This window comes from Colossoma macropomum, unplaced genomic scaffold, assembly GCF_904425465.1.
Source record: "Colossoma macropomum unplaced genomic scaffold, Colossoma_macropomum, whole genome shotgun sequence".
Taxonomy (NCBI): Eukaryota; Metazoa; Chordata; class Actinopteri; order Characiformes; family Serrasalmidae; genus Colossoma; species Colossoma macropomum.
In genome coordinates this window covers 31,975,269-32,042,306 of record NW_023494804.1, presented here as the reverse complement: position 1 = coordinate 32,042,306, position 67,038 = coordinate 31,975,269, and the positions used below count along the sequence as shown (strand labels likewise).

The 67,038-nt window shown below is 40.1% G+C and overlaps 1 protein-coding gene across 1 annotated transcript; it reads right to left on the bottom strand.

Moving 5' to 3' along the window:
• Window positions 1-6,638: 6,638 nt before the first annotated feature.
• trpc4a (transient receptor potential cation channel, subfamily C, member 4a) lies at window positions 6,639-55,046 on the bottom strand. The gene is given in 12 exon segments (XM_036595617.1): window positions 6,639-8,031; window positions 10,872-10,961; window positions 11,236-11,277; window positions 12,562-12,753; window positions 14,435-14,630; window positions 17,535-17,704; window positions 17,706-17,858; window positions 18,643-18,782; window positions 21,815-22,151; window positions 37,819-38,337; window positions 45,187-45,590; window positions 54,945-55,046. Coding segments are annotated over 11 exon segments (2,829 nt in total). The 5' UTR covers window positions 45,565-45,590; window positions 54,945-55,046; the 3' UTR covers window positions 6,639-7,419.
• Between the last annotated feature and the right edge of the window lie 11,992 nt (window positions 55,047-67,038).

Sequence of the window (67,038 nt, the reverse complement as noted above, 5' to 3'; positions counted from 1 at the left end):
ACTCCAAGACAAACATGCAGTCCTTTGCAAAAGTGTGGGGCGCCCACAGTATTTTAATTATATCTTGATTTTCTGAGTGAAAATGAGTGCACATCTACAGAGGTGGTCCTCAGAGCAACCAAAATGGTCCACATCTTTCCTCCAACCCCCCTCGCAACACTTAGGGATGGACCATCTGGAGGCCCCTGAGGACTGGTATGGGAACCAGTGCTCTACAGAGAACACTGCACATGTGCACAATGACTGTTTATTTGCTGAGTTTAACATATTGGGGAAAAAATAAAACATAAAATAAGGCCTGTAGAAAAGTTATGGCACATTTTGTATTTTTTAGCAAATACATACAAATACAAAGAAATTGTGCATTAAAGTATGCAGAAAAATGACATATTTAACATTGATCATATTGATCAGATCTCCATTTTTCTCATTTTTCTACATTTCAACATAAGTATTTAAAAGTAAAACAGAAATGCTTTAACAGATACTAGTGTGGAATAATTTTCTTAGTTGTAGGCTGTTTCATTTTACATTTTATAAATTTATTTGGATGTTTTCAGAAAAAATCAACGTAAAAATAAAATGTATGGGAAGTTGACTTATTGAAAAATAATGAAAATGAGAAAAAAATACCCTGGACTTTGAGATTTGTAATGAATAATTTGCAAGTTTATATGTAAGGAGTAATAATTATGCTTTTTTTTTAATTATGTATTCAGTTCAATAATACTTAAATCTACCAAAATATATTGTATCTCCATTTTTGTCCTTTTTCAGTTTTTGACATAATTTGAAAGTGCCTGTTGCTCTTCATATTGTGTTAAAATTTCATGATGAATGAACCAAAAGAAACAGCCTAAAATGACTTGGAAAAAAGTCTGGTTCCATAGACTTACATTAAAAGTAGAGTATGTTTTTTCCTTCTCCTGTAAAGTTACCATTTTGGAGATGCGAGGTTTTCTTCCGACAGCAGCGATATGTAATTGGACGTGTTGTATCCAAAACTTTGCATACGACTGTAAGCGTTTTCATTAAGAATTCCCATTGACAGATTAACACAACCTCAGATCAGTCTTAAAGGATGACTGAAGACCCTCTGAGATGTTTGGCTGGATAACATCATTTAAGGTCATGCATAACATGTGGTTTGAGTTTTGACTGTTATTATCTTTTGATACACTTTAAGGTTTTGTTTGAAGCGTCCAGTTGACCAAAGGAATCCACCACAATGAAGGGTTCAGGCAACGTTTGTGGCTCTCTCTAGGAACTCTTACAATTTGCTGGTTTCCGAGGAGGTCTTGTGGTAATGTCTTCCATATTGACGTGAGTTACATAATACATGTTAACACACACACACACACACACACACACACACACACACACACACACACACACACACACACACAGACAGAGTAATATGATATGGTGTGGGGTTTGTGAGTGACCTTACCTAAACAGTAATCAATCATTGTCCAATGCTTCATAACTGCATGATGAATGATGAAAGTGGGTTTAATGAAATTTGAGGAACAGTGTAAACTTTACTCAGATTAGTCTTTTTTATACAGACTTACAGTGTATTCACAATATGCCAAACCACAACAGAGCCACTGTCCCCATAGTGCACTATGCCGATGAAGTGTTATTACAATGACTGATATTGTTGCTTTTCCACAATGACAGCAAGTGGTGTATGTATGTGTGAGACCATATGTTCATAATGTACTTTATCATTAAACCATGATGTGTGTTTCATCAGCTTTACTGCTGTTGTGGATGGCTGTGTCATCTGGTAATTTACAGTGCTGTGCAAAAGTCAAAGACCATTCATTTATACTTAAAACCTTTTGGTTGTTTAAAAAGTTATTAATTTTTAGGAGATACTTACCCATTTGTAAAAGGAAGGGAAAGTCAAACGAAATCTGGAATTCAAAAAATGATTAAAAGATACAGAGAAAGTGGGACTCCCATTGAGAGATCATTTGAGAGATCATCTTTGAAGAAAATCAAAGCTCTAATGAAAATGAAGCTCTGATCGGTGTTTCTGTCCATTCTTCCAATGTGGGTTTGGGATCACTTGCATCAGGAGATGCAGAAAATGCAACCATCTTCTAAGACTGAACTTTGGAGGTGTAAAAAATATATCCCTGCCGATTTCTTTGAAAAACTGAGAGCAATTCTCCTGAAAAGAATGAAAGCTGTAAGAAAGACAAAACATTATATTATATATAGTCTTTGATGCTTCTCTGTAATTTTCATGAATCAACTAACTTTTCTGACTTTTCCACAGAAGTTTTTCCGAACAACTGAAATAAAACAAATAAATGCAAAATGTCGCCGTGCCAAAAAGCGCTCAGAAAAATTCTCTGATCTGTGTTACTTTACGACATTGTCTTTGCTGTTATTCCTTTAGTAAACATGCCATATGAAAGCACAGAGAAACTGTACTTAAGTGAAAATATGGGTACTGCGACAAAGCCTTACTCAATTAACAGTAGAAGTATAAATTTAAAATTATACTGAAATAAAGGTTAAAAAGTATCTACATTTAAACATACTCAAGTATATAAAAGTAAAACAGAAATGCTTTTACAGATAAAATCATAAGTTTTCTTTTTTTTTCTTTTTTGGTATGTGGTGCAGCTGCTGATGGACGCTGCTTGACTTTACATTTACATAAATTACATTTACCGCGACCCAGAAGGATAAGCGGTTTAGATGATGTATGTATGTATGTATGTATGTATGTACATTTATATAAAGTTTGGATGTTTTCATAAAAATAAGCATAACAATAAAATGTGTGTGAACTTGACTTGAGAAAAGTACCCCAGACTTTGAGATCTGTGATGAATAATTTGTACGTTTACATGTAAGGAGTTAAAATTTCATGTTTTTTGGAAGTTTTCAGTTCAATAATACTCAAGTACAAATCTACCAAAATAATACTTAAGTATAGTAACAATGCACAATTACTCTGACTATAACATAGAACACCACTGTTCACCTACACCAGGGGTCACAGCCCAAATGTTAAGAAGAGCCATTTTGTCTTTTCAACAAAAATCAAACACAACATTTTATGCCCATTTTACCATCTTGGCTATAAATATGTCTCAGTATGTGCTGATGTGCTAGTACAGGCTAAAAATATAATAATAAAGAAAATGCAGACAGACTCCGCTCTGCTTTAAGCTTTAGCTCAGCTTTTCTCGCATCTCCAGCAGGAAATCTTTCTTTAAAAGTAGAACAGTTCTTGTAGAACGTCTCTCAACGTTCGACTGTTTACGAGGCTGAAGTCACTTCTCATTCACCAGCTTCTTGTTTAAAGTTTCCCGTTCCACCTTAAATGGTGCCAGAGGCAGCAGGATGTAACTGCTGCACAATTTAAGGTGGAACGGGACAATTCTAATAAGAAGCTGCCGAATGAGAAGCGACATCAGCTTTGTGGCTTTTTAGTGTTTGACAGTTTCTTGCTGCAGATCAAACATATCAGGAAACCAGCTGGAGTGATTATAAATGCAATTAAGTCCATTTGTCTCCAGATTATCGATGTTCGTCTTAGATCTCTCTCTTTGCCTTTTTGAATTTTGCTGGATGCAACATGCTGCCAACCTGTGACCTGCAAATCTTTAATAAAAAAAACAAAAAAAAATAGCCCCAAAATCCAGGTTAAACTCATATGGCCCATTAAAAAATAATAATAATACATATGTCTTCAGAATTTTTTATTTAGTTGTATCTTTAGAATAATGCACTGGCCCTTCAAACAAACATGGGCTGACTTGTTTGTTTCTACAGATTGATATGCTCACCTCATGATGAAGTCTACTTTAAAGGTAAGTCAATCTGAAAAGTACCAATCTGTAAACATGTGGTTATGGAAATGAGATGCATTACAATTGTACAATGATAAATGGTGATAATGCAGAATATTACATAATAGTGAACTTACCAGCTCAATATAATAGTGATACAAGGGTAACATGATATTGGAGTAGGGATACATACTGCAAATATATTATTCAGCATTATTATTGTGAATGTAATAATCAATATTATAGTATAACTGCTGAATACATATGTAAATCACTAAATATTTCCTGGGTTAAGATTAGTCCCCACATCCTTGTGCTTACAGGCTACTCACTCAGTTTATTTTAGGGGAGGGGAACAGTGGATATGGATTAATGGGTCGAGATAATGAACTCATACACCACCTGTTCAAAGCAAGTGAAAAGAGAGCTGCATCATGCGTCACTCTCTATAAGGTACAAGCTATAAATATTTGCATAGTAAGAATAACACAGGTATAGTAGGCTGTATGATATGATATGATATGAAATCCCTCAGCTAATGACAGTTAGCATCAGTTGATGAATCAAACACAGTAAGGCAGAGTGCAATTTCTTTGAAGGGAACCCTGACTTTTAAGACTTGCATGACTTAAAATAATGTCCAATACTACTCATATACAATGTATAGAAATGTTTTGTATAGTATTTTTAAAAAATATGACAAGTAGCATGACAAATATGACAAGTAGGCCTCCATTGTTGCCCTGTGGTGATGTCTTATGGTTGTACTGGACTCAGTCGTATGGAAAATAAGACAATCTCCTGGATAATATTATAGCCAAAGTCGGAAAGGTTGGAAATACAGTATATTAGAATTAGTAGCCATAATGAGGCTTACATATCTTAACAGTCAGGGTTCCCTTTAACATGAGGAGGCTCAGCTATTGCTCTTTCATATGTGAGTAAACTTCAGGATGATGGGCTAGCCTCACTCAAGCATTCTAAAGCTCATGAATATAAATATTGTTTCACTCTATGGTTTCAGTCTGGCATGCCTGTCATTTCAATAGACTGGGCCAATATATGTATATAATGAAATTCCTCTGAAAGGACTGTAGCAGAAGCAGACGATGTGCAGAGCTCTCCTCCCTATTATAGTCCCACAATCTCTTCTCATACTCCTGACTTAACCTACAATGGCATGTTCAGTGCCAGCCAGTGTCAGCTCCAGGCCTGCTGCCTCCCAGTTCTAGTCTCATTAGAAGGTTGTGCCATGACCTAAAGACGGTGATTCTTTAATTGTTTCAAAATTTGTTTAAAAAATCAGTATTGAATCACAAATTTGATCATCAAATCAAATCTAGCCAGCATACTTTAAACCGCCATAGGTAACGAAACTGAACAAACCTGTTGCCAAACACATTGTCATAATATATATATATATATATATATATATATATATATACACTATATAATTACATTATAAATTAAGTGTTAAATAGAACTTTGAAAACTTGCACTGGACCAATCACAATCGGGGGCGGTCTCAGAAAAAGCAACGCCAATTAGAGCCAGCTGCAGTCAGGGGGAGGTCTAAGAACAAATGATGTTGTGATTAGGACCAATCACAGTCAAGTGGAGGTCTCAGGACAACTGACACAGTGATTAGGACCAATCACAGTCAAGTGGAGGTCTCAGGACAACTGACACAGTGATTGGGACCAATAGAATGCTTTAAACCACTGGTAGTATACTTAAAATGACGAAAGAACTAAACAAAACCGGACTGCCACAATACACGTTGTCATAAATATAGATAAAAAGAACTTGCTGCATATCTTGGCACTGTTAGAAGCCCGCTTTGTGCAGTGTGCCAATCACAGACAGAAGAACATCTCAGAACAAAAGACACGGTGATTAGGATCAATCACAGTCAGGAGGGGAGGTCTCAGAACAAACACCACAGTTTAAGGAGCTCAGTTCAACAAGCGGCGCGCACTGCACCATACAAACCTAAATCATAGCACTGTTTTTGCCAAAATTACCTCTTTTTTGCTTTGAAATGTCATTGTTATCTCAAGTATACTGCTGGTTTAGTTTACTGACTGAGGGAAAGGAGCTTGACTGAGTATAGCCGTCCTTCAGCTCAGCACTGCCTCTTTGCACTTGACCGCACCGCAAAGACAATAAATATAAAACTGTCAGACTGCAACATACAAAGTCAAAAATGTGTTGTTTGAATGTCTTACAAGCTTCAAATACCCATGTTTTAGCTAAACCGGATGTGTGAAAATAAAAATAGCAAAAGTAAAAATGTATTTATTTGATGTTGCTGTGTTATTAAAGCACTTACATCTTCTGTGTGACAGTGATTATTCATAACAATTTTAAATATTTTCTCATTTGGTATGCGATATTCAAAAACTATTTGTTTAACCCTTGTGTGGTGTTGATGTGTTTGTTACTCAGTGGTCTGGTGGACCCACCACATTATTGTTTTTTAATTATTTAATTACAGCCATAACAATTTATGTAAAAATACCAGATGTTTAAAATATCACAAGTGTCCAGCGTAGGGTTCTCCTTTAGCAGCTGTAGCCAGTCAGCAGCCTGTCCATGTTGTCCACCCTCACACACACACACACACACAAACACACACTAACAGCAGGCCATGTAGGAGAAGAACAGAGTGAAGGACACAGCACCTCCACACTTTTACTCCCTGCAGATTCACCGCAACACCACGTGTAATATAAATGTGTGGGGGGTGAACAGAGTGAAGACACTGAAAATGGGTTATTTTTTATGTTCTTCACAGAAAATGAGCAAAGGCCAAGAATCTGAGGTTGAAATAATAATAAATCGCATAATTCTTTCTTTTGGTAAACACTGAAAATGAGTCCCACAGACCGGAACACCACACAATGGTTAAAAGTTGGACATTGAAAGCAAAAATAGATAAAAAGCCAATTAGTGGTGATATAACTTTGGTGCTTGTGCTGCCATTGAAAAAGCAGACTAGATTCAATTATGCAGGACACGCTGCACAAACTATGCGCAACGGTCAGCCACCGGCGCTCTGATGGCCCACACGGCTCAGATGGCCAACCACCGGCTTGGTATATCATGTATTTGTGGATTTTTGTTTACTGAGTTGGGGATGCCAGGCTGAAACCTAAAACCTAGAGCCACACAAAGTCACAAAGTGAAATCTCATGAGTTTTAGGATGGCTGTCTGAAGCTAGCAATGGACCGAATTTACTGGCAACATAAAGAGTCCTATCCTCACTCTGTGGCCTACCGCTACTGCGGAGACCATACTAGGCCGTACAAGTCTCCCAAAGTAACAGTCATCCCTGAGTCTCCTCCACAGAATTCTTCAGAAGGACAGTCAAAGCCATGTCCATGCTCTACACTGGTCATTCTTGCAAGCTGTATCTGGATACCGTTGAGGGTCAACGAGTTTGTGATTTACCGTTTATGGTCTTGATCAACCTTTCTGCAGACTTCTCTAGTCTCACAGAAGTCTCTAACTGCTCAGCTCAGTCAATTCCCGAAGAAGCCACAGCAGTTTTGGCCTTAACCCATGCCTGATTGTCACTCACATAGCGGTCATATGCTACTATAATCTGCTTATCGTTTCCTCATCGTTTTCACTATCCTTGTCATTTGCAGTTGCCTCACATATGCATGGTATTTGTGCAAATCTCTCACTTTCTTGCCCCCGCACGTCCTGTACCTCATTCCCGCCATCTCCGAGCACAACACTTTGACTGACCATGGTCAGCGTCTCGGATGGCTTGTTGTTCTCATTATCCTCCACCAGTTGCTCTGTGTCAGACTCATCAACTTCCTCACACACCGAGAAGATCCTGCCAGGACTGTTTGTCCCTCTATGGCGTATTTGGTGGTACAGTCCAGAGAAGTCTCTCTTTGTCTTGTCAGAAGACGTCATTTCCGAAGATTGGGGGATTGAGCCATTAGCCAGAGAGTGTTCCGTGCCTTTAGCACTAGCTTTTGAATTTTGCTGGAGAATAGAAGTGGTGACGCTGAGAAGTTTAAGCTTGCTTTTCATTTGTCCTCCAGAGGGAGCTGCAGAGCCCTTGAGAGGGCGGTCAGGATAGGCCAGGTTTGAGGCCCCTGTGCTTTTTTGGGGACCCTGTATCCCTGGTTTATGTCCTTTCATCATTCCTAGCACTTCATATCGGAAGCTAGAAATGTCCTGTTTCAGCTCCTGAAAGACATACATGTCAACAAAAGGTCAGTTGATTTTATTATACACACTCTGGCCGAAATGAACATGGCTACATCTGGTGTAAACATGCCTACTTGCCTCCTAGAGCAGTGCAGTGGTCTTTAGAGAAAGAGTTTCTGGTTTAAAGACTAGACCCTTCCAATGAAGTATCTTGAAGAGGGAAGTAAAGGCAGTACAGAATACTGTTTAACCTAACTATATTAAAATTACATGTTAAAACACATTAAAATACTTGATTCAGTTTATGACAAGCTGAATAAGCTGCTGATGAGCTGGATCAGGTGTGTTGTGTCAAACCGTGGAGTACTGTGGGTCAGCAGGTGCAGGATTAGGCTGGCTGGAGAAACATTTGTGTGAGTTTACAGTGGTGCTTGAGAGTTTGTGAACCCTTTAGAATTTTCTATATTTCTGCATAAATTTAACCTAAAACTTCACAAGATATTCACACCAGTCTTAAAAGTAGATAAAGAGAACCAAATTAAACAAATGAGGCAAAAATATTAGACGTGGACATTTATTTTTTGAAAAAATGATCCAATATTACAGATCTGTGAGTGGCAAATGTATGGGAACCTTCAGGATTAGCAGATAATTTGGGGTGAAATTAGAATCAGGTGTTTTCAATCAATGAGATGGCAATCAGGTGTGAGTGACCACCCTGTTTTATTTAAGGAACAGGGATCTATCACAGTCTGATCTTCACAACACTTGTTTGTGGACGTGTATCATGGCACAAACAAAGGAGATTTCTGAGGGCAACAGAAGAAAAGTGGATGCTCAATCGGGCTGTAAAAGGGTAGGGTAAAAAGAGTTTGGACTCCACCAATCACAGTCAAACAGACTACGTTCAAATAGAGGAAATTCAAGACCCTGTTACACTTCTCAGGAGTGGTCAACCAACAAAGATCACACCAAGAGCAAAGCGTGTAACAGTCTGTGAGGTCACAAAGGGACCATGGGTAACTTCTAAGCAACTAAAGACCTCACAGTGGCTACTGTTAATGTTCTTGAGTCCACCATCAGGAGAACACTGAACGACAATGGTGCGCATTGCTGAACATTGCTGCCCATCTGCAGTTTGGTTAAGATCACATGGACAAGCCAGAAGTCTATGGGAACAACGTTTTGTGGACAGATGAGACCAAAATAGATCTTTTTGGTTTAAATGAGAAGCGTAATGTTTAAATGCTTCTCATTGAAACCAAAAAGATCTATTTTGGTCTCATCCGTCCACAAAACATTGTTCCCATAGACTTCTGGCTCGTCCATGTGATCTCCAAACTGCAGATGGGCAGCAATGTTCTTTGAGAGCAGCAGCTTCTCCTCGCAACCCTGCCATGCGCACCATTGTACACTGCATTCCAGCACAAAAACCTTATCCTGTCTGTGAAACACGGTGGTGGTAGTATCATGGTTTGGGCTTGTTTTGTTGCATCTGGGCCAGGACAGCTGGCCATCACTGACGGAACAATGAATTCTGGATTATACCAGCAAATTCTGAAGGAAAATGTCAGGACATCTGTCTGTGAGCTGAAACTCAAGAGAACGTGGATCATGCAGCAAGACAACGACCCTAAGCACATAAGTCGGTCTACCAAAAAATGGATAAAGAAGGATAAAGCTAATGTTTTGGAATGGCCAAGTCAAAGTCCTGACTTTAATGTCATGGAAGAACCTAAAGCAAGCAGCTCATGAAGGAAAACCCACCAACATAACAGAGTTGAAGCTGTTTTGTATGAAGGGCTAAAATTCCACCAAGCTGATGTGCAGGACTAAACAGTCACCGGAAGCGGTTAGTTGCAGTTATTGCTGCACAAGGGGGTCAAGCCAGATACTGAAAGGTTCATATACTTTTGCCACTCACATGTATGTAATATTGGATCATTTTCCTCAATAAATAAATGACTAAGTCTAAGATTTTTGTCTTATTTGTTTAATTTGGTTCTCTTTAGCTACTATTAGAACTTATATGAACATCTGATGAAGTTTTAGGTCAAAATTATGCAGTGATATAGAAAATTCTAAAGGCTTCACAAACTCTCAAGCACCACTGTAGTTGCATGACACTTAGATAAAACTAAATTTTCCTTGAGTTGCATAATGTAAAGCTTCCTGCAACTTGCTGGACATTGAGCCTTAACAGTTGCACCTTTTTCAACTGGATCAAAACATATATAAAGCATTGTGACCATGTGGAACAACATCATTTCAAACAATTGATTTCACTGGACTAATAAACAAGAAAATAAACAGAAGCTGGTTAGTGGGACGGCTGAAAATGAGATCCTCCAGATTGACTTCATGCAAGGTTGTTAGTTTTTCATTTTGTCAGTTACCTGAGCCATGAGGACAAACAAACAAGTTTCGCAAAGCTAATGTTTCTGTAACCTGTTGGCTTAGCTAACCAGCTAATGGGCCCAGCAGTTTAACTGGCTGCTTTTGCCACCATTTAATCTTCTTTGGAAGCTTGTTGTTGTGATCTCAGTCGCTAAGTTATTCATTTTCTCCTCTTCTGATGCTCCCTAATTTTAAACAGAGTACACACTCCTGTGGGAACCAAAGGGACGCGGTCCTCGATGCTGCTAGGACGGGATGAGCAATTGAGTACAACCATAATGGCTGCTTCATCATTCATTTTTTAATGTTTACCAAGCACAGAACAGATTAGAAACATCTATATTTTGATTCCCCAAAGAGTCTTTCAAAGGATCGTTCTTTAAAGAACCATTTTATGAAATATGTGAGTGTGAAGAACCTTAAAGGAACCTCTACATAATAGTAATCCATCACTTTGCCACCATTAAAAAAGATCCAGTCACCTTGAAGTTCTCCTCTGTTAGACCCTCTTCTGTCTTGGCGTCTCTGATCATCGCAGCCACGTAGCGCTTCACCAGATTTCGCAGCACTTCCTACAAAAGCACCAACCAAGAAAAGAGGAGACTGATTGCCTGCAAGAGTACCATCAATATGAGACGAGCCAGACTAGCATATGATGCCTAACAGAGCACTAAAAGTGTCTGTGGCAGTAAGATTAGAGGCAGAAATGTGAAAGGCGCAAGGTGATTTATGATGTAAGCGATCAAAAGGGAGGACGTTGTGAGCCATAAGTCTTTGGAGGGTTTGATATACCGCCCAATGGCAGACAGGAATAATGGATGATAGAGTCGAATGAGACATCATTACCTGATACTGGTGATTGATGCGGACATTCTCAGCAGCTCTTCTCTGTGGGAGGATAGAAATCACTCGACTATTGACTTAACAACAGATTCACTGCCTGTGGTTTGTTCTGTTCTAAGACAATGAAGCTTCCAGCATGGACAGTACAAAAGAATCATGGTTTAAGGAGTAAGTAGATCAAAGCACAGCACAATGACGTTTACAAACCGGCCTCTTGGAATTAAAAGGTTTTATCTGATTTTTTGGTTAAAATTTAGTTATTCACATTTTTATTCCGTGACAACTTCTTAACATTATGTGAGGGATATTCCTTATTTAGAAAACAAAAAGGTTCTTTCTCCAAAGTCAAACTCTAACTTCTATATGGTTCTATCTGAGAACCAGTCAGCACTTCAAATACACACAAGAGGATGAAACAGGTTCTGTTTAGTTGTCACATCACCGCTCTGCTCAGTGACTGTGGGAAAAGTTTATAAAACTTTAAAACATGTTGCTGAAACTCTGCCTGTCTTCTTGCAGTTCTTTAAAAAGTCTTACTGTCTTAAATTTTATAAATATTAAGCCTTAAATGTAATTAAATAATATACATTTGAATTGATAGGGTCTTCATTGCAACATAGACATTCATTTCATTCATCCATCTTTTCTTTTTTTCTTTCTCCCAAATTGTGACATTTTGGATTAAAGTCAAGATTTAATGTAGAAAACAAAACCTTACACGGCCTTTTAGACTGACCTGCTACACATACTGGCTGGGACAGGTTATTACAGTTGCTGGTTGCTGTCTGACTAATACAAACTTAAACTAATGGTTCCAACCTAAAACTGACCTCTGCACTGGACAAATTTAGCACTGGCCTTTACCCTTAATCTGCAATGTTTTTTATTTTTTTTATTAAGAAAAAGATGATTTGTCCTAAAACAAGAAATAAATGTAATAAAAAAATTAAAAAGTAATAAAATTGTCATGGAAAGCATTAAATGTAACTTTCTGATACACTTAGACATTCGGTTCTATCTGCATTTGACCTGTTTCAAAAACACTTATTTATCAATTTAATAGGACTTTGATACTGCACATTTAGAATACATTTAGGGTGTCTTTGATTTTCATGTATGATAGAGGCGTGTTCCACATATCAGTTTTTGCTCTTTAGAATGCAAAATCTACGAAGCTCAATATCTCAGAAATGCTCAGAACGTAGACAGAACCTAATTCCAAGAGGACGGAGTGTAAAAAACCTGCTGCTGTGTCTCAAACTTAAGCTACGGTCATTTAGGATACCTTTTAATATCACAAACATTGTAAAAGAGTGGAAAAGGCCTTACGCTAATAGACCCAAAAGTCTCTGTTTTCTTGGCTGTCTTCCTGAAGATGTTCCTCTTGATCCACCTGATTAGGTACCACACAGACTTTGGACTGGGGATTATATTGAATGGAGGAGGCAAAGTACCTCCTTCTTCAAAGTAGCTCATCCACAGCTTAGTTCGGGCAAACTTCCACTCCATGTCAGCATGATCCTGTGAAATAACAGCGGAGAAACATATTTAGGAAATAAAGCCTTTACATGTTGAACATGGCCTGAATAACATGAAACTGCAAAATATTCTTTTTTTTCTAATGAAAAATATACACACCAGATGCAATTTTGGGGGAAATTTTGCTGTCTTGTTTGCACCATAAAAAAACAAAAAAACAAGCAGAAGGTGATCAAATGCAAAAAGATCGTTTGCTGCTCTCAAAACTTTGGAAAAGCGAAAGGTGAACAAATAGTTTCAGCAGCTCATTCAGGACCTGAAACTTTGAGGGCTTTCACTAATAGCTTGGATGTCTGTAGTGGAGGTCTGCCAAAAAACAGTCCCGGTCCCACCCACTCCCGTAGAAAATCAGATTCATTTGTCCCGCTCCCGCCCGCGCAGTCCCGCCCGCATCCAATATCTGACACAGTGCAATCACAAATGCATTAGTCTGTAATAACAAGTCATGGTCATCAGGCTCACTGGGAGTAACTTCACCAAACGCCATATATTTCCAGTAAACACAGAGCAGGAATTAAACCACTATTTTTGGTGTTTTGCTGGGCAGCTGTGGCAGTTGGACTGAAGGCTCTACCATCTTTTTAACGCCTGATTCAGACATGCTGCCTCTGCGTGGTGTCAGTGATGCGCTGACCTTCCATACATACAGCGTTTGTGCTGCAGAGCGGATATTTCTTTATCCTGGACAGCATTCTGACTTTTGATTAGGCAAAAGTTTCAAGCCTGGTGGACCAACCGGGAAACTGTCTGCAACACGGAATTTTTAACTAGTATTTCATAATAAATTACATAAAATCGCCTTTTTAAGTTTTTGTATGGTCTTTTGTTTAGTTTTCATTGATTTTTCATGGCTTATTTCTGTGTATTTAGCTGCGAGACACAAGCAGCGTGCGGGAAAAAATCTGCCCCGGGTCTATTCTCTAAACACGGCGGCACTTCAGTGTGGTGTCTGGGACTCTGCGGCTTCGCACGTGCACCCAGTTTGAAAGCACTGACCACTTAACGTGGGTGCTGAAATGAAAAAACAAGACTTTCGCTCACGCCACGCAGAAGCAGTACGTGTGAATCAGGCCTATGAGAATGACTTTATTTTAACTGTTTTACTGTTATATTGTTTACATATATGATTTAGTGATTGTTCTACTTTTATTTAGGCCATTCTTTATTTTGCGGGATTTCTCTTCATGCGTGCTTCTGTCCGCTCCCGCCTGAAGGGGTCTGATTTCCTGCCCGCTCCCGCAGGCAACACTGAAAATTAGTCCAGTGCGGCAAGATATTGTGCCGGATCCCACGGGAATCCAAGGTAGGGCAGACCTCTGCTGTAGTCTGTAGCCCAATAAACCGCAGATTTGTAGACCATGACAAAGCAGACAAACTAATCCTATTGATGTTTGTCATCAATAGCCGATTCATCATCTTTGTTACCAACGCACGTTCATGTCACGTGTAAAAGTTCACTTCGAACAGTACTGAACAGTAGGTGACTAAATAATATCACATTTTCATTTCCTGAAAAATTGCTTTCGGTGTGCAGGACATCAGTTTCACACGTTTGAGCTACTTCATTCGCGTCCAAATAAATAACATGAATAAATCACGTTCATGCTATGAATATAAAGGCCTATAGATATGACCCCACGTCAAAATGACATGTAACACTCACTGCGATATGTTGATAGGAGTTGTTCATCATGGCAATCAGCATATTGAGAAGCACTACTAGAGAAATGATGTTATAGGTTCCAAACATGGTGGCTCCCACAAACTCTGTGAACTGGTGGTCGGGGTCAACATTAGTCACATGCAGACTGATGAGGCCAAAGATGGACCAGAACAAGGACTGAAGTGTCTCAAATAACCTAAAACGGGACAAAGAATTCTGTGTTACGGACAGAAACAACTATACAGTGCTTGTTTTTTTCAAAGCATGGAAAGATAAATAAACACTCTCCAGAAATACCAACAAACCCGAGTACTGAGCTGGTTTGCCATCCCTGTGGGTCTCCAGAATGTTCTCCACCATTCAGACTATTTTACAGTACTTTTCTCATTTACACTATTCTAGCATTCTCCTTCACTCACATTGTTGTAGAACGTTCCCCTCTTTTCACCCTGTTTCAGTGTTCTCCTTTAGCCACACTGTTCAAACGGCAGACTCCACTAATTAAGGACCGTCTGGACACTTTTGGAAGTGGTGTTACTGAACATCGGGGCTAGAAGTGCTTAAAACAGATCTGTCTTTAGCCCAGATGCTGCACAGTTCTATGAACACATGGAGGATATCATTGGCTATCAGCTGCCGTCTGTTCATTTCGTAGGTTCTCTCAGTCCACTATCATTTAAACGGTATGAATTCTGTTCTTGGCTGAAGTAAATTATTGTAGCCACTGCAAAATCATATGTGCATGGAGTCCATTGCTTACACTGTGACTGAACCGGTGTTATAATGTTTCCCACAGGGAATCTTACTCTTCTCCCTGATCAGATAATATTTATACATCTAGATGGGTATTTGGGCCTTTAGCCTGCCAGCATAGAGGAATAAATTCAATAGCAGTGATAGGACTGCTCATTAACAAGCCCTTCTTAAGTTTAAATGAGTGTGTCAGAGCAGGACAGCACTAAAATATATAGGATACTGGGCACTCCTGCACATAAATATAATTACAGAGCCCCGCTGGCCGCTTCTTAAGTCTTATTCGGACAGGATTAGTTTTACATGATGAAGTAGGGTAATCGAAATTAAATTACTGTTATACAAGTCCTGAGCTGTGTGACCATCCTTTTATAATGCGACGCACGTTCTCAGTGGGAGAAGGGTCAGGACTGCAGGAGGGCTAGTCTTGCACCCACACTCTTGGATTATGCAGCCATGCTCTTAAACTCCCCGCAGAACGTGGCGTGTTGAAATAAGATGTCCCTGAAAAAGACGTCATCTAGAAGGCAGTACATGTTGATCCAAAATGTGTATATATCTTTCAGTGTCAATGGTGTCTTTACAGATGTGCAAGTTACCCATGCCATGAGCACAGATGAGCTTCCACTATGCATAATAACTTGCATTTGTGGAAGCAGTGACAAACAGTGTTTATTGACAGTGATTAGTCAATAAAAGTCCCATTTGGTGACATTCATCACAGAAGCATGGCAGTTTTTACTGCAGTGCTGGCTGAAGGTCACAGACAGGTTTTTGGTCTTGATCTTTTCATATTTTTGATGACATTATGCGTCATCGAGGATGAAATACCTAAAATCCTGGCAATTGCATGTTGAGGAACACTAGCCATGTTTACATGCAGCCTAATAATCATTTAATAATCCATCTAATAGCTCAAACGGAATAGAATATGTCCGTGTAAACACCTTAATCGGAATAGACTAGTCTGATTGAGGCCAGTCGTAATACAATTTCTATCTGATTGAATGAGGTGGGTAATCCTGTAAATAATCCGTTAAGTAGACGAATAATATCCGTGTAAACGCCTGTATCTGATTACATTCCCCATCGGAAAGTTTAAGTCCGTTCTGATCATGTTTGTCACGTTATAGTGAGTTTATACCGTTCAACATGGCGGAGCAGAAACTGGTCTGTGGAGGAGACGAAGTTCATGCTCTGATCTTTAAAAGACGGCGGTGGGACGGACGTCCGGCTTATGTGTCTGACATCATTTTAAAGTAATTAAAAACACAGGCACTGCTCACTGCTGCTCGTCTCACTCTGACTCCACTTAGGTGGTATCGCTGTCATAGTAACTTTATGCATGTGCATAATTTTGGATCAGATTATTTGTAGTGAGCATGTAAACAGAGATTTTCCAGGAGATTGTTGATTAGAATGAGCATATAAACACCTCAGTCTTACTCCTACTTATTATAATTGGAATGCATTCAATCGGATTGGCAAAAATCTTTGCATGTAAACACAGCCATTGCTTTTAAACTGTTGGCTGATACATTTTTGGCAAAGCAGTGAGCCTCAATCCACTGTCATTTTAATGTATTGGGGTCCCATTCATCATAACAAGCATAGAAAGTCGCTAGTAGTATGCTGATGTCTCAGTAGCTAGCTAGCTAAATTTCCCATTCTACCTGACGCTTGGGGCGCCAGGATGTAACTGCTGCGCCTTTTAAGGTGGAACAGGAAAATTCAAACGTGAAGCTGGTGAATAACTGACTTCAGCTTCATATCACTGAAGAAATTAGGGTTGGGCGATAATAAATAGCTCTGACATCCCTCCTCTTTGAAGGCTTATGACTCCCTAAATGTAACTAAAGCCCAGTGAGGAGCTGAACTTTACCTTTACAGAGCAGCGCTAGTAGCTGTTAATGAAGTAATGCTCTCTTTTATACACTGATCAGGCATAACATTATGAGCACCTCCTTGTTTCTATGCTCATTGTCCATTTTATCAGCTCCACTTACTATATAGGTGCACTTTGTAGTTCTACAGTTACAGACTGTAGTCCATCTGTTTCTCTGCATACTTTGTTAGCCCCCTTTTACCCTGTTCTTCAGTGGTCAGGACCCCCATGGACCCTCACAGAGCAGGTACTATTTGGGTGGTGGATCATTCTCAGTGCTGCAGTAACACTGATGTGGTGGTGGTGTGTTAGTGTGTGTTGTGCTGGTCTGAGTGGATCAGACACAGCAGTGCTGCTGGAGATGCGTCTATGAAAACTTAATAAAATTAAGTGTCAAAGTGTGTTTGTGTGCTTTTGTTAACTCCATTCTGTCCAGTTTATACAAAGATGTGTTGCACTCACGTGGTGAAGGCATTGTTCTGATGTGAACAGCGAATCCCCTTGCAGAGGCCTGTCGTATTGGAACCATCAGTCTCATAATAGAAATAGAGCTGATTGAGACCATTGGCAAAGGCCAGCAGCACCAGGCAGTAGATGAAGAGGAACTTGAGGATGTCCAGAAGCATTCGACCCTAGGGAGATCTGCAGGGGGCCCAGGTGGGAGTTGGCTGTGAAGAGGGAGATCAGGCGCAGAGAACTGAAGATGTTGGCGATGGCAAACAATGCCTCTGCAACCAGGGTAGGGTGCCACATGTCCCACTCACCTCGAGGTCTGCAGCCATTGTACTGGGAAGACAAGTCCCAAGAGGTTATCATCTTCAAGAGGGTTTGTAAAAAGTTACTAATGTTGCAGTTGAAAGAATTAGACTAATCATCTTAAAAATGACATTTTTCCGAACTTTTACTTTTAAGAACAAAGGGCAGAAGAAGCCTTCGAGAGGCAGTTGTGTAGCACGATGGTCTATAGCAGGGGTCTTTAATTAAAATTCAATAAGGTCCAGTTAGAGAAAACATCCTCAAGCGAAGGTCCAGAACATCATAATGTCTAACTTGCATCATGATTCAGTGCCATAGACTGTTTACTGAAGTAGCCTAGTAGGTATATCAACATCTTATACAGTCAACAACTGAATGTCAAATCAAACAAAGTACAATTCAGTCATATTTCAACAACATTTATTGTCAGTTTTCTCTTTTTAGAGCACGCCATGTGAAATAACTTCCCTCTGACTCACTTTCTTCTCTGACTGCTGTTTCTCGCCTTGTCCCTCCCCTGTGTGTGCATCACTCACCCGAGTCTCAGTGCTCATCATAATGCACAGAACTGATTGGCTGAGTAGTGTCATGTGTGATATTTACAACGCATGCGATTGGTCTGTGAGTTTCCCGGGCCGCTAAGGTGGTACCATAATGACTAGAAATGTTACGCCGATTAAAATAGGACCACCCTGTCGAAATCAAATAATTCTCCATAGTTTATCGGTTATAGGTCCAGGTCCGCATAGGACTGCATCTGGGTCCGGACTCGCACCGCGGACCGCCTATTAGTGACCTCCGGTCTATAGCATACCTTTGTGTAAGCCACAACCTTCAGGGAGATAGTGGCTAGATACAGAGAATTCATGACAAAATCCATGAGGTTCCACCAGTCGTGGATGTAGTCCTGAAGGCCCCCATCCCACATCTGTTTGATCTCTGCCCAGATGAAGCCTGCAAAGAATGACATAAAAACATATTTAAATGCTACAGCCATTCACCAAGACGTTACACCCAAACTCATGTTTCTAACACTTCATCTGTGTTTCTTCCCACTCACGCAGTTTTGCTCTTCAAACCGCTCGGCTCCAGAAAGTCTGCATTGTTTTTTTTTGTTTTTTTTCCCTCCAGGCCCAACAGCAGGATTAATTAGGCAAGGGGTAAAACAAATTACCAAGAGGACAACTTCGCCTAATGCACTGCTGGCGAAACAGGCCTAGCTCTTTTTATAACTAATCATTAGACAAGATGGCTGTCTTTCTTCATTTCCATTACCATTAAGCATTACCCATTACTGCGACACAGTAGGGAGTTAAGTAGCCAAGCTATATCATAGCCCATTAACCAAAAAGGCCTTATAAAGTTAAAATATTAACCAAACGGCATACCAACAATCCTTACTGAACACAGAGACAACACTGTGCTATTTCCGGTCATGAAACACAAATAAAACTGCAAAATGTGCTCTATACACTTCGCCCACTTTATCCACAGGAGTGAGCTCTGGCACAGATCGCACAGTGATAAACTCACAGAGAAAAAAAAACAAAGGCTCAGTAATATCGGCTCAGCCAAATCCGTTAAAAATCAAGTTAGGACGACAGGCTTTCAATACGTCAACAGAAAATGAACCAAGCTGAACATGGTAGCCAAGAAGCCTTATCTGGTGGGCTCATATCAGGCAATATCTACTGAAAGACTTAATGGCTTGCTCAGCTCGGAAATCCACATTTTTCCTCTGAATGCAATTTAAAGAGTTGGCACCTAGCAGGAAAACAGTGGCACGAAGTTAAGGGGATACCATATTCCAATTGAGATGGTATTGCCCCCAATGCCTGCCACACCTCCCATCAAGCTGCTGGGTCTATTCCCCATGAGCTCCTGGCTTAAGTTACCTAGAACTAGATGTATTGAAAGTGCAGTGCTTTTTCAATGCTATGTGGTAAACAAGTTAATAGCGCACTGTAATAGTGTAAGAGTTGTATTCTGCCTAGAGTGAATCAGAATTATGCATGTGCTTACTAGCATACCTAAAATATACAGGTGAAGAGTTTTGTTCAATAACATATCGTTGCTGTCCAAAAACAAACATGTTCAAAATAATAACTTTACTGGGGAAAGCAAGAACGTCATAGCTTCTAATGTAAGTTGATGTAAAGAGGTTTTATTCCAAGTGATTTTGGAGCTTTTCTGTTGGTCTGATTATCCTAAAATTCTCACACAATATACAAACCCAGTTTCAAAAAAGTTGAGATGCTGTGCAAAATGTAAATAAAAATAGGATGCAATGATATGCAAATCATGCAAACCTATGTTTAATTGAAAATAGCACAAAGGCAGCATATCAAATGTTGAAACATATATGTCCATTTTGAATTTGATGCCAGCAAAACGTTCCAAAAAAGTTGGGACGGGGGCCTGTTTACCGCTGTGTTTCACCAACTCTTCTTTTAAAAACACTCTGTAAGCGTTTGGGAACTGAGGAGACACTGCTGTAGTTTTAAAAGTGAAATGTTTTCTCGTTCTTGTTTGATGTAGGATTTCAGCTGCCTAACAGTTCTGTTCTCAGTGGGTGACAGGTTTGGACTGCAGGCAGGTCAGTTTAGCACCCAGACTCTTTTACTACAGAGCCATGCTGTTGGTCATCTTTACTTCTGAAATCTCAGCCTCTCTGAGATGCTCTTTGTATATTAAACATGGTATTGTCCTGTTGCAAATTAACCACCAGGTGTTTTTTAGCATTACACAACTTTACCAGCCTCCTGTTGCCCCCGTTCCAGCTTTTTTGGAATGTGTTGCTGGCATTAAATTAAAAATGGGCAAATATTTAAAAAAAACAAAAAAAAACAAAACAATTTCTCAGTTTCAGCATTTGATATGTTGTCTTTGTACTATTTTTAATTGAATGTAGTTTTTGGGTTTATGTAATTTACACATCCATTCTCTCTGCCCTGTGATGGACTGGTGAGCTGTGCAGGGTGTTTCCTGCCTTCCGCCCAAAGGAAAAGTTGCATAAAATAATAGGTTGTGTGTGTGTGTGTGTGTGTGTGTGTGTGTGTGTGTGTGTGTGTGTGTGTGTGTGTGTGTGTGTGTGTGTGTGTGTGCATTCTGCACAGTGTCTCTACTTTTTTGGAAACAGGGTTGCAATGGACAAATGTAGAAAAATAAAAACCATCAAAAATAGAGATTAATGTTTTTTTCCAGATAGCGATGATATGTTATGCTTACAAACAAGCAACAAAAGGTTTCACTAATTTTATACAACAGTTAGTTCCGGCCACGCAAGCTGATTGGTTGAGAAGCGTTTTAACCGTGTTGTTATCTCACCATAACATCATGGTTTATTCACAAACACTGTATCACTCCGCTGAGACGATCTAGCAAAAAAGACAACACTGAGCTAAACTTGATATTGCGTCGGTTTTATGGCTCAGTCTGATTTGATCAGACTACACGTTTGGCGAATGGTATTGGGTTCATTTCTGGCTGATTCCAGGTTGTTTAGATGTTCTTCTGTCACAGCTGCTGACTGAAACTGGTAACTGCTAACATTAAAACATATTAAATTCCGCATTCAAGGCCCATTTTATTTATTTCGTACTTTATTTATTTAACTGTTGTATTAAAGCAATAGAACACTCGAGGAGTGTGTTATCGCCAATAACATCATGGCTGTGATGATCTACGGTGACCAAATCACAGCCTTGATGTTATTTCACGATAACACACAACATATTGAATGTTTGGCTGCACTGGATGCCAGTGGCTGCACTGGATGCCAGTGTCTCTGTTAATCTTTAATTGTTGATTGAAGTCATGTTTAAATTATTTAGTCACCTGTTTGATTAATGTAACATTAAGAGTTTGTATTGCTGAAAAGAGACTCAGTCCAACAAATCTGTGTTCTTTTTTTTTTATTTTTTGCCATAACAACCAAAGAATTATTGTTATTGTCAATGTATTGCTCTGGTATCATGACACCCTACCTAGCACCCAGGGGAGGATCATCCACTCCACGATGGTTGGTGGGGGTCCCTGTCGCATTGGTGCTTGGGGGACGATATGCTGGGAGGCCAGCAGCAGCAGGAAGAGGAAGGTAAGGTAGGAGGCTGTGTGGCAGATGAACTTGATGAAGGGCTTGCGGATGAAGAGGCCGTAGTGGCTCTTGGGAGCAATCAGGTAGAAGATGGAGAAGAGGGGGAACAGGAGGCCGATGAAAATGCACGTCATGAACTTGCAGGCCCAGTGTCGCCGCCTCCAGCCCGGGAACTCATCGTACCAGCGGGACGCCAGGAGCTGCTGACAGTTTGGCTGCGCCACAAACTAACCAATCACACGCAAGGATAAAAGAATGAGAATTTCATTAAAAAAAGAAACTAAAAATGACTGAAAACAGGCCACAAATCAATGGAACAGGTGTAGGAACTTAAATGAGTCAGATAGATAGGAGCCAGCCCTTTTGCCCTCTTGCTTGACGTGTATGACAATTGGTGTTTTATATGGCCATTTCAAATTTCAATCAAAGCTCATTATGTTTCAGCAAAGCTCAGCTAAGTCTCACCCTGGGAATAGAGCCATATGGAAAGAAAGGACAGTAAGGGGTGCGAATAACTTGCAAAATCAAGTAGATGTTATTGTTAAATACAGGGGCTTATGCAAGACTCTCATGAGCTCTTGAAGAGAGCTTTAACTCCTTGCTTCATAGTAGTTAGATAATATAGCGCAGAGGTCTTTAAATCAAGACCTTGAACCCAGATTTCAGCCCAGAATATACACCGATCAGGCATAACATTATGACCACCTCCTTGTTTCTACGCTCATTGTCCATTTTATCAGCTCCACTTACTATATAGGTGCACTTTGTAGTTCTACAGTTACAGACTGTAGTCCATCTGTTTCTCTGCATACTTTGTTAGCCCCCTTTTACCCTGTTCTTCAGTGGTCAGGACCCCCATGGACCCTCACAGAGCAGGTACTATTTGGGTGGTGGATCATTCTCAGCACTGCAGTAACACTGACGTGGTGGTGGTGTGTTAGTGTGTGTTGCGCTGATACGAGTGGATCAACACAGCAGTGTGTCACGATACAATGTGAGGTTGTGATACTGCAATGCATGTGACAGTGAGCATCATGGAGACGTGACAATGTTTCATGGAGAATGGACATTCTATGTTATCTGGCTTTGCTACAGAATTTGACGGCCCCTTTACGTCCCCTGGTCAAAACTGCGGCCCTATCACAAGCTCGATCTCCGACGATGCCACAGCCGTCCGTCACAGGAAGTAAAAGAAATCATAACTGGCCTCGCTCTCATCTCAGTGGTGCTTCATGTGACTCATAGGAAGAGTGTGATGGCTGGAGGCCTAGCTAGTTGGTGGAATGAGCCCATGTTGGATTTGGTAAAAACATACTAACAAATTAAAAAACGAAAGAAATGTTTATGTAATGAGATTTGATTCCAAATATAAATCTGGTTCACTTGTCTACTGGCGACATAAAATGTAGAAGGCATCTGCTATTTTAAAATGGTTTCTAAAAGCATAAAATGAAAAAAGAGTTATGGGTATTTAATATGACAGCAACAACATATATATCTTAAAAATGAGAAAAAATGCACACATGACAAAGAGGTCATCATGAGACTGACTCCTTTCTTCTTTTCTTTACTTGCCATAAATTCCCCTAAAAATACAAGTTTCTTTCTTTCATCATGATAAGATTTATCCTCAGACTGTGAAGCCTCCTGTAGTTCAAACCAGTTATGGAAGCAAAAGCTCATCCAAGAGAATCCAAGCAACAAGGCTAATGAAAAACAAGTGGCATTTCAAAAGCACAAATCACGAAGCACAAAAGGCTTACAGTGTCAGTTCGGTCTGGTTCTAATCAGATGGTTTGAGCATCCCTGGAGTTGTTGGATGAGCTTTCAGCAGCCAGTCATCTGCATAACACATGAGGCTCTGCTGAAGTGGCCGAACTCAAATCATGACACATCAGTTCATCCAACACAGAACGTTATTAAACCAACAGGTATATATACTTTAAACTGTAGGTGCGATTAATAATCGGGTGGCATCAAGTCAGACATCATCAAGTGTCTCCTTCAGCTGAAATTTATGTCGGTTATCTTTAAGCATAAAACTGCAAGTGCCCTCGGAATAGGAAATGTGCACGTAAACGAAAATGGAACAGGACCAAAAAGAGCCCACAGATCATCTAAATATAAATCGTATGGATTTTCTGGCACATGTGAGCTGTTTGCTGAGTCTTTACTCCAAGCAAAAAAGTAGAATAGTAGAAAAGCCAGAGTGACTCAGATGATGTACTGGAATACGTGCACTGTACGGTGTAATGGGATTTGGAGTGTTCTGCCTCTTCATTAGCCTGCTTTCACGGTTCAGTGAAACTTTTGGAGCGGTATTGTACTTTATCACTTGCGTAAGGCACATCACATCTGTGATGGACCAGAGAAAAGCAAAATCTGGACATTCTGCCACCTACAGCGGCAGGGATTCCATGGACAAGCCAATTTAATCAGGAGAAACCAAATATATATGGCAAGAGTGCAGCGCAGTAATATAGTTTATCAGTTCCATTTCACCCCTATAGGAACCGTCATCTATTTCAGTCATACTCGCCACTGCTGCTGCTTTGCTATCTGTTCAGCTTTTTCCAGAGACCTGTGATCTGCAGTCTTCATGCCCATAAGAGGAAAAATACATGTACATGCATGCATATCACTGTTGTTGGAAGAAAACCTTGTATCTCCAAAATGCTAACTTTACAGGAGAAGGAAAAAACCTACTTTACTTTTAATGTAAGTCAATGGAACCAGATGTCTTTCCAAGTCATTTTGGGCCGTTTCTTTTGGTCCATTCTTAATGAAATGTACATACAATGTAAAGAGCAACAGGCTTTTTCAGATTACGTCAAAAACTGAAAAATGACAAAAATAGAGATAGGAGGTTTTCTTCTGACAGCAGCGACATATATACGAACAACAAAATGCGATGCTTTAAAATGTAGGTGCTAAATATATTTAACTGTGCCATTTCTGAATAGTTAAATATATAATAAATAAATTCACATATATCACATAGCTTGACATATGTGCATATATTGGCATATGGTAAATTAATAAATTGAATGAGTTCATGTAGCAAGACTTTATTCTGTGTAATTTTGGACCATTTCTGTTGGTCTGTTTAACGTGACATAGTGTAAACAGCACTGGGCATTTTCAAAAATGATGTAATTTTTTTTTTAAATCTACCAAAATGGAGATACAAAGTTTTATCCTGGCAGCGATGATACAAGAAATATATCGCTGTTGATGGAATAAAACCTCGTATCTCCAAAATGGTAATTTTACAGGAGAAGGAAAAAACATGCTTTACTTTTAATGTAAGTCAATGGAACCAGAATTTTTTTACAAGTTATTTTGGGCTGTTTTTTTTTTTTGGTCCATTCTTCATGAAGTTCGCACACAATATAAAGGCCAACAGGCATTTTCAAATTATGTCAAACACTGAAAAATGACAAAAATAGAGAGATGAGGTTTTCTTCCAACAGCAGTGATAAATAATAATGTCCATTTGAAATATTTACATTTACGTCAAATATACATGAAGACTTCCTGAAGCAGATGTCTGATCCATATATGCACTATGGGGTCGTTTTCCAGATCCAGATTGATCCCGAGTTGAGACTAAACAGAATTTGGAGTGGTAATTGCAATAAGCATTTCAGTTTAGTCCAAGACTAGGCTTAATCCTTATCCGCAAAACCAGTCCTAGATGTCCAGTAGACACCAATCTTTAACATTTCTTAAAAACTAGGACATTGATAGGGAGTTTGACCCCCTTAACTAGATGTTGGAATATGGCTGCAAGGATTTGATTGCGTTCAGCCACAAGAGCATTAGTGAAGTCAGGTACTGATGTTGGATGGTCAGTTCTGGATCACTCCAACTCATCAGGCATTGGATAGAGATCTATCACTCCAGAGAACACAGTTCCAGTGCTCCACAGCCCAATGCTGGGGGGGGCTTTATACCCCCCTAGCTAATGCTTTGCAGTGGGCATGGTGTCCTTAGACTCATGTACAGCTGCTCAAGAGCATCCCAGTCTATTGGCAATGCTTTTCTATGGAGATTATACAGCTATTTATATATAGTATATATAGTCAGTCCAAGTCAGACGTCAGAGACCACACTTGGGCCGTTAGGTTACTCATTTGTGTCAGCCATGGATATCAGCAATGGAATATTACCAAATCTATACATTGTGGGGTCCTCCCATTGACTTAAGTATGACTTTAAGTAAATGCTGTTGTGCTACTGCTAACACACCCTAGTGGAACCTCAGGAAACTCAGGTTTTTTGCTATTTTTTCATTTTTTGACTCATTGTTCCTCATAAGGACCAGAGGAATATCCCCAAAGTGTTTTCCTATCAGTCTGGGCACATTTGGCCCCCACAAAGACATACTTGTAGGACTTACAAACTCCCAAAAACCACGTTTTGCCACTTTTTGTTTATGAAAAAATGACAATTTTTCTTTCAAAGGCACTGAGAATTTGCGAAATATTCTAACTTGCTGGAATTCCTCTCCTTTGCTATCCTTGTGGGGACAGCTGGTCTTCACAAGTATAGAAAGACAAGTATATACACACACACACACACACACACACACACACACACACACACACACACACACACATATAAGCACTGTGAAGTTAAGCATTGTACTCACTGAACAAACTTCAGAAAGCTGTTCTACATCTACACCAATATATCAAGGCGAAAAGCAGACAATAAAGCTTTTCTGCCAAAGCCAACACAGTGACAAGATACAAAGAAGCTCAGACTCCATAAAGAACGACCTGATTCACTTAAGGCAGAACATATGGAATATATTAAGTGTTCCTCATTATTTGATGTACACTGGTTTGTCCACACAGATCCGCTTTTAAGGGCGAGCAAAAACAAAGACATCACACAGAGCATGATGAGGACACATTTGCCCCAGTTGACTCAGTATTAAATAGTGCTGCCTCTAAGTTCTGCTGGAGGCTGACATCATAAATAAAGCGTCCGGAAATATGATAATATGTTTACTAAACATTTATGAATCATCTGTTTATTACACTCACTAAGATACAACATTGCATTAACGTCTGCCACACTTCATTACCTTTTTTTTTATTTTAGCTCAGTTTCAGAAAGTGCTCCTGTTGCAGTTCCACTGATGGACTTTGCAGCCAATAAAAATCTTTAGGGAATAAATCACACCTGACATTGATCAAACATGGACCATTAAGACTCGAGTCCAGTGTGTAAACATAAATAAATAAAGGGTGCAATAATCTTAAGAACCTATTCAGCTCAGCCTAATGAATTTGGCTCATTACGCTCAGTTAAAAGCAATCCGGGAAACGCTTATCATAATTGATGAGTCCCTCAATGCATTGAGTCCGAGCTCCATCAGAGCAGTCTGACTTAATATCAGACAGCGCAGAACAACAGAGCCGCTCCAGAAACAGGGTGGAATCTCCGTTACCATGGGAACAATGATTTCTAGAGATCCCTATCAAAGACCCCCTGCAATAACCATAAATATTTACTTATTTAGTCAGCCACCAAAGCTGGCAGCACCTCTGAGCCTGAGGCTGGTGCGGCGGCACGTTAAGATGGAGATTACCATCTTCAGCATTATGATTTATGTATGCATGTGCGTGTGTATGTGTGTATGTGTTGGTGGAGGTCGGGAGGGATTTGATGCAATGACCAAACTCATTCAGGAAGATTGATTTCACACACCGGAAGATGCAAATAAATTAAACTCCTGCGCCGGGAAAAAATGCCAGTGCTGAATTAATACTAGTGCAGTTCATATGCATCCAGTTGATTTTTCATAACTGGGTTTGAATGATTACAGTGAGTTAAAGAGGAATTTCAGCAACTGTTACTTTCTTTGAACTTCTATTTCAACCACTGAGGTTAGTCGTGTCCAGACATAATAATTCTCCCTAAAGCTCTGTTGGACTTGGATTATTTTAACCTGGGGAGGTGGTGTAATTCGACTAACGGTGAGTACTATGAGTTCTGTGACGTTACAGTACAAATCTGCAATGTCTGTAATTTTTACAAGTCTGATAAGTAATAATTCTGGAGCAAATTACCTGCTATGGCCCTATTTGAGCTGGATTAGTTTTACCAGAGGAGGGCCGCTAATGTAATTTGTGCATCAATCAGCTGGCTGATTCATACAGGATCTGTGTAATTTCCCCAAATTACCCCAAATAGCCTGGATTGAAACATCATCACACAGATGTTTACCTCAGCATTACGCAACAGGTGCCACAATTCTGAACAGTAACAGCACCTTGTCAGCAAAATGGCATATAGACTAGCATTAGGCCAGTAAAGTGGCTTCATTCAACTTACCAAATGCAGCCCATCAAGACAGAAAACATACTGCCTTGTAAAAAACCTTAAGAGATATTTCATTTTCCTTCTCCTTGTAATTCTGCCATCACCAAAACAAACAAAGCAGTTTTGTCAAAGCTCCAATTTATCTGTTAGCCTTGGCCATGGATATCAGCAACGGAATATCATCTATTAAATCTATATATTGTGGGGTCCTCCCATTGACTTAAGTATGGCTTTAAGTAAATGCTGTTGTGCTACAGCTAACGCACCCTAACGTTAACCTCAAGAACCTCAGGGTCTTTGCTATTTTTTCATTTTTTGAAACTCATAAGGACCAGAGAAATGTCCCCACAATGTCTAAATGTTCATGTTTTCCTATCAGTCTGGGCACATTTGGCCCCCACAAAGACATACATATAGGACCTACATTACAACCTAACAATAGCCAAACAAACTCCCAAAAACCAGATGTTTTGCCACTGTTTATGAAATAAATTGCATAGTTTCCTTTAAATGGCATGATGAACCAGCAAAATGTTCTACCTTGCTGGAACTCTTCTCATTTGCTATCCTTGTGGGGACACCTGGTCTTCACAAGTATAGAAAGACAAGCACCCACATATACACACACACAGAAATGCACTGTGAAGTTAAGCATTGTACTCAGTGAACGTGTTCCAGAAAGCTGTTCTACATCTACACCAATATTTCAAGGCGAAAAGCAGACAATAAAGCAACACAGTGACAAGATACAGAGAAAAAAAGTGCATGTGCACCTCATTCTCACACTCCATAAAGAACGTTAGCCTTGTCTTCGGTCACAAAAAAGAAGAAAAAAGGGGAAAAAATGGAGGTGCCGTTTTCTATTACCCATTTTTTTTTATTACATTACTGTGAGGTTGACTCAAGCAGGACTTCTATTACTGAGGGAGCTCTGAGTTTGGTGAATCATAAGCCTTATTTGAGCTGGATTAGTTCTACCAGAGGAGGTCCTCTAATGTAATGTGTGTGATGTGACTGGGCAATCCGTATGGGATAATTGGGGAGGTGGTGTAATTCGACTAACGGTGAGTACTATGAGTTCTGTGACGTTACAGTACAAATCTGCAATGTCTGTAATTTTTACAAGTCTGATAAGTAATAATTCTGGAGCAAATTACCTGCTATGGCCCTATTTGAGCTGGATTAGTTTTACCAGAGGAGGTCCGCTAATGTAATTTGTGCGTCAATCAACTGGCTGATTCATACAGGATCTGTGTAATTTCCCCAAATTACCCCAAATAGCCCAGATTGAAACATCATCACAAAGATGTTTACCTCAGCATTACGCAACAGGTGCCACAATTCTGAACAGTAACAGCACCTTGTCAGCAAAATGGCATATAGACTAGCATTAGGCCAGTAAAGTGGCTTCATTCAACTTACCAAATGCAGCCCATCAAGACAGAAAACATACTGCCTTGTAAAAAACCTTAAGAGATATTTCATTTTCCTTCTCCTTGTAATTCTGCCATCACCAAAACAAACAAAGCAGTTTTGTCAAAGCTCCAATTTATCTGTTAGCCTTGGCCATGGATATCAGCAACGGAATATCATCTATTAAATCTATATATTGTGGGGTCCTCCCATTGACTTAAGTATGGCTTTAAGTAAATGCTGTTGTGCTACAGCTAACGCACCCTAGCGTTAACCTCAAGAACCTCAGGGTCTTTGCTATTTTTTCATTTTTTGAAACTCATAAGGACCAGAGAAATGTCCCCACAATGTCTAAATGTTCATGTTTTCCTATCAGTCTGGGCACATTTGGCCCCCACAAAGACATACATATAGGACCTACATTACAACCTAACAATAGCCAAACAAACTCCCAAAAACCAGATGTTTTGCCACTGTTTATGAAATAAATTGCATAGTTTCCTTTAAATGGCATGATGAACCAGCAAAATGTTCTACCTTGCTGGAACTCTTCTCATTTGCTATCCTTGTGGGGACACCTGGTCTTCACAAGTATAGAAAGACAAGCACCCACATATACACACACACAGAAATGCACTGTGAAGTTAAGCATTGTACTCAGTGAACGTGTTCCAGAAAACTGTTCTACATCTACACCAATATTTCAAGGCGAAAAGCAGACAATAAAGCAACACAGTGACAAGATACAGAGAAAAAAAGTGCATGTGCACCTCATTCTCACACTCCATAAAGAACGTTAGCCTTGTCTTCGGTCACAAAAAAGAAGAAAAAAGGGGAAAAAATGGAGGTGCCGTTTTCTATTACCCATTTTTTTTTATTACATTACTGTGAGGTTGACTCAAGCAGGACTTCTATTACTGAGGGAGCTCTGAGTTTGGTGAATCATAAGCCTTATTTGAGCTGGATTAGTTCTACCAGAGGAGGTCCTCTAATGTAATGTGTGTGATGTGACTGGGCAATCCATATGGGATAATTGTGTAATTTCCCCAAATTAAGCCAAATTAAAATATCATCACACAGACTTTTACCTCAGCATTACGCAACAGGTGCCACAATTCTGAACAGTAACAGCACCTTGTCAGCAAAATGGCATATAGACTAGCATTAGGCCAGTAAAGTGGCTTCATTCAACTTACCAAATGCAGCCCATCAAGACAGAAAACATACTGCCTTGTAAAAAACCTTAAGAGATATTTCATTTTCCTTCTCCTTGTAATTCTGCCATCACCAAAACAAACAAAGCAGTTTTGTCAAAGCTCCAATTTATCTGTTAGCCTTGGCCATGGATATCAGCAACGGAATATCATCTATTAAATCTATATATTGTGGGGTCCTCCCATTGACTTAAGTATGGCTTTAAGTAAATGCTGTTGTGCTACAGCTAACGCACCCTAGCGTTAACCTCAAGAACCTCAGGGTCTTTGCTATTTTTTCATTTTTTGAAACTCATAAGGACCAGAGAAATGTCCCCACAATGTCTAAATGTTCATGTTTTCCTATCAGTCTGGGCACATTTGGCCCCCACAAAGACATACATATAGGACCTACATTACAACCTAACAATAGCCAAACAAACTCCCAAAAACCAGATGTTTTGCCACTGTTTATGAAATAAATGGCATAGTTTCCTTTAAATGGCATGATAAACCAGCAAAATGTTCTACCTTGCTGGAACTCTTCTCATTTGCTATCCTTGTGGGGACACCTGGTCTTCACAAGTATAGAAAGACAAGCACACACATATACACACACACAGAAATGCACTGTGAAGTTAAGCATTGTACTCAGTGAACGTGTTCCAGAAAGCTGTTCTACATCTACACCAATATTTCAAGGCGAAAAGCAGACAATAAAGCAACACAGTGACAAGATACAGAGAAAAAAAGTGCATGTGCACCTCATTCTCACACTCCATAAAGAACGTTAGCCTTGTCTTCGGTCACAAAAAAGAAGAAAAAAGGGGAAAAAATGGAGGTGCCGTTTTCTATTACCCATTTTTTTTTATTACATTACTGTGAGGTTGACTCAAGCAGGACTTCTATTACTGAGGGAGCTCTGAGTTTGGTGAATCATAAGCCTTATTTGAGCTGGATTAGTTCTACCAGAGGAGGTCCTCTAATGTAATGTGTGTGATGTGACTGGGCAATCCATATGGGATAATTGTGTAATTTCCCCAAATTAAGCCAAATTAAAATATCATCACACAGACTTTTACCTCAGCATTACGCAACAGGTGCCACAATTCTGAACAGTAACAGCACCTTGTCAGCAAAATGGCATATAGACTAGCATTAGGGTAGTAAAGTGGCTTCATTCAACTCACCAAAGGCAGCTCCTCAAGACAGAGAATGTATTGCCTTGTAAAAAAAATTTTTAGAGATATTTCATTTTATTCCTCCTTTTAATTCTGTCATCACCAAAAAATTATAGATTTCAGCCGTCTTGTCATGCACTGGAGGATTGAGGAACCGGGTCAAATCGAGCTCTATTTTATCTGTTAGCCTTGTTGTTGGTCACAAAAAACATTAGTGTGAGGTTGACTTAAACAGGACTCCTATTACTGAGGGAGGTCTAAGCTTGGCGAATCATAAGCCCTACTCGAGTTGGATTAGTTTTACCAGAAGAAGTCCACTAACATAATGTGTGCGTGATGTGACTGGCCGATTCGTATGGGAGAAAGGATCTGTGTAATTTCCCCCAAATTAGGCCAAACAGCCTGGATTAAAATATCACCACACAGATGTTTATGTCAGCATTATGCAACAGGCACCACAGAGCAATAATAACACATTTGTGCAGCTAAAAAGCCCAAAACGTGACATTAGACGATGGAGGAGACTTTACATCTCATTTCAGTGTGAGGTGATACCCTTTATTAACAGCTATTCCAAATGATGACGCATAATCATAGCGTACGGGAACATAGACCGAATTGTTGTGTATTTCAGAAGTTTGGTCGTGTGTTGAGGATTTAAAAGGTGGATCAAATCAAGCTTCATTTAGCTGTTAGCCTTGTCTTCCTTTCCATTCCAACAGGACTCATATTACTAAACAGGGAACAGGGCTCCTATTACTGAGTTTGGGAAATTATAGAAGCTAATTCACTCCTTCAGAATTATAACTTAGCAGACTTGTAAAAACTACAAACATGGCAGATTCATACTGGATTAAAATCACAGATCTCGTCAGAAGTCACTCACTATTGCAGCACCTCCCCGTGTAAAACTAATCCAGCTCCAATAGGGCTAAAGGTAATGTGTTAAGAATATAAGCAATTAATGGCACTAATTTGCTGTAACCCCAGTAATGCAATCTGAGTCTGACTCCTCAAACAGCTGCTGCATGCTGTATATTACTATGACTGACTCCTTTAACCTAGCTCTCTCACTCCATTAGAGCTTTTAAATAGTAAGTTCCACTGAGAGCTCTCTTAATAAAATCTTGATAAAATCTCCACTGATGTTGTGAATTTATTTACCACCTAGGTACATCAAATCTTGGGGAAACTCCACTGATTTTTTTCTTTTTTTTTGCATAATTCAATGGTCAGGATGTAAACAAAGTCATTTAGAATGGTTTGATATGAAATGGTTCATCAAAGAAAAACGTACTGAGTCAGAACTGTTCACAGTGGTTGTGATAAGAACCAGACATCTGAAGCATCTAATGCCTCTGAAAGTTCCCTTACAAAAAGTTATTACATAAAACAGTTATGAATGCGCTGCGTGACGACAGACTTTTTTTGTTATTATAGCTTTGGTCTAAGATGAGGCACATGCAGGGCGTTGCTGGTTCATGCAAAATAGCACCCAAAGAAAACGTATTTTTTCAGATTTACCACAATTTTACCAATAACAACATTACATATAAAAACTCAGAAGAGTCTAGGATCACTGTAGGATTATTGGTTATTTTGGGAATTAAATAAAAAGTTGACATTTTTGCTGCAGACACAGTGACTCAGGGTTCCTTTCACCACCACTGTAATGAAATCTGAGTCAGTAAGTTTCTGAACAACTGCATGTTTCATTACAAAGAGTGCATAATAATAGAACATGATCTGGTTTGACTGCATTTCATGCAGTGCAGTATGTAAAACAATCAATAAAAATCAATGGATTCATAGCTTTAATAGTACATTTTTAAAAACCTGGCGCTGCTGGCACTTTTTCTCTGGTCCAACATAGCAAACTTCAGAAAAACGAAATATTGTGATGCATATTGTGTATTGTGATGTTATAGTTTTGCCACAGGTAAATGTGTTTCAAAATACGCTTTAGGCCAGAATTCAAAACCAATAAAGATTTTGGAGGCATCAAACGGCCTGAACATCTGGTTCCTATCATTATCACTGTGAACGATTCTGACTGTACGTTCCTCTAGAATGCAGCACATCACAGCAAACCACTCTAAAAGGCTTTGTCAGCATCTCAACAGTTCAATTACACAAACTTTTAAAAAAATTAGGTGGAGTTCCCCTTTAATACAACACGGTTGATTTTACTGTGTGGAAAGTATCCCCTCAGAGTTGTGAAAAAAGGAAAACTCTGAAAACTCTGAAAACATTATTTACTAACGTTTTTAAGTAAACAAATGTTTTGGTCCAAATCTGATGCACAAACTTAATCTAGAAGACCGTAAGTGGAACAGTTAGCAGAAGCGTTTAACTGAATCACTGATCCAGGGAATGAAGGGAAATGAAAAGTGTGTTTGGAGTAGACAGATGGAGCAAGTGAAATGAATATGGCAGCGAGTTCATGCTGTATTTTAATCTGCCGTGTCCTTCAGAGTAAACAAATTTGTACTGTCACTGATTGAAGTTACTTTGTAGCAATGGTGGAAATCATTAAATGTACCTAATTTGTAGCTCCACAGTTACAGACTGTAGTCCATCTGTTTCTCTGCATACTTTGCTATCTTGTTCTTCAATGGTCAGGACCCCCAGGGGACCACCACAGAGCAGGCCTTTTTGGGTGGTGGATGATTTTAAACACCTCAGTGTCACTGCTGGACTGAGAATAGTCCACCAACCAAAAATATCCAGTCAACAGCTTCCAGCCGACCACTGATGAAGGACTAGAGGATGACCAACCCAAACTGTGCAGCAGCAGATGAGCTATCGTCTCTGACTTTACATCTACAAGGTGGACTGACAAGGTAGGAGTGTCTAATAGAGTGGACAGTGAATGGACACAGTGTTTAAAAACTCCAGCAGCACTTCTGTGTCTGATCCACTCGTACCAGCGCAACACACACTAACACACCACCACCACGTCAGTGTTACTGCAGTGCTGAGAATGATCCACCACCCAAATTGTACCTGCTCTGTGAGGGTCCATGGGGGTCCTGACCACTGAAGAACAGGGTAACAAAGTATCAGAGAAACAGATGGACTACAGTCTGTAACTGTAGAACTACAAAGTGAAACTCTTTGGAAGGTGGAGCTGATAAAATGGATACTGAGTGAAACAAGGAACGAGTTTTCATGTTATGGCTGAGCAGCCTAAGTAAACTGAGATACATTATATTAAAATAATATATTTTATTAATCTGGAAACAATGTACGCATTTGAATCGATTCAATTCAAGGCATTTTTTTCATTCCTCTTCTAAGTGGCCTCTATGATATGGTTGTAGCTCTGCTGGGAACCATAAAGAACATTGCGCAACACATCTGCATTGTGTCTCACGCGCAGAAGGGGGCGACATAGATCCACCTAAAATGACAGTATTGGATTTTGCGTCATCAGAGAGCACAGAGTGTGTGACCCATTGGAGCTACGTGAGTAAACTGCAGCGGCCCCTAGTGGTTAGATTATTCGAAATGACAACTAACAAGGCCACAGCATCTGAAATTCATAAGCCTACCTGGACTGACAAAGATGTTCAGCAGGGAATCCCCACTGGCAAAGCAATTTAGCTCAAGACTCCACTTATTCTAGGCTTGGAAATACAACCAAAGACGCACATCTAGGAGCGGCCTTGGCTGCACAGCTTCAAGTTAAACCAGCTGTTCCCTTAAAGCAATAGTTCTGTCAAAAATCAAAAAAGCCAAGTTTGGTGTCCACAGTTTGCTTCCTTAGTTTTGCACTGAAGCTATGATACCAATTGGCTATCAAGTACGCTTATGGCTACAAGTTAGCATCGTCCACCCCTAAATCATCACGCACTTGCCTCAAAATGAGTTGAGTTGGGTAGTGATTTCAAATAGACTTATGAGTTATCAGTGCTTGTATGACCTACTATGTAAATCATCAGTAAGAAATGGCAGTATAGACAAAATCTAGGGTCCAAGATGGCTGCTACTACTGTTTTTAGCTGAATTGTCTGTACTTTTATTTACTTACTCATGCAGTTTATGCTAATTGGTGCTATAATCTTCCATTACTGGTAGCTACATTAGCCCTGTAGCTCCAGTGCAACACTAAAGAAGGCTTGAATCGGCTTCGTGTCGTGTCTCGGCTATTTAGTCTTGTGAGCCATATTTGACCCAGCACACATATGTGTGTGATTGAGTAGCCAAACAGAATGCAGTTGACCAAATCCTCAAGTGGTAGCGAGCAATGAATGTTAGACATCATCGGTCTTACTGTATGTGAGAGTGGTGCGTCTGAGGCTGAGACTATAGACCTCTTAAGTGTTGTCATTCTGTAGCCATTAATTACTAGGATTCCTAATACACCCACATTAAGAATTAGGCTAATTTCTATTAAGGGAACATGGATGCCGTTTGCATTGATGAATGAATTGCTGTTATTGTTCCCTGGGTTAAACAAAAATGTTCCAATTTGAATATTGCAACTTACAAGCTAACACTGATTGCATTAAATTGGCATCAGATGACGGCGACCTCACCAAAATACCCCACACAAACTGCTGAAGTTTGTCAAATTTGGTGGTTAAGTTGCTTTAAGAGTAGTAGCCAACAATTTATGTTGCTGTTGTTGTTATACAGGGTGATTCAAAAAGATTCATCCGATTTCAAAATGATTTATTTCACTTGTAAGTCATTACAGATCAATGCAGTGAACTGTAAATGGTTTAAGTGAGCATAAAGTTTATTATGTAATTTTATAAGGTCTCAATATGAACCTCCTCCAGCTGTACAGACAACATCAACGCCATAGTCAGATTCATCCCATACTGGATTGAGCGTGTCGGGTGTCGCTGCACTCACGGCTCTTTCAGTGCGATTTCGGAGATCATCCAGTGTTGTGGAACCAATGACGAACGCTCTGATCTGTTGGAGCTTCACTGCCCGCGAAAATCACGCTGCACAGTTATGACGGATTCACTCTTATTAAAGTAGAGAACGCAGAACGCTTTCTGCTCAGGGGTCTCATCTCCTCTCAGACTGAAGGAGGCCATCTTCCACTGACAGTCAGAAACTCTATGACCCCCTCTTTCAGTTGGTATGTGATTGGTTCCTAAGCATCGGTCAAACCTTTTTGAGTCACCCTGTATAATAGCGTTTAACAGTAGACGTACTTTAACCATCTTTTAAATGCACAGGAGTGGTAGCAAGCTTAGATCATGCATGTAGCGTTTTTCTACTTCAACCTCTACACGACCTCGTTCTTCAGAAGATCCAGTGACATCGGGCCTCACTCAGCAACCATTCTTCTTAAGACCCACTTACACAGTTTTAAGAAGATTCTGACATTCACCCCTGTTTTTTTATTTGGGGTTTGTTCTTTGCTGTTTAAGAACACGTCATGAATCTTACATTTTTCTTAGGACCTTTCTCAAGAACACACACACACATCATCTAAACCGCTTATTTTTCTGGGTCGTGGTGGGCTGCTGGAGCCTATCCCAGCTCTCAAGAACACATTTAAGGAAAAATTTAGGATGATATTTGTGAATGAGGCTCCACTGTGGGGAAAATGTAAGTAGGAAAAAATCTGGTTTAGAACTGTCGTGTCTTATAGAGAAAACTGCTTAGACCTGGAGTTCCTAATATGGACATGATGCCGACTACAGAATGACGCTCTACTTCAGAGGTCTACTGCTGATAAACTTCATTTTGGGCATGGGGGGAAAACTGTAAATGCGATTGCTGGCTTTAACATGCACTGGCCTTACCTCTTTCTGGTGGTACTTGATAGCCAGCTTGAGCCTGGCCAGGTCATTGTTGTTCTCATCCTCCAGGGGACTCACATCATCTCTGTAGTTGAGGATTAGCTCCAGCTCTCTGGAGCTGCGTGTCTGATCCAGCAAGTCCTTGGCGAATTGCTTGCACTGGTGGGACAGCTCCTCGTACTCAGACTTGAACTCGTTTTCCACCTTACTGAGCTCCTGCAGCTCCCAGCTGAGGCGGAATGCCGTGAGAAAGGGGTCCTCGCTGGACAGTGCGATAAGCGACGGGCTGGACAGAGCGCGGTAGATGTTCAGACGCGAACGCGAGTGCCGCAGGCTATCTACATCCGAGCTGGACACACACTCTATGCAGTTGCAGCGCACCTCATGTGGCTGGGGCACCGATACTCCTTTCTGGACCAGCAGCTTGATGATCTCATAGTTGTTGGTATGGGCAGCTAAGATGATGGGGGTTATGTCAGGGGTGAAATCAGAGAACTGCTTATCCAGCAGGATTGGAGGAACCTGAAAGAAAGATGGCAAAGCAGCCGTTCATTAGGTCTGGAAGTAAAACAATTCAGATTTAATAAAGAGTTCAGATAGCTAGTTAGGTAGCTAGCCAGCAAGTTAGCTAGGTAGGTAGGTAACTAGCTAATAATCTAGGTAGTTAGGATTGGACAGTATACAAATTTCTTTCCATATTATCATTGACCAAACTTTTTGTTATTATTGTTGATTGTTTAAATATACTTAAAATGCTTTAACCTCTTATTGACCAGGGTATATTTTGGTTTGTCCATCTGAATTTACATGACCAAATCATAAGGCAAATTATTCAGTAACTGCATGAAATAAATGTAAATTTTTATTTTGTTCATTTATTTATTTTTTGTAAAAGCTCCCCTCAAATTAACAGAACATGTGTTTTATGATACACATATTGCTATATGCTTAGAATTCACTGCTGAAAGCCAAAAATCTTAGAAGCTCTTTGTATTTTTTTATAAAAATAATGTTTACAGAGCAGATCACTGAAGAGATGCCATCTGTTTATAGTTTATAGCCCAGATTTGTGGAAAAATGGGTCGACTTTCAGTAGAAAAAAAATTGTGAGTTCAGCTTCTTTTATTATAAGGGTTTAAAATTACATCACCCATCTATTTGACTGGAAAGAAGACAGTTACAGCTCTCATACGACCCCCACCTTTAGAATGTAGCTTATGAAATATGAAAGTTATGAAGAATATGACGAAGTGCGTTTTGGAACCACCGGTGGTCCCAAGGAGTTGAAAAGGCTATTAGCAGTAATACACACTGACATCATTTCAGCATGATAATATATGGAAAGACATTTTACTGAACCTCTCATATTTTTATACAACACCAAAAAATGACAGATAATCTCCCTCCACCATGGTTTTCACCAACATGTCACCAATCACACTGCATATTGCGCCTGTGTTGTCCAGCTCATGCTTTGCCTAGAGACAGCAGACTCTTCATTTCCACTGTGACCTTTAAAAAGGCAGTATCATTGGGTTTTATACAACAGTTAGTTCCGACCACACAAGCTGATTGGTTGAGAAGCGTTCTAACTGCGCTGTTATTTCACCATAACATCACGGGTTTTTCACAAACACTATCACTCCGCTGAGACGCCGTTGCTAAGCAACAACTGTGACAGCTGTAGGAGACGCTCAAGCCATTTGAACGTTTTTACTTCTTACTTTGCCACAAAGAGAAAATGGATACTTTTAAGATCACATTTGACCGACAGCCGATTTGGTCAGACTCTGAAGATGAGGCTACACTAAATTCCCAAACTGTCAGTTGGTCTGTGTGGAGCTGGAGAACGAACTGCCGGCTGTGCAGCGAGTGGGCGGAGCTCGTTACTCTGACGTAGCAACAAACTGCTCGTTAAGGAACTATAATTTGGTGAAGGAACTGCGAACATTAAAACATATTAAACGCTGCGTTCACAGCCCAGTTTATTAATTTATTACTTTATTTATTTAACTGTTGTATAAAAGCAATAGAACACTCGAGGAGTGTGTTATCGCCAATAACATCACGGCTGCGATGATCTACGGCGACCAAATCACAGCTGTGATGTTATTTCGCGATAACACACAACCTCGAGTGTTCTGTTGCTTATTAGCTGTGGTCAAGGCTTAATTATGTCATTCCCACGCCTTACTAAGTCATGGCCACGACTTAATTATTTCATCCCCATACCTTGTTTTCACATGTTAATAGGGCGTGGCCACGCATTATTTTTATCTATATGGGATGTCACCAGCAGGGCTCTGTAGGACAGGGAAAGCCAAAAGAAAATAGGTTTTAAAAAGGGGCTTCCAAAACTGCACATCAAAACATCATTAAACATAACGAAAAAATAGGACCCCTCACAACCGTGAAAAACCGTAGACCACCAAAATTCTCACCATCAGTTAAACAGTTCTTAAACTTTTCATCTTTCTCTGAACTAATTCACAGCTGTTTCTGTCCATCCTTCCACTGTGAGAAGACAACTCAGTGCTATGGGTCTGAAAGGATGTGTAGCTCAAGAAGCCTCACTGAAAAAAAAGGTGGACAAAAATGCAGAAAACTTACTAAAGTCTAGACTTCAACATCAGAGAATGTGTTTGGGATTACATGAGAAGAAAATGCAACCAACTTCTAAGACTGAACTTTGGGTGTTTAGATTTCTCTGAATACAGAAATCAAGTTGGACACGCTGAATAGTGAAATATTTGATGTTATATTCAGTTCTTGAGGTGTCTGTGAAATTCTATGAGATAAGTTTTAAACTTTTTTCCTAGGTCTGAATGGTTGTTATGGCTGGAAATTAACGATTGAACAAGTCACCCGTTTCGAGGGATTTAGACACAAGATACATAAACAACACTATGAACGTGTAGATGTTTGCTTTGAGGACAGTGAATATTTGCAGATGACATAACATGTAGTCGTTAATGAGATTTGTTCAGTATGAATATTATAAGCCACGTTAAATGTGTTGCACCAGTATGATCAGTCACCACAGGTCGTACTGGTGCAACCATAAATGACTGCACCATTTACTCCATCAAAACAGCTTTTCACATTAGTACAGGGGTCGCAACCCAAATGTTAGAAAGAACCATTTTGTTCTCTCAACAAAAATCAAACCACCTCGGGAGCCACAACATTTTATGCCCATTTTAATTTCTTGACTGTAAATACATCTCAGTGTGTGCTAATGTGCTAGTACAGGCTAAAAAATATAATATAAACGAAAACACAGTCTTACTTTGCTCTGCTTTAAACTTTAGCGCAGCTATAGCTGCTTTTCTCGCATCTCTGGCAGGAAACTTTCTCAACAATTGACTTTTTGAAAAGCTGAAGTCAACTTCTCATTCCAGAGCTTCTTGTTGGAAGTCGCGACTTTCTCGTTGCAGATTAAACATATCAGGAAACCAGCTGGAGTGATTATAAATGCAAGTCCGTTAGTCTAAATTATCAATGTTCGTCTTAAATCTTTCTCTTTGTTTTTTCGTAGGCGAGACTGTTGTCTGCGTTGCTATGGTGACCAACAGTCTGCATGACAATCTTCAGGGCTAAAGGTTGAATCAGCAGTTCTACATTAACTCCAGTGTTTAAGACCATTTATTGTTAAACTGTGTTGAACGATCATCCATCCATCCATCATCTAAACTGCTTATCCTTCTGGGTCGCGGTGGGGTGCTGGAGCCTATCCCAGCTCTCATTGGGCGTAAGGCAGGATACACCCTGGACAGGTCGCCAGTCCATCCCAGGTGAAGAACGATCAGCAGAGCTTTATTTTACTGTAAAGGAGGATTATTTTATTTTTACCTACAAATCTGATTCTGCTGTGGAGCCACAACAGGGCAGTGAAAGAGCCGCATGTTGCCGACCCCTGGCTTAGTAAGACCCTCTCTGCTGCAAATTTCTAACAATCATGTCAAATGTGAGAAATATAATGGAATTGCTGTTGTATAGCAACCTCTACCCATCAATAACACAAACTAATGGGGGCACAGCAGAACTGAACCACCTTGCTGGATTTTAATCACCTCTGATTTGACATCTGGAGGTGTCAGAAACTCCATTTGTCAAGCTGTGGTGTCAGACTGTTTGTCAGGGCTATTTTGGTAGCCAGTAATCTTTATACCCATTACAAACCCACCTAAAGCTCGTTGACTAGCATTCACTAGACTTCACCAGAGAAATAGAGAAGCTGTAGGCAGAACAAGTGGGCCGGCAGCTTTTTATAAACAGAGAATCAGTCTTTTAGCATCACTCTGCTTATGATTCGAGCCTTTTCCATGCCACTTCAGTCTAAAAGTGCTGCTAATGTTTTGTTGACATGCTCTCTGCAACCTTTCCCAAGCAGGAAAATGTGTAATTCCAGTCGGATTTGAAGCAGTCAGGCAGACATTACCGCCGCTGCAAGATAGATTAGATGCATTTCGCACACTAGCAGCTATTTACTATAACAAATGCATCCTGCTTTGCAATGACAGCTGGTGGCGCAATTATCAATTTAGCCAACCTTTCCGGGCCACTGGGACATTACTTATTGAAAGGGCTATTTAGGAAAAGGGCTAGCAGTGGGAAACGTATTAACATCTGAAAATTCTCTAAAATCTTTCTTCTCCTGTCGGATGTGTCAGGCCCTGACGTCTGCAAGGACACGGCTGAAGAAGGGCTCTCAAAGCAGTCTTAATTCTCTAAAAGAGGCTCAAAAACACCCTGTGCATTCCAGATTACGCTACAAAAGGATTAATTTCGGAAAGGAGGTGGAACGCTGCGAGCGTGGCTGTGAAAAGACAGAGGAAGTGTGTCTTGAAGTGAAGAGAAAGAACAGCAAGTACTGTAAGTGTTGAATGTGAGCTCAGATAGTCTTCTCTGTCAGCCAACATGAATGGGGGAATGGCAGGAAAATGGAGAGATAGTCTCGTTTGTGCTGTCGATGAGACGCCTCAGGACTTCAGCATTCATACCTGCTCTTTGTCAGCACTCATACAGTGAAAGATCTTAAGTGAAAGATCTGTGCAGTTCATCATATGTACACTTTTACTGAGACGTGTTCTGTTGGAGTGTCCTGTACTCCACTGTGCTTATCAACTGAGCATCCATGTTTAGCACATAATATGAAGTGAAAAGAGTAAACAGAATTTTCACAGCTGACATTTTGCAGAGGAGGTGAGACTAAAGGTGTGGAAAAATGTAAGTTCCTTAATGGTTCTTCGCTTGGGTGTGTGGTTCTAGGTAGGGATGCATCACTAACCGGGCCAGTGGGGCCGGTGCTCAGAGACGTATGGCTGCCAAGGGGTATCTTGGGGTCTAGAGGCAGCTCAGATGCAAAAATGTAATGAAACAAATAGGCCTTGAATATGTAATGTCAAACACAGGGGTCTCAAACTATTAGGAAACAGGCAATATAGCCAGATGTGACAGCTTTATACCACCTCAAGCCTTCTTTATTCATTTTTTCATCTTATGGGTAGATTTGCTGAACATACTAGACCAGGGATTCGGCAACACGCGGCTCTTTTACTGCCCTGTTGTGGATCCACAGCAGAATTAGACCTATAAATACTTTGCAGTAAAAAAAATCTCTGCTGATCGTTCAAACAATAAATGGTCTTAAATGCTGGAGTTAATGTAGACTTTATCTGCTAATTCACCTGGCGCACAGACTGCTGGTCACATAGCACAGACAGCAATTTAAATAAACTGTCAAACACTAAAAGAAATTGTGAAGCTGAAGTCAGAACAAGAAGCTGGCGAATGAGAAGCTGATTTCGGCCTCGTAAAAACCCGAATGTTGAGAGACGTTTTACAAGAAACTGCTCTACTTTTGTGGAAAAGTTTCCTGCTGGAGATGCGAGAAAAGCAGCTATAGCTGAGCTGAAGCTTAAAGCAGAGCAAAGTAAGTCTGTGTTTTCATTTTTACTATATTTTTAGCCTATACTGGTACATCAGCACACACAGAGACATATTTGCAGCCAAGATGGTAAAATGGACATAAAATGTTGTGGCTCCCAAGGTGGGTCGATTTTTATTGAAAGGACAAAATGAATGGAATTATCAAACAATTACACTGAGAATGCAGAATTAACTGCTCTTCTTTGCTTACGCTGCATTCGCGTTTAGCAGGAACCCTGATACAATCACAATAAAAGTCCCATATAACTTTATCTAAGAACCATTATGTAAGTTTGTGATTTTTCTTCTTTGTATTATTATTACAGCTTTATCATATCAATATTAGCTTGTGGTGACAAATGTTGATTTAAAATGCACTTAAATATGAGTATTTACCATGTGTTTATGTAAATGCATACTTTAAAAAAAAAGACATTTTTCCCATATTTTAGATTACAATGTTCATCCTTGACACTTTTTCCCCCCTGCACTCCTCTTTAGAGAAGATCACCTAGCTAGTAGTCCCAAGGTAATTTGAGTATAACTACACAACTAATTATGTACTCATGTTTTTTGTATAACCTATTTTGTGTTGTGAAAATACAAAAAAAAAAACAAAACAGCCAATTTAAAATTCCCCTTTAAACACCAAAAATATGCAGAATGCACTGTGCAGGAATTGATGGAATATTGCCACAAGCTGTTTATTAAAGCTATTTGCATTTAAGCATTTTTATAAGCATTCTATAAGCAATTTTTTTGCTTTTTTGGGCCTCCAAAGACGTTTTGTGAGAGCATCGTAAGATCCCTGGTTCTAGAAAACACCTTTAGTTGATATAAAACCTTTACACCAAAACATTATGCAACAGTTCTTCACACTCACACACTGCAATTACAGAAATACATATTAGAGATTAGAATTAGAGGTTCTTCAAGGTTCTTTAGGAACCCAAAAGCGCTTCTTTTATGGCATTGCTCCAAAGAGCCATCTTTGGCAGCTTTATTTTTATAGTCTATGGCAGAGACGCATCATAGTCTTTGGACTACACGGTAGCTAAGAGAGCCATTACATTAACACTAGCATGTTGTAGTTCCACACTGATTAGTATAACTCATAGTTCATTGAAATATGCTCAGGTTCTCTCACAAGCATTGATTCTAAACTTTCAGTCAACATCACATTTGTGTTTGTTTCTAAGGGTTGATGGTTTTGGTGGGCATCTTGTACGAGGAGATCTACTGAAAGTAAAGGTTCTAAGAAGGTTTCTTTGGAGTGATGCCATAAGAGAACCACTTTTGGTTCCCCAAAGAACCTTTCAATGGAAGCGTCTCTAAGAAATCATTTTTGTAATCGAGACATGCAAGTTTGAAGAAGTTTGCAGATCTTTCACTGAAGAGTCTGTATTTTTTGAAGTTTGTAAGCCGTGATGTTGGACCCACCTGCATTCCTCCACTGGGCTTCTTGTGGTTGAGCAGCAGCTCCACAGCACCCACCACCTCCTTGCGGATGGCGTGGAGCAGGGCGTCGCCCACGTACACGTTGAAGCTGAGGAGCAGCTCGATGATCTCCAGGTTCTCATTCTCGATGGCGATGAGGAGCGCCGTGCGGCCCAGCGGGTCGATGCAGTTGATGTTAATTTTGAAGTAGATCTCAGCCTCTTCCAGGAACTGCTTGACGCTGCCATAATCTCCCTTCTCCACGGCACTCAGGTAGGCCTTCTCCAGAGGGGACAGCTCCGACTCGGCCCGCACGATCCGCAGAGGGATGCGGTCTCTGTACGAGGAGTTGTCCGTACGACGGTAGTACAGCTGGGACATCGCTGCTAGGCCATCTTACGCTGAGACTGCGCAGAGAGGTGGTGGGTTAGTAGCGGCAAATCTCTGACCATTCGATTATCATGACATCTCAAGTTTCATCATGATATTACTTGATTATTAACAATATGAAATTATTTCAAAACAACACTAAACTTTGTGTGACTCCAAAGGTGGAACCGCTGTATTTCACTACACCAAACAATACACCAAATATTTTTTTATTATCATTAGTCTGAAAACATGAGGATTTTATTACAGTGGTTTTACCAGCTGGTGGGTGGTATACATGATGTGAGGTACAATCACTGTGACACCTCAACTAGGGCTGTCAAAATAAAATGAAACATTCAAATATTACTCAAGTTCAATCAACAAATGTGCATACAAATTCAAAAAATGTCCCTTTGAATGTTTAAAGCTATTTGTTCTAGTTAGTAACATTATCACACACAACCCCAACTAAATGGAGGGAACAACATGCTATTTCTAACTTTAAACACAAAAAACAACAAATTATTTGCCTCTAATTTTAAATGTTCAGGAATATTTAATACTTGCAGATGACAGACTTTTTTCTCCTGACAAGGCAATACTGCATATGTGGATGCAGTAAGTTAATAATTGCGTAATATTTAGTCATAAGGTTATACATTTGCTAGTTTAGCAGTGTGACTAAGCTGTTATGTTAGCTGCAGCCACCCGCACCAGTTAACCTACAGACTTCTTTCACTACAGTCAGTGTGCTTATGCTTTTAGCTCAGTCAGTCTCTTTGGCTTATAAAAACATAATGGCCACACTCCCTAAGCTCCCCGCAGCAGCACAGCCCATGGCGGACACCACGGTATTAAACTACTTGAGAATCAAACTAGGGGGGATTTAAATGAAATTCTGACCCAGCATCAACTGGCTCCTTATAAAACTGTGAAATACAGGGGAATAAAATAAATAACTATCGTTATTGTTTATTGATCTCAATAAGGGTGCTACAATCTGTATAGTTTTACTAAGCTCTGGTTAGGGTTGTTATTATTTATTTGTTTATTTTGATTTGAACAAAATTCCAATCTATTAGCGCACATGTACATTTGTGTATTTTTTGGTCTTTTGTTCTTATGAAGCTGTGAACTCTGTGTACTGTGCTAAATGTAAATTCTGTAATCCACCCTTAACATACCCTTGAGGTGGGGATGGAATGGGGATGTTCTATGATTTTATGATAACATACGTGCCAAAATATATGCCAAAAGACAACAAAACAGTTGTTCACAAAAAAAAAAAACAATGATCACAATAAACATTTTTCCCACCAAATAACAACCTCACAATCAAAGACCATTTTCAAAAACTCAGCCAATCACATTGAGGTTGATGCATCACAGTACATCAATGCATTTAATATATTTACTGGTTTGACAAACACTTCCATGAAAATTCTACTTATACAAAACAGACGGACAATTTCAAATCCTCATTATGTCACAGGAGGCCAGGAGTCCAAAAAGTCCAACGGGCCTCACTGAGTGGAAAAGTGTCCCTTATGTTTTCTCTTTCCATGTCGATCCACAGCGGTGCTGGGCAATTTAGCGTTCTTCTCCATGCGCCTTAAATGTGTGTGCAGTGTGTAAGATTTAGTGCCATCTAGTGGTGAGGTTGCAGAGTGCGATCAACTGAATACTCCTCCGCACTCCTCCCTTTCCAAGCGTGTAGTAGAACCTATGTCAGGTTTTCGCTTCTTTGACGACGAGGATTCACCCTCCCTTGTTTTTTTCTTGGGCTAAATAATAAGTCCGATCCTCCATTTGTCCAAATTTGAGTTCTTAAACTTCTCACGGCACAAAATGGTCAGCCAGCACCAGCAGCAACCACTGATTCTTCTACTCTCTATATCTTCCAACTGGTGCTATAGCTCCACCAAATTTAAGCTGCTGCTTCAACATAAAATGCAAAAGGTGCCTCTAGAGCCAGTGTTTGGTTTGTCCACTCTGGGCTACTGTAGAAACTTGGTGGCGCAACATGGCAGCTTCTGTTGGTAGAGGACCTGCTCCCATGACAGGCTCATGTTAAGCTAGCGAAAAACAGAACGATTCATAGTTACAGGTGATTATACACGAAAACGAAAACATGGTTTTGTATCCTACACTCTATCTCTGCTAATAGATCCCCCGAAATCTTACACAAAGCACTTTTAAACTCCCCTTTTATATTGCGTCCAATCAAAAACAGATTGTGGTGGCTTAATATGTCTTCAAAGAAGCGCATGCTTGCCTTGACAGTCCTATGTTGGTTGATGCCATATGATAGAAAAGACTGCAGGTGGCAGAACAACTAATATTGTTCAGATAATGCAGGAAGAAAATAGGGGATAATAAACCAGAAAAGGCTTCAAAAGGAAAAAGGGAGGGACAGCTGAATGGATTTTGGTTAATGAGGTTTGAGATTGTACATTATGGACAAAATGGCTTTCGGTACTGTAAGCCATTAACGTCACACCCTGCAGCCCATTAGATCCATTCTCAGGCCTCAATTGCTCGGCCAAATCCTGAAAAGTACTTTTGTTAAGTGCCCACTTACTGAAAAAAGGCCAACTTTTTTCATTAATATGGCAAAGAGCAGAGCCTGATAATTCACAATATAATAAGCAGTCTATGCAATAAACACATTCAGTTTATTAAAATAAGTTATTTCTTGCTTTAAATAGTGCAAAACTGTCACAGTGAACTGTAAATGTAGTATAGTAAAGCAATACTGCAGAGGCCATACTTAGTATTTTCTACTGGCTTCTCTGCTTTAGCATGCTAGAGGCTTAAAATAGGCCATCTTAAAATGCATTAACATGCTGGAGGCCTCAGATGTGTATTCAGTTATATATTTAGAAAGCACTTCTTAACAGGCTTTTTGCTGGAATTATCAATCTGCCCTCTGCCTTCTAAACAATCATTTCAACTTCAGAAAGTCTGTAGAACCCTGCCAAATGCTAGCTTATCTTGAAAACTGAGATATTACACATAACCTGATGCGAAATACAGAGAAAATAGAGACATTCTTGCAGTTCTGGTGCTTTAATATAACGTGGCGACGGCAGGACTCTGCACAGACAGTCTTGGGGGCTTGGTGGGGAAAAAAGAAGAGCAATGTGAACGTGAATAAAAATTTAATTTACAGCATCTGCTCCTAATCAGAAAGACAGTGCTATAATATGAGAAAGGTATGCAAATGTAGCATTAGGACTCTTTGCACACTGACTGCTAAGGCAGTTACGCATTGAGCACAGCTGACAGAAAAAAATGACATGAAAAGGCGGAATATTCAGATTTTTTAACCAATTCATCCATGAGCTGAAACTTTATGAGCACTTCAGCAAATAGCTCTAATGCACCAGCTAATGTAATAGCTCAAGTCTGAGTTAATTCTGGAGATCCTAACATCACACGCATGGGGGGAGGGGCTCAGTAACAGGCGAGGGGAGGCGACATATCCACTTAAACCACTTATTTCATTCAAATGTAAGGCTGATTTGCCTTTCATGAAATAGTTTCTAAACCATATGTCATCTAATAACACTGTGGTATGTTGTTGGTTGTTGCTGGTGCTGAGAATGTGATCAGTGCTTTGAGTCAGACAGCAGTTTTTATATACAGGGTGATCTAAAGAGGTTCATCCGATTTCAAAATGATTTATTTCACTTGTAAATCATTACAGATCAATCCAGTGAACTGTAAATGGTTTAAATGAGCGTAAAGTTTATGGAATTTTATAAGTGCTCAGTATGAACCTCCTCCAGCTGTACGGACAACATCAACGCCATAGTCAAATTCATCCCATACTGGATTGAGCATGTCGGGTGTCGCTGCACTCACGGCTCTTTCAGTGCGATTTCGGAGATCATCCAGTGTTGTGGAACCAACGCCGAACGCTCTGAGCTGTTGGAGGTTCACTGCCCGTGAAAATCACACTGCACAGTTATGACAGATTCACTCTTATTGAAGTGGAGAACGCAGAACGCTTTCTGCTCAGGGGACGCATCCCCTCTCAGACTGAAGGGAGCCATCTTCCACTGACAGTCAGAAACTCTAACCCCCTCTTTCAATTGGATTGTGATTGGTTCCTAGGCTCCTCACAGTTGTAAAAATATGGCGCTTTGAAATCGGATGAATCTTTTTGAATCACCCTGTATTATCGTGGCATCAGCGAAGATGTGGGAAACTGCACTTTAAAGGCAAATGCTCTTTTATTGAACAGACAGCAAGGGAGAACCTCCGCTCAGCACTGCTGAAACGGCCAGGATAGCAGTCAGGCCACCTCTAGCCTAACCCTGCACCAACTACCCCACAGCCTGCACAGAATAGCACAAACATGTATGAAGCCAACAACAACAACTAATTTAAAGGTAAATGTCTCTCAACCCCAGAGAGCCTCCACACGTGTCCGCTCTGCATGGCCACATCGCCTGCGCTCCCACAGCAGCCTGCCTCTGAAGAACTGCGTCCTACCTTGCATTGGAGAGGCTGCATCTTGACACCCTTCTTTTTGGTTCGACAGAGGTGCAGCCTACACCAGCAAACAAATAAATGGCTGCATACGATTTAAGTACTTAATAAATGCGATTAAGATTTTCTACAAAGGAAAAGACAACAATAACACAAAGAATAAAAAGTTCCACAACCAGCATTAGTGAGTTATGAAACACTTCATACCATAAAATCCATTAAGGTTCAAACCACCAAATCGCAGAATGAAGGGGAGAAACTGTTTCCTGCTGTGTTGTAGTAACAGCAAAGAGAAACAGATCAATTTATTTGGGGAAAGAAGACCATTTTCAGGGAGGCTGAGATAAACAGGGCTGAAGCCCCTCTAAATAGGGTCAGAAGCAGAAGACATACAGTCCTATTTGCTAGGACACAGCCAATTAATCATCTTGGTTGTCACCATGCCAACAGCAGGGACAACAGTGATTGTTCAAGTGAGTTAATGTTGCCTGTGAAAGTTCACAAAAAGCAAACAGATGGCAAATAAAACAACACTGCATTTTGTTTTACCATCCAAAAACTTGTTTGGTGTGCAAGATATCATCAGTTCTACTTGTATTTGAAATAATTCACTAACAAATAAATCACGTGTGATTTTTTTTTTCCGCACACAAACTGGGGTGTGAAGGCATTTATTGGAAGTAATAAACTGTAATGTGTTGATCAGAGTGGGGAATTGAACACCATCCTCCAGCATATGGGGCATACAGTTGTATGCAAAAGTTTGGGCACCCCCGCCCCTGTGAAAATAGTTATTATAGTTATTTTATATATTATTTTGCATGTTGTATTTTCTCCCATATGTCAAACTCAAAAAGTTGCACTAAAATGTGCAGAAAAGTGTCATATTTAAGTGTGTGCTCTTTAGAGGGTGTGTTGACTTATTTTCACTTTGAAAATCAGCAAAATTTGTTATTTGACCAAGAGTATTTAAACATCTGCATACGACTGTAGGTGCTGTGCACTACACTACACAGCTATTAAGGTATTAAGGTATCAACGTCATACATTCATGTTTTTAAAATTACTGAAAACCTTGGTTGATCAATGTGTCACACTTTACAGCTCACAATAGTTTAGTCGTTGTTAAAGATAAACAATGATGTGTCCATGAGAGGTCAGAATTTACATAGGCGGTTGGTACTGCACCAGAGGGGGCGCCCAAAAGCAATGAAGCTTGAGGAACCTAAACCAATCCCCTAGCTCTATTCCTAGCGTGCAGGCTGGGCTGAGCTGAAGTGGAGCTTCAACAACAATCACAGCAATATAAAATAGAATTGTTATACACCCTGACCATGAGGGCACTGGTGCGGTCTGAGGGCAAAAGGGCAGCCCCTCTGGGTCTATCTGTGCATGCGCCTGGGCAACGGTTCAGTGGTAAAGCATCAAACATCAATAGCCAAGTGAATAACAATAGAGAAACTTTAGATGCATGATCTCGCACCACTCTTAAAAATACAGGCTGCTAAAGAACTCTTGGCTTGGCTATGTAGTTCTAGGAAAAACCTTTAGCTGGTATGGAACCTTCACATTATTTAGAGGTTCCTGAAACCTTAGAAAGGCTCTTCTGTCTCACATATCTCATTTACAGAAACCAGGGAACAACAAGTGGCTCTTCTATGGCATCACTATATATAAACCTTTTGGGCACCTTTATTTTGAAGAGTGAATGATTTGGTGATTCACAAAAGTAGGTTTACATAAAGGACCTACCCAAAAGTCTTTCCCATAGTGATTAACTTCACTCAAGAGAAGAAGCTGAAGGACCTCAAGATAAGCCTCCCTTGGAGCTACTTAGGCCCAATCCCATTTCACCCCTCGCCCCTACCACTTAGCCCTTAGCCCTCTGTTTTGCGCGTTCATGTCTAGGGGTAGGGTGTCCCGATTTTTGTTGAGATAGAGGGGTAGGGCGAAGTGTTAGGGCTACATGATCTCTTTTAAAGAGACTCCAAACAGAGAGTTATGAGAAAAAAAAGCGGCAAGATGCTGAACAAGAGACTAAAGAAACCCAAAAAATGTGAGAATTTTCTCAGTTATAAAATCATGATAACCACTGTATTATCTTAGTTTAATGTCATTTCAGTGTATTATGGTTGTTTTCTTCATTACAAGCATAAAAAGTCACTAATAGTATGCTAATGTCTCAGTAGCTAGCTAGCTAAATTTCCCGTTCCGCCTTAAATAGTCCAGCAGTTCTGACGCCAGAATGTAACTGATGCACCATTTAAGGTGGAACGGGAAAATTCGAAAAAGAATCTGGTGAATATCTGACTTCAGCTTCATATCACTGAAGAATTAGGGGAGGGTGATAATAAATAATTGCCCCCTCTTTGAAGGCGTATGATGCCCTAAATGTAACTAAAGCCCAGCAGTGAGGAGCTGAACTTTACCCTCCTCTGCTGTCACTGCAGACGGGTAGGGTCGCCTACAGAGCAGCGCTGGTAGCTGTTAATGAAGTAATTTTGAGGGTCCCATTTCGTAGGTTAAGATTTCAACCACTACCCCTTGTAACTCAGTTCTAAGGGGCTTTTAGAGGCATTAAAATCTTCAGATGTCTGGTTCCTATCACCACCACTGTGAACAATTCTGAGTTGGTAAGTTTTTGTAGAACAGAGAATGACACTCGAAAACATGGGGTAGGGGTAAAAAGAAGAAATGGGATTGGGCCTTAGAAAAGCATGCTGAAGCAGTAGTGCTGCTGTGCTTTCTCCAGAAGTCTGCCATCCTCAGGAATTGCCAAAAAAGCCTCAGGGAGACACCAACATGGGGAGCTCAGAGAGGAACGCGGCTGCACACGGTTTGAGGCTGTCATCATGAAGCACTCTCTGAAACCTCACAGGCAAACGGCGGCAGCTCAGGCTGTCATTTGGACTAAGTGGCAGTGAGCTAGGGCTGAAAACTAGGGGGGAAAACTGCAACTTGTGATTTAATATTGTGATATTTTCAATACATTAAAAGGAAATTCTACTGGTTTTTCTAAATATCTGGACAAATCAATCATAATAATTTAAGCAAAGATCAACAAAGTCATTCTTAGTGGCTTGATGCAAAATTCTCTGTTCTATTAAAACCTACCAACAGTGGTGGTGATAGGAACCAGACCTCTGAAGAGTTTAATGGCTCTAAAAGCTACATCACTGAAAGCTGTTACCTGATGCTTGAGACAATAGTTTTGCAATAAGGTTTTGGCCTAAAACAGATTCAAAAGCCATTCACAGAGGGTGTTATGAGGCAAAATACTACCCAAAGAAATGTATTTGTTTATAATTTCACCATTACTTTACCATTACTAATATTACATATAAAATTCCTTCACTGGTCATTTTAGATAGCAAATGCAATGGCTATATCTGCATTGTTGACATCCTGACCCCTGGTTCCTATCACCTCCACCGTAAAGAAATCCTGCAAGTTTGTGATATAAAAACAACAAATCGTTCAGCCGTACAGAAACAAGTCAGACTGTGCAGGGTGACACCCTGTCTCTTTTAGGTCATCTAGATATACATGCCATACTGTAGGTAAAAACAACTGAATCCTGACCGAAGGGCTCTACGTCAGGCATCTTTGTGGCCATTATACACACAATCAGCCATAACATTAACCCCTTAACACCCTCAGGCTCATTTCATACCAAGGCTTATTATTCAGTAACTGCAGGGACTTCAGTGCAAACTAATGGAGCTACTCTTAGGCTTGTTAAGGGGTTAAAACGACCACCATCTGTTAATGGTCAGCTATAACTATCTTGTTTCTACACTCACTGTCCATTTTATCAGCTCCACTTACCATATAGATGCACTACAATGGTCAGGACCCCACAGGACCCCCACAGAGCAGGTGTGGTGGTTTATTTTTAGCACTGCAGTGAATCTGACATGGTGGTGTGTTAGTGCATATTGCACTGGTGTGAGTGAATCAGACACAACAGTGCTGCTGGAGCTTTTAAACACTGTGTCCACTCACTGTCCACTCTATTAGACACCCCTATCTTGTCAGTCCACCTTGTAGATGTAAAGTCAGAGATGATAGCTCATCTGCTGCTGCACAGGATGCTGTTGGCTGGATATCTTTGGTTGGTGGACTATTCTCAGTCCAGCAGCAGCACTGCTGTGTCTGATCCACTCAGACCAGCACAACACACACTAACACACCACCACCACATCAGTGTCACTGCAGTGCTGAGAATGATCCACCACCCAAAAAATACCTGCTCTGTGGTGGTTCTCTGGGGGTCCCAACCATTGAAAATGGGGCTGATAAAGTATGAAACCAATGAACTACAACCTGTAACTGTACAGTCACAGATTGAACAGTGGAGCTGATACAATGGACAGTGAGTGTAGAAACAATAAGGTGGTTATAGCTGATGTTATAGCCCTTTAACAGTATATATTACAGAGTAGATTATATGTTAAGACTGTTTTATTATCTTGTAATAATACATCTACTAAGCTAAAGAAAAGAAAAAGGCAACTTCATGTAGCTCGTGCTCTTCACACAGCTGTTCCTCAGCGCCTACACTTGTGCCATCGATTTATCAGTAATATCACCAAGAGAAGCACAATAATATCCTCCGTGTTTCCCCAGCAGAAGCTCGCCTTCACCTTAACCGGGGGTCCTTTGGGGGGTTCGATTAGATAAACCATTACGCACTGCGCTGTACCCCACGCCGGGGTCTGTCACAGTTCACACGGCAGGGGGTTCCGCGTGAAACGAGCCAAAATAACCCCGCAGTCACTTTGACGGCTCCGTCATTTCTGGACGGCGCACATTTCTCGCTGCTGCATTCGGCGCAACACTGCTGTGGTCGCGCTCCAACAGGAAAACACCGAAGAGAAAAAAGAGCTCACCTGCAGGCTCGTGCGTGGCGTCCCACTTGCGCTCGTGACTCTCGTGCCGCTCGCGCCCAGGCACAACAGGTTGTGCGGTGGAGGGGGGAGGAGAGAGAGATCCAGCCAACGGTCAGTAAATCAAAGCGCGCGGTCGAGCCATTCTCCTCCAGCACATCGGCGCGTGTTTGGAAGATCCTCTCCTGATCGCGGCTCGCTCTCTGCACGCGCGCTTCTAATGGCTGGAACGCGAAGAGCTGAAGCGGCGCTCCGTAGAAGCGCGCGCGGCGCTAGTGGCTGAGGCTGGACGCTGCTGACCGCGCGCGTAACTCCGGCTCTGCGCGTGTGGACTCATGGTGCAGTGAGAGGCAGATAGAGAGAGAGAGACACAGAGCAGGAACGCACAATATTCTCTCTCTCTCTCTCTCTCTCTCTCTCTCTCTCCCCCTCTCTCTCACTCACTCTCTCTCTCTCTCCTCTCTCTCTCTCTCTCACTCTCTCTCACACGCGCGCGCACACGATTCTCTCTCTCTCTCTCTCAGTTTAGCGGGTTTGACATCCAACATTGCCAAAATATTGTCACAATAATCAGCAATCATAATAATAATCAGTGCTCGTGGTCACACGGAAACACGTACAAACACTATATTATAATAATGTATATGAATCATTTTACTGAACTTCAGTTCTTTGAACTGAATTAGACTGTTAGTGTGTGGTGTTTTAGTGTGTGTTGTGCTGGTACGAGTGGATCAGACACAGCAGTGCTGCTGGAGTTTTTAAACACTGTGTCCACTCACTGTCCACTATATCAGACGCTCCTACCTTGTCAGTCCACCTTGTAGATGTAAAGTCAGAGACGATGGCTCATCTGCTGCTGCACAGTTTGTGGTGGTCATCCTCTAGTCCTTCATCAGTGGTCACAGGACGCTGCCCACAGGACGCTGTTGGCTGGATATTTTTGGTTGGTGGACTATTCTCAGTCCAGCAGTGACACTGAGGTGTTTAAAAACTCCAGCAGCACTGCTGTGTCTGATCCACTCATACCAGCGCAACACACTAACACACCACCACCACGTCAGCGTTACTGCAGTGCTGAGAATGATCCCACCACCCAAATAGTACCTGCTCTGTGAGGGTCCATGGGGGTCCTGACCACTGAAGAACAGGGTAAAAGCGGGCTAACAAAGTATGCAGAGAAACAGATGGACTACAGTCTGTAAAGTTTTGCATGCTTTTATCCCCTTTTAGCTCTTGCCAACGAGTAAAAGGCAGTCTTAGATTTATGGACTCTTTCTGTCACTTTTTCTTTTTTTCTTCCTCACTTCTTCCAACAACGTCTTCTTCTTCGGTCTATTCACAGCCTCTGCCATGATGTCTATGCTGGGAAAACCGAGCTCGCTTCTCTTATAGCTAGCTATACCATAGTTGTTGGTGTGTGATGTTGTGCCGTAAAGTGTTGCGCAATTCTCGTGAGAGGTCTCATGCTCAGTCCACCAGTTACGTGAGTCCTTGACATGATGTGCATTTTTTTGTGTCCAAGTGTTTTATTTTCCCCAAAAGTAACTAAATAAATACATGACATATATTAAATCATATATTATATCATATTATTAAGCAGTACATCTTATGTGAATCAGATTTCAGTGCATCCATATAAAATTCATTTTAGTTTCTTTTTGCCTCCAAAAGTCTAAAAATGTCAGGTGGTGCAACCATCCAACCATATATGTTGATTAAGTAAACTATAACAAAAGGTGAATTCGTTGTATAAAATTGTATGTTTATAAACTTTAAAATAAAAACCATGCTGCAAATTAAAGCAACTTTAATTCAACTCACTGAAAACTGAAAAACGTTTGTCCTCAAGTTCCTACTTCCTCAAATGTCAGGCGGCTCAACCTAAAACAAAGGACTTTTATTTTGACTTGCTTTTATGAAAGAGGGGCCAAAGTATTGCATCATGAAAAAAGTGATCTTCATGGTGCAAAGGCAAGACCAGTAGCCCTGTCATAAATACTGGAAAAAAAAATTTTCATTCATGGTTAGAATGGTTCAGTTTATCATGTCAGGTGGTGTGACCTCAAGAAAGCCATGAAAGTGTGTATCATAAATGTTTATTTATTTGAAAAAAAAAGTAAATATAAGCTTAAGTTTGAGGACAAAAGTATCTAAATAGATGGCTGTTTAATTTGAAATTAGTCTGAAAAGTCAGGTGGCACAACCAGTAAATCAGATGGTTCACCCAGACCAGCACAGTTTTATTATTGAAATAGACAATTAAAAGCATTGATAAGAATAACTATATTTAACATATATAACATAGATAGAAATGCAAATATATATGCAGATATAAAAATGCACACATTTTTTTTAAAAAGATTTTTTTAAATGATTTTGAAGCTGTTTTTTTGTTATTTTCCTTACATAAATTCAGCTTTTCTTTTAATTTAAAATTGGGTTTATAAAATTTAAATAGTAGCGATACTAAAACACCTACAACAATATCTATATACATTCTTCCCTGCTTTTAGCAATGAGCAGGCTTTGGGATTATATTTTACAAATATGATGATCAAACTAAAAAAGACTAGTTGGTTAAATTTGAGATGAAATTAGGTTTTAAAATGTTTTTTTTAATGCAGGACTGAAGGTATTTTAAGGTCAACTCTATGTATTTTATTATTAACTACAGGTTACAAGGATTCTGTCAGAGGAGGATGTTATATGAGGGCTGGAACATGAGGAGGCTGAGCTGATACGTTTGAGGCTGATGCTAAAAATTAGGTGAGGGGAAAATTAGGTTTTATGGTTAAATTAAGTTTAAGAATGTGGGTGTCCTTGCAGCAGTAGAGGTATGTTTAAAGTCAACCTCTCTCTCTTTCTCTCTTTCGCTGTTCAGGCCAGCGCTGCTTTATTGGCATGGATGTTACAAGTCACATTATTGCCAAAGCAATTATAAATAGGAAGGAAAAAATAGAACAGAGCAACAGAAAATCAGTCACATAGAAGATCGTTAGCTTCGGCACGGAAGGAAAGAGTGGATGGAACAATGTTATTACTGCCTTTTTAATAATAAGTTGCTATCATGGCCTACTTGCTATGATTAGATTGTGACAGGATGCTGCAGATCCAGTGTCAGGGTGTGCGCTGTATTAGAAATTATGGTCATGTTTTATTTGGATGATCTACAGTTGATGCCTTATAGATGCCATTTGTTTTTAACTGACAACTAATTGTTGATTCATTTTAAAGTAACTTTTCCCTAATTCTGAACGTGAAATTCAATTTTTGCCTGGATTTTCAAAAACATTGATGGAATATATTTTCAGTGTTAATATATTATTTACAAAGTTGAGTTGTTGATGATCAGTTATTAATCTCAGTGTTACTGAGCTCTGCTAAAGCCTGAGTAGACCGATAAATCAATGTGATCAGTTATTAATCTCAGTGTTACTGAGCTCTGCTAAAGCCTGAGTAGACCGATAAATCAATGTGATCAGTTATTAATCTCAGTGTTACTGAGCTCTGCTAAAGCCTGAGTAGACCGATAAATCAATGTGATCAGTTATTAATCTCAGTGTTACTGAGCTCTGCTAAAGCCTGAGTAGACTGATAAATCAATGTGATCAGTTATTAATCTCAGCGTTACTGAGCTCTGCTGAAGCCTGAGTAGACTGATAAATCAATGTGATTATCAGTTATTAATCTCAGTGTTACTGAGCTCTGCTAAAGCCTGAGTAGACTGATAAATCAATGTGATGATCAGTTATTAATCTCAGTGATACTGAGCTCTGCTAAAGCCTGAGTAGACTGATAAATCAATGTGATGATCAGTTATTAATCTCAGTGATACTGAGCTCTGCTAAAGCCTGAGTAGACTGATAAATCAATGTAATCTGTTATTAATCTCAGTGTTACTGAGCTCTGCTAAAGCCTGAGTAGACTAATAAATCAATGTGATCAGTTATTAATCTCAGTGTTACTGAGCTCTGCTAAAGCCTGAGTAGACTGATAAATCAATGTGATGATAAGTTATTAATCCCAGTGTTACTGAGCTCTGCTAAAGCCTGAGTAGACCGATAAATCAATGTGATCAGTTATTAATCTCAGTGTTACTGAGCTCTGCTAAAGCCTGAGTAGACCGATAAATCAATGTGATCAGTTATTAATCTCAGTGTTACTGAGCTCTGCTAAAGCCTGAGTAGACTGATAAATCAATGTGATCAGTTATTAATCTCAGTGTTACTGAGCTCTGCTAAAGCCTGAGTAGACTGATAAATCAATGTGATGATCAGTTATTAATCTCAGTGTTACTGAGCTCTGCTAAAGCCTGAGTAGACTGATAAATCAATGTGATCAGTTATTAATCTCAGCGTTACTGAGCTCTGCTGAAGCCTGAGTAGACTGATAAATCAATGTGATTATCAGTTATTAATCTCAGTGTTACTGAGCTCTGCTAAAGCCTGAGTAGACTGATAAATCAATGTGATGATCAGTTATTAATCTCAGTGATACTGAGCTCTGCTAAAGCCTGAGTAGACTGATAAATCAATGTGATGATCAGTTATTAATCTCAGTGATACTGAGCTCTGCTAAAGCCTGAGTAGACTGATAAATCAATGTAATCTGTTATTAATCTCAGTGTTACTGAGCTCTGCTAAAGCCTGAGTAGACTAATAAATCAATGTGATCAGTTATTAATCTCAGTGTTACTGAGCTCTGCTAAAGCTTGAGTAGACTGATAAATCAATGTGATGATCAGTTATTAATCCCAGTGTTACTGAGCTCTGCTAAAGCCTGAGTAGACTAATAAATCAATGTGATCAGTTATTAATCTCAGTGTTACTGAGCTCTGCTAAAGCCTGAGTAGACTGATAAATCAATGTGATCAGTTATTAATCTCAGTGTTACTGAGCTCTGCTAAAGCTTGAGTAGACTGATAAATCAATGTGATCAGTTATTAATCTCAGTGTTACTGAGCTCTGCTAAAGCCTGAGTAGACTGATAAATCAATGTGATGATCAGTTATTAATCTCAGTGTTACTGAGCTCTGCTAAAGCCTGAGTAGACTGATAAATCAATGTGATCAGTTATTAATCTCAGTGTTTCTGAGCTCTGCTAAAGCCTGAGTAGACTGATAAATCAATGTGATCAGTTATTAATCTGTGTTACTGAGCTCTGCTAAAGCCTGAGTAGACTAATAAATCAATGTGATCAGTTATTAATCTCAGTGTTACTGAGCTCTGCTAAAGCCTGAGTAGACTGATAAATCAATGTGATGATCAGTTATTAGTCTCAGTGTTACTGAGCTCTGCTAAAGTCTGAGTAGACTGATAAATCAATGTGATCAGTTATTAATCTCAGTGTTACTGAGCTCTGCTAAAGCCTGAGTAGACTGATTAATCAATGTGATCAGTTATTAATCTCAGTGTTACTGAGCTCTGCTAAAGCCTGGGTAGACTGATAAATCAATGTGATCAGTTATTAATCTCAGTGTTACTGAGCTCTGCTAAAGCCTGAGTAGACTGATAAATCAATGTGATCAGTTATTAATCTCAGTGTTACTGAGCTCTGCTAAAGCCTGAGTAGACCGATAAATCAACGTGATCAGCCCATTATTAACCTCAGCGACACATCTGAGCTCTTTTGAGGGGTGATCAAACTGAACCTCAATAGTGGACATGTTCATGAGTGATAAGCCTAGCAACAGTGTTGACCTGGACATCTGCATGCATTTAATGTACATGCCATGTTATTGGGATATGGCGAATTGTTTGCTTAGCTCATGCGATGACAGTGGGATTGTGGGAGCAGCAGTGCAGTGAAACAGGCAATGAAAGCCAAAATAATGCTGAAAATTTTGTAAAATCATTTAAATAATAAAAAAGTTTAATGAAATATTAACAGAAGAATTAGATCAAGCATGTTAACCAGTAACAGCGAGGAACAGTGTCAATTAAACATTACAGCAGTGTTAAATTTACCATGTACCTCATCAATATGCATTCTAGATGATAAAATATTGTAATGAAATACAATACTGAACACATTTATTCAGCCGTCACTACTTTTTCAAAGTACTTTTCCTAACTCTGGCTACAGGCGACCATCAGAATAAACTGTGACCTTAATTGCTCTGGAAAAATTAGAGAAATCAAGCCCACTAGCTACTAACAACTGTCAAATCAGGTGGTCAGTGTGTGTACAGGGGTCAGTGTGCCTGAGTCCAGGAGCGCTGCTGCCCTCACTTTGAGACAGCACTGCAGTAAAGAGTTTGTACGCTGCTGCCAGAGCCTCCTAAGCAGCTCCCCCCGCAGCCGCCTGCAACAGCTTCAGCCTGTGACCTGGTTTTGTCTCATTGGTATCGGAGGCTCCCGCACACTCATCATCTCCCCCCGACCACAATGTGTCACAGTGCTGGGGTCTAACATGACAGAGCAGCAAAAAATCAAAGCACCTGACTGAGACACCCATCCGTGTCGAGTGAACTTCGTGTCATCTCGCAGCGAAACGCTCCTCGACTAGCAGTTGTGGCACCGAGCTATTAATATGTCTTGCAGTAAACATGCTGTTACATAACCCGGTATAAGCCTGAGACTACAGCATATCCGCCATGGTATATAAAATACACCAGTGCTGCTCAGTTCTGCTCCTGGAGCTTCACTGCCCTGCATGGTTTAGTACAGCGGTCATTAATCCTGGAGGGCTGGAGTCCAGCAGAGTTTGGTGGTTTGCCTTCTCAAACACACCCACTAAAATGTGGTATTTAGTTGAATCAGGTGTGTCAATATGTGCTGGACTAAGGCCCTCCAGCACTGGAATCAATAGTGTTTTTATGCTCTAAAGCACCCAGTTCAACTCAGGAAAGGCTTTTTAATTAGTCGATTATTTGCTGATTAGCTCATCAGCTGCTTAAAGCATAATCTGGTTGTTATTCTTTCTTCCATTGCTCTCCTTTTGCTGCCACAATGAACTTACTATTGGATGTCAACCTTATACTTGTATCATCATCTGATATGTATTTTTATGACAGCTGGTTTAATGTTAGGAGCATGCTAAGATTTTTGAAATCTAGGTCATAAACATGTCATATTTGACATATTTGATCTGCCTGTCTGCAAGCATCAGGTAAATACTGTAAAATCTAAATATTACACTTATATATATTACACTTTTCAGCTTCCTTATTACAACTATGGCAGTTAATGTATAGCCAGCTATTGGTAACAGATGCAGTTCACATGTACACCAATCAGGCATAACATCATGACCACCTCCTTGTTTCTACGCTCATTGTCCATTTTATCAGCTCCACTTACTATATAGGTGCACTTTGTAGTTCTACAGTTACAGACTGTAGTCCATCTGTTTCTCTGCATACTTTGTTAGCCCCCTTTTACCCTGTTCTTCAGTGGTCAGGACCCCCATGGACCCTCACAGAGCAGGTACTATTTGGGTGGTGGATCATTCTCAGCACTGCAGTAACACTGACGTGGTGGTGGTGTGTTAGTGTGTGTTGCGCTGGTCTGAGTGGATCAGACACAGCAGTGCTGCTGGTGTTTTTAAACACCTCAGTGTCACTGCTGGACTGAGAATAGTCCACCGACCAAAAATATCCAGCCAACAGCGTCCTGTGGGCAGCGTCCTGTGACCACTGATGAAGGACTAGAGGATGACCAAAACAAACTGTGCAGCAGCAGATGAGCTATCGTCTCTGACTTTACATCTACAAGGTGGACTGACAAGGTAGGAGTGTCTAATAGAGTGGACAGGGAGTGGACATAGTGTTTAAAAACTCCAGCAGCACTGCTGTGTCTGATCCACTCAGACCAGCGCAACACACACTAACACACCACCACCACGTCAGTGTTACTGCAGTGCTGAGAATGATCCACCACCCAAATAGTACCTGCTCTGTGAGGGTCCATGGGGGTCCTGACCACTGAAGAACAGGGTAAAAGGGGGCTAACAAAGTATGCAGAGAAACAGATGGACTACAGTCTGTAACTGTAGAACTACAAAGTGCACCTATATAGTAAGTGGAGCTGATAAAATGGACAATGAGCGTAGAAACAAGGTACTCATAATGTTATGCCTGATCAGTGTAAATGTAAATCTAAGTATTATAATAACACTCGGTCACTTATGGCTGTTTTCAGCTTCTGTATTACAACTTTGGTAGTTAATTTATAGCCAGCTGTTGGTAACAGAGGCATTTTACATATATAGCACCATGTAAGTTGGAAGTTAGATTGATCAGCATCACGTAGAAATGTCTGACTACTATAACAAACCAAATTTGGTGAAAATCAGTTGAGTAATAAGGAAGTTGTGGCCAATTTAATCATGAAGCTCATCATGTTTCAACATATTTTCAATGAACTTCTCTTGACCTCTGCAATATGGTGGATGCACAGACGCATCTCCTTTGATAGAGAACAATAGACAATGTGGCATCTACGTATTTATATCTATGGTAAAAACAGACAGTGACCAACTACAGATTGAGGGAAAAATTCATGTCCAGTGTTTTTCTTTTAAGAGTTTAAAACAGTGAAAAAACTAAAAGGGTATACCAGGACCAGGACTGAGAAACACTGGACTAGACGGTGCAGAACAAGGGTAGACATCACTCGAGCTGAATGACTGGGCAGATGTCGCTTTCCTCCAGGAGCTGCAGCTGTGTGACGGTACACGTTCTGGCGTTTTCACTATGAATCAGGAGGCCGAGGGCCGCTGGGGCCAGTCACAGAGTGGAGGTGTGAAGAGAACATCTTCAGGCCTGCATTGAATGGAGGAGAGCAGATGCATTATTCATGGAGAACCCATTTATATCAGTGTCAATACAAATAATGGTCAGATGTACTATAGTCGATACAAATAAAGGTCAAAAATATGATGAAGCAGACTCAAGGGGAAAGCATGTGACGTCGATTCCATCAGGCGCTTAAGAGCCCTTTAAGAGCACAATGGAATAACCCCTTTTTTCTAAGAGCGTAATAGAATAACAACGATGCAAGCGAGGCAGGAAACACTATTAAAGCCCTCTTGGGTCTACTTTAGGAAGATCCATCACTAGTCTTTGGATCTGACATGAAGCATCATCCTCTGCTCTACAGTAGTGGGCAAAAGACAGAGACCACAATGCAGAAGTCCGCTTTCATTTATTTAATTAAGCTATAGAACACGAGAGGGAGTGTGTTATCGCAATAACACCTGACCTCAAGTGTTCTATTGCTTTTATACAACAGTTAAATAAATACAGTAATAAATTAATAAACTGGGCCGTGAACGCGGCGCTTAATGTTTTAATGTTCGCAGTTCCTTCACCAAATTATAGTTCCTTAACGAGCAGCTTGTTGGTACATCAGAGTATAACAGCCATTCAGTACAAGTTATTCATTTTTCAGCATCAGCAGAAAAGCAGAAAACATTTTACAGAAAATTAGACAGAAGCCTCAAGAACTATATAATATCAGATAATATCAAATATAAAATCCAATGTTTCAGTATTTAGCATGTCCACCATTTTATTACAGTGTTTTGTTCAGGAGACCTGCTTTTTTGAAGAAATCTGCAGGGATATCTTTTACACACCTCCAAAGTTCAGTCTTAGAAGCTGGTTGCATTTTATTCTTCTCATGATCCAAATAAGCCCAGTTACAAATGTGGACTCATCAGTGCATGAAATCTTACTCCACATCTCAGATGTCCATTTTTAGTGTTCTGGTGCAATTTTCCTTTTGTTGTCCGTCTCCTTTTCTCAGTGAGGTTCTTCTTGAACAGCTACACATCCTTTCAGACCCACAGCGCTGAGTCGTCTCCTCACAGTGGAAGGATGGACAGAAACACCTGTAGCAGCTCGAGTTTCTCCTCTCTCTCAAAGGTGAAAGTTTTAAAGGGCCCATATTTTTCGTTTTTCTCACTTCTATTTGGAAATGAGAGTTAGATTTGTGTTGACATTGGTAAACCATTATTGTTAAACTTTTCAAAACATGCCATTCACTCCCCAGTAGATGACAGGTCTGGAAACTAAACTTTAAATTCCAAAAAAAAAGGAGAAAAAGTGACGCCACGAAAACCAACACATTTAAATAAGTTCACCTACTTAGGCTCCAGCAGTTTAGCCCAGCCGATTCACATTGCGGTTATAAGGAGTGCTTTAGCTTGGACTGGTTTTTGAATGAGGCACAATATAAAGCAGCCAATCAGAACAGAGTCACTAAAATATGAAAGGCACAATAAGAAAAACAGCCCGAAGCAGCTGCTTATGTCACTTATTAGGTAGAGTGGGCACTGATTCTAAGAGATAATCTTAAATTTGCAGCTAAGGTGTGTTTGGGTAGTTTGTGGGAATCTTAGTGTCTCTTTTAAGGGGAAGTTAATGTCAACGAGTCCATTTGCATGCACTTAATAGTCTGATAACTGTAGAAAGTCAGATTTTGTTAGTAATTTGTTCGACATGTCTACATGTACTTGAGTAATCAGATAATGGGGAAACTCTGGGTCTACATGAGGAATCAGATTTGGCAGTATCCAGATTTCTGCTTTGCAGCAAGCCAATAAGTTAAATTCAAACCTCATGCTGTGGCTTTTTTCCTTTTAACATTGAGTCACTTTACCAGACAATGTGAATGTACGTCATCTAGAAAATTATGAATATTCAAATTCTTAATTTCATCAAGTATGCATTTGATTCCATTGCTCCAAAAGTGTTTTATTGTCGTTAAATGCTGCATGCTGTTTCCAGGGACAGTGCTACCCTCAGTTTGCACACACATGCAGACTGAGAAAAATGAAAGAAATCAGAGTAAGGGGTATACATGCAGAGAAAAACCCCATTACTGAGCTAAAATCCAGCTCTCTTTCTTGAAATCTGATAACAGCCTTAATCTGATCTAAGAAATCAGGAGTATGCTTGTTCATGACCACTCGATTGTTTAGATAACTGCTGAAATCTGATAATGAACATATTATTGATGTGCATGTAAACATACTCTGCAACACCTTTGGGAACAGCTTTCGTTGGGAGGGCACAGCTGTAACTGGCTGATTTCAAGATTGGAAAGATGGTAGTAGAGCTGGGCAATATGACAATATTTATCAGTATCATGACAAATTACATCACAATATGCTTTTCTGAGCATATCATGGATTTAGTCAGTACTTAAAAACCACTTCCCAGCTGTACGTTTAATGACAAATAGAGCATAATTTGTTCTGTTTAATTGGATTTAGTGCAGTGCAGTATGAAAAATGTTGAATACAAATGACTGAATTCATAGTTTTTGATAGTAGTTTTAAAATATGGGCTTATTTTGTCTGTTGTAACTCATCAGATCTCAGAAGCAATAAATATTGTGACACATTGTGTATCATAAAAACTTAGATATTGTGATATTACATGTTGCCATATCACCCACCTCTAGATGGAAAATTAAAATGGCAGTACACTGTTAGAAATAAAGGTTCTGTTCAGGTACATTTTTCGTTCATCAAGGTACAAACAATGTAAATCATCCCTCAAAGGTACAACAGTGGTTTTAAGGTCTGATTGTGAACCTTAAATACGTTTTTTCAGGTGAAAAGTTCGTATTTGTTCCTTTTCATAACCGAATGTTTTAAAACAGAACAGTAAAATAGAAGTCTGGAGACGAGACGGGGTGTGTGGAGTCAGTACAGCTTAGAACATATCATTTCAGTGGATTATGGTTCAGTTATGTTCCCTGACTAAAGGTACTGAGATGGAGCCTTGAGGGTCCCACCCCTTGACAAGAGGGGCACTGCCCCAGTGACAGTTTACTACCTTTATTTCTGAGAGTGTATGGGTGCATAACAGTAAAGAGTGGACAAATTAAATACTAATAGATTTGATATTATTGTCAGTATTTTCTTCTAAATATATGTTTTCTGCTGACACTGAAAAATGAATGGAAACTGAATAAAGAAATGGTTGGTTTCTGACTTTTGCACAGTGTTATTTTGCTCCTTAAATAAGTCATAACATCATGACATCCCCATTAAGACTCAGTGTGCTGGAGAAACGTACTGAGGTAAGCAAGATTGGACAGAGAAGAAACTCCGACAGATGTTCATGTTTACATACAAACTC